Genomic DNA, 67,765 nt, shown 5'->3' with positions numbered 1-67,765 from the left:
GCCCCTGGTCCGCTGCGTGACCTTGGGGGAGTGACTTGGTTTCTCTGGGCCTCGCCCGTTAAATGGGGGTGAAGACTGCGAGCTCCCCGTGGGCCCACCCGATGACCTCGTACCCCCCCCGACGCTTAGAAGAGCGCCCGGCACATAGTTGACGATTACGCTCGTGACTAAGGCCCGTGTGTCTGTGTGTCCGTGTGTGTCCGTGCGCGTGTGCGGTGTCCCCCGATGGGCAGGCTCCTCGTGCTGGCCTTGCTGCCGGGGCTGCCGCCGACCGGGGCCCAGTGCCGCCCCGCCGCCGCCGCCGCCTGCTCGGCCCACCAGTGGGTCCCGGGGTCGGGCCGGGCCGGGCAGGGGCTGGACGTGACGACGCTGAGCCGCTCCCGGGCCGCGCCGCTGGAGCCGGGGCCGGGGCCGGGCCGGCCGTCGGGCCTCCCCGGCCCCGCCGCCTGCACGCTCTGCCCCAACCCGCTCCTGGGCGGCCGCCTGCAGCGCCTTCCCGCTGCCGTGGCCGAGTGGCGGCTGCACGGCGCCTGCGCGCGGGGAGAGGTGGCGAGCCGCGTGGCCTGGACCGTCAGGCAGGTGGCCGAGGCGGTGGCGGGAGCGGAGCTGGACAACGACTGGGCGGCGGAGCTGGGGAGCCGCCGCGCCACCGGTCCTCTGGGCGCCGGGGCCGGCCTCCGCTCCGCCGCCGCCGAGTTCGCCGCCGGCCGGGCCCGGGAGGACTCCTACGGCTTCGTCCTGCACGAGATCGTCTGTCCCGTGTACAGGTGAGCACCGCGGGGGCCGCGGACGGAGGAGGACGGCGCGGGGGTCCCGGGGATGGGGGGTGGGTCCCTGGGTTGGAGGCCGCCCGGGGTCACCCCGAAGGCCACGGGGCTGGACGCACTCGTTCATCGAGATCGTTTTTATTGAGCGCTTACGGTGTGCAGGGGACTGTTCTAAGCGTTCAGGAGAGTACAAAGTAACAATAAACGGGGACATTCCCTGCCCACAGTGAGTGGGGGGGGTCCTGGGTTGGAGGCCGCCTGGGTCCCCGGGGTCACCCCGGGGGTCACGGGGCTGGAGGACGTCTGGGCCCCGGGGGGACGCGCTCATTCATTGAGATCGTTTTTACTGAGCGCTTACTGTGTGCAGAGCACTGTTCTAAGCGTTTAGGAGAGTACAAAATAACAATAAACAGACACATTCCCTGCCCACAGTGAGGCTGGAGGGCGCCCGGTTCTTCCGGGGCCCCGGGCTGGAGGACACCCGGGTCTCCGGGGGTCACTTGGGGAGTGGGGGGATTCCAGGTCTGGAGGCCACCTGGGTCTCTTGGGGGGACACTCGGGGGCATCCCGGGGCAGGAGGGTGCCCGGGTCTCCGGTGGAGGCCCTGGAGGCCGCGAGGCCGGTGGGCGCCCGGGTGTCCGGGTGCGCCCGGGGTCGGGGAGCGGGGGCCGGCCAGCTCCACGAGTCCTCCGGTCCGCTCTTCCTTCTCAGCTTCCACCTGGAGCGCGGCGCAGGGCCGTCCCCGGCTCTGTCCCAGGCGCTCTCCTCGCTCCCCCCGCAGTACAACCTCACCAGCCGGGGCGGCTACCGATCCCTGATCCAGACGTTCGGGACCCACTACGCCACGTCCGTGCGGCTGGGCGGCCGCGTGCGGCTCGTCACGGCCCTGCGCCTCTGCCTGGCCACGTTGGACGGGGTCTCGCCCGAGGCCCTCCGCGCCTGCCTCTCCGAGGAGGCCCGGGAGGGCTGGCTGCAGGCCCAAGGCGCCGGCAACTCCTCGTGCCGGGCCTTGCCCCTCGGCGGGTTCCGGGGCCCCTTCTACGGGGCCTATCACGAGAGCCACGAGGAGGCCGTCGGGGGCAGCCAGCGGGGCGTGGACGGGCTCCTCGTCCCCCCCGTGGCTAACGACACGGACTTCGCCGCCTGGATGAAGAGCCTGCACTCGGTGCCGGGCGTGATCTCCTCCACCGTGGCCCCCCTGCACACCCTGCTGGACCCCCGGGACCCCCAACGGGAGGCCCTGCGGCTGGCCGTGACGGACTACGTGGCCGAAGAATCACTGGACCCGGGGTGCCCCGGGGGCTGCCCGGGCGGGGGCGCGTGGAGCCCCCGGGAGCCCTGCGTCTGCCGCTGCCCGGGGACGGAGTCCACGGACGCCCGGTGCTGCTCCCGACGCCGGGGGACGGCCCGGCTGAGGGTGACCGTGGTCCGAGCCCACGGGCTGCGGGGGGACGTCTTCAGCGCCACCGACGCCTTTGTGCTGGTGGCCTTCGGCGACGAGGTGCGGCGCACGGCCACGTTCCTGGACCGCGACTCCCCGGCGTGGCACCACGCCTTCGACTTCGGCCACGTGACGCTCGGCCCCCGCGGCGCCCGGCTGAGGGTGGAGGTCTGGGATCGGGACTTCTTCTCCGCCGACGACCTGCTGGGAAGCTGCAGCCACGAGCTGGACGCGGAGGGGAGCCACGAGGCCAGCTGTCCCCTGCCCCGGGGCCGGCTGGAGTACCGCTACTCGCTGGTTTGCGGCCCGCACCTGGGGGACCCGTGGTGCTCCGCCTACGTGGGCCGGGGGCGGTAGTTTCCTTCTCTCGCTCCCAGCCTCCCGTCTTCTTTCTGTCATCCGTCAGCCAGTGGGATTTGTGATAACGATAATAATTAAGCTCACTGCGGGCAGGGAGTGCGTTTGATTGTTCAGCGTACCCTCCCGAGCCCTGGGTACAGCGCTCCGCACGCAGCAAGGGCTCAGTAAAGACGACTGACCGATGGACCCGGCCACGCCGCTTCCCTATTGAACGCTCACTGCGTGCGGAGCGCTGTACTGAGCCCTCGCGAGGGATACGAGAACGGACGTGGTAGACGGCCCCCTCCCCACGAGGAGCTTGCGGTCTCAAGGAGCTTAGTCTACAGTCCGCTCTCGCTGGACTGCAGTTTCCCCTTTCGGAAACCCCGGGGAAATTCCCACGGCTCACCCCGCGCTTCGTCCGCTAGGCGACAGCTCCTCGTGGGCGGGGAGCGCGGGTACCGACTCTCCCAAGCGCTCAGCACGGGGCTCTGCAAGCACTGAGTGTTCAGTAAGTAAATAAATCATCCTAATAATGGTGCCTGGTAAGCATTCGATAAGAATAACGACTCTGGTATTGGTTAGGCATTTCCGTTTGTGTCAGGCACTATTCATTCAATTCATTCAGTAGTACTTATTGAGCGCTTACTATGTGCAGAGCACCGTACCAAGCGCTTGGAATGAACAAGTGGGCAACAGAGACGGTCCCTGCCGTTTGACGGGCTTACGGTCTAATCGACTAAGTAGATCCAAGCGAATCGAGTCGGATACAGTCCCTGTCCCACGTGGGGCTCCCCGGCTCAGCCCCCATTTTACAGATGAGATAACCGAGGCCCAGAGACAGGAAGCGGCTTGCCCGTGGTCACGCTGCAGACAGTACGATTGACTGATATCAGAATGCAGCGGAAGAAAGTGGAAAAACGAAGGCTGTAGTTTGGCTCGTTGAGGGAACCCCCTCCTTCGTGGATTTTTCTCCTAAGGTGTCTGCGCCCGGGAATCCGGGACCTGGGAACCGGGAGCTCGGTGGACAGCAAATAGCCGCAGTGCAGCAAGCAGGCCCAGACTGGGGGGCGGGGAGGGCCGCATCCGCGACAACGAAACGTGGAGGATTCTGACGGGGAACGGAGTCAGGGAGGTGCGGGGGCCGTGACCCCGGAAAAATGGGGGAAATCCTGCCCCGGCTGAAATTCTGGGCCACGACGGGGAACGTGGCCTCGTGAAAAGAACGTGACTAGGAATCAGGGCACCGTTCGCCTGCCGACTGACCTTGGGCAAAGTTACTGCACCTCTCTGTGCCTTAGTTGTGGGCTCTGCCAAATGGAGAGAGGACACCTGCAGTCCCTCTCCAGCTGGGAGCCCCACGAGGGACAGGGGCCGTATCGAACCCGATTATGATGTCTCAATCAATCAATCGATCGTATTTACCGAGCGCTGTGTGCCGAGCATCGTACGAAGCGCTTGGGAGAGTCCAGCGCAACGGTCGGTCGACACGTCCCCTGCCCGCAACGAGCTTACGGTCTAGAGGAGCGTGCTCGGCAGAGAATGAGCTCTCGCTAATGGGCACTTTATACACTAAACACTGTCATTATTCGTGTGCAGAAGCTGAGGGACTCCTAACGAGAATGGAAAACCTGTCATTAAAAATAGGCGATGAGCCGGAAAACTAGTGGGTTGCCAGCGTCAGCCAACCATCTATCAGGAGGGTTCCAGTGACAACGCTGGGAATTCTAGACCTGTACTTTCACTTCTCGGCTGGAGAAATTAGCCCCGGGGGTTGCGGGGGAGACTCCGGGACCAAGGGCCCCGTGTGAAGGGAGGACTGGATTATGGTGTCAGCGTCCCGGGCAGTGCCGTTCACCCTCTCTCGGACCGGCCGACGGGCAGTCGGGGGTGCAGGATGTCACGAAGAGGCCGGTGCTTAGAAGAGTGCTTGACACACAAGTAAACCCCTAACGAATACCGTTTTAAAAAAAATAGGCAAAGGATTTTTGACACTAGGGACCTGTTTTCTGCCAAAGAAACCCCTACGTGCCGACGCCGTGCCACAGTACTAATAATACCAATTGTGTTTCTTAAGCACTTACTATGTGTCAAGCCCTGTTCTAAGCACTGGGATGGATACAGGATCATCAGGTCCCACCTGGGGCTCACGATTAAAGGGAGGACAGGTGTCGAATCCACATTTCACAGACCGAGCCCCCGAGAAGTGAAGTGACTTGTCCCTGGTCACAGAGCGCGCAAGTGGCGGGGCCTGGATTAGAACCCAGGTCCTTCTGACTCCCGGGCCCGTGTTCTTTCCACTAGGCCAAGCTGCTTTTCGAGACCGGCGGGCGGTTGCCTTGGAAACCCCTACAGTCTTCCCGGCCACCGCCGTAGGGTGTCTCTTTCCGGGCTTCCCGCCGGTTCAGCTGTCCGCCTCCCAGGCCGTCCAAGATGGATCCTCCATCAGAAGTTCTCGCCTCTGCTACGGGAAGAACCGCGATTAGAATCCAGCTCTCCTGATTTTTTTTTTTAATGGTATTTGTTAAGCGCTTACTACGTGCCAGTCACCGTCCTGAGCACCGGGGTAGATTGAAGCTAATCCGGTTGGGCACGGTCCCTGTCCCAAATGGGGTTCACAGTCTTCATCCTCATTTAACAGATGAGGGAACTGAAGTCCGGAGAAGTTAAGTGGAGCCGGGTTTAAGACTCAGGTCCTTCTGACTCCCAGGACTGTGCTCAATCTATTAGACCACGCGGCTTCTCTGATTCTCCGATTCCCAGCGCGGGGCAGAGTCCCCTGACTAAAAGTAGGATACCAAGGATCAGTAAACCCTAGGGGAAAAACTCAATCGTCGGAAGACGACGTGTTTCCTGAAAGGGGAAATAGACTGTACCTCGTTCGTTTGCTGGAATGCCTTGAGGGGGTCGGCAAGCCGGTTAAGAGTTGAGAGGGGCTGCGTTTGGAGACTGGATTTAGAAAGAGGCACGGAGAGGTTGGAAGGGTGGGATACTGAGAAGGCGGTGGGGGACGCTCTGGCTCAGACGCCGCACCGCGGGACCAGAGAACCTAACCCCCTTCCCCTCAAAACCTCCCCGATGGACCACAGTGGCCTTCACCAGTGATTATGTGGAACTCCCGCCTCCTACCTGCATCCAAAAGGGCTCTTCCTTGTGGCTCTTCTCCACGCTCGTCTTCCCCGTCCCACCCCGACGTGGAGAGTCGCGGCGCGTGGGCGTGCTGGCGCCCTCCAAACCTCCGCGTCTGGTCCCGGAGGACGCCGAACGCCCGGAGCGGAGATGGGGCTCCCGCGGCCCCCTCGGATCACCGGTCCCGAGGGCGCCATGCGGACACCAGAGTCCCCCGGACCTTGCACCCCCGTGGCTCCACCTCCTCGGGGGGGGGGGGGGGGGGGAGGCTCACGACGGCGCCGGCCTCTGTGGGCCCGGGAGCCCCCCGGCCCGTACTTCGAGGGACCGAAACCCCAGCAGGAGGCTTCGACTCCCAGGCCGCCCCGGCCGTCCTCCTCCTGTCCCGTCCCCCCACGTGCCATCGCTCCCCGGGCAGCGGCGGCGCCCGCCGCCGGGGAAGCGCGAGGCCAGGTCACGTAGGTAGGGAGCGCAGGCTAGGGGAAGGGCACCGGAGGCATCCACCGGGTGGCCCGGGCCGGCCCACGTCGAGCAGGCTTTCGGCGAGCCGGCGGCATTCTCCCCCTGCCTCCCCCGGGGGAGCCCCCCCGGACTCGGCGGGCTCCTCTAGACCGTAAGCTCCCGGTGGGCAGGGAACGGCTCTACCAGCTCCGTTATATTGCATTCTCCCGAGCGCCTAGTACAGCGCTCTGCACACAGCAAGCCCTCAACGAACCGCCGACCGACCGACTGATCGACGGCGAACAGACTCCGCGGGGGAGCCCGTGGGGACGGCAGGGGGGAGGGCATCGCCCCAGGAGCGAGCCCGGAGAGTTGGGGTGAAGCGTTTTTCCAAGAGACGCATTACGCCCGGCCCGGACCCGGGCCTCCCTTCCTTCGGTCAGTCGCCCCTCGCAAATCAGAGGGCGGAGCCTCGGGTGGGAGAAAAGCTTTTATTGACTGAGTGTCTGTGTGACGCATGCTCCGTACAGCCGTCCGCCCCGGCCCCTCCCCGAAGCCCCCTCCCTCTTTCCCTCCCGCCCCGCCGGTCGGAGCCTCCGTCCCCGGTTCCGGGTGGAGGTCTCCAACCGGGGTCTGGGGAGAGAGTCCGGGCCGGGGGCGCGGCCCGCCCGCTCTCACACCGCCCCCTCCCCGGGCAGCCCCAACAAGGCGGCCAGGGGCTCGAGGGGGGTCGGCGGGGGCGGGGGGTGCGTCCTCTGGTGCTTGCGCAGGTCGCTGGCGTTGAGGAAGGCCTTGGGGCAGCGCGGGCAGCCGTGGGGCCGCACCGAGCTGTGGGTGCGGCCGTGCTTGCGCAGGCCGGCGCGGTCGGAGAAGGCCTTGCCGCACTGCGGGCAGGGGAAGGGGCGCAGGGCCGGGTGGGAGCGCTCGTGCCGCCGCAGGGCCGCCGCCGTGGGGAAGGCCTGCCCGCACTCCCGGCAGGTGCCGGGGGGCTTCGCCGGCGCCTCGGGCCCCGGCGGGGGCCCCGCGCCCAGCTGCGGCTCCGCGGGCCCCGCCCCGGCGTCCCCGGGCCGGGCCCCGGCCCCCTCCCGGCCCCCGCCCCAGTCGGCCCCGTCGGCCCCTTCGGCCGCGCCCCGGGCGCCCACCTGCTCCAGGGTTATGCCCACCACCTGCCACTGCGTGGCCACCACCCCGCTCTGCGCGGCCACGTCCAGGAGGCCGGGAGGGGGCGGCTCCCCCGCGGGCCCCGTCCGCCCCCCGGGGCGGGCCCCCTCCCTCCTCGCCGCCGGCCCCCTCCTGCCCCCCGGCCCCGCCCGGGGCCCGGGCCAGGCCCCCGGAGGTCGGGAGGGCCAGGCCCGCCGGCGGCCCGTCGGGCGGCCGGCCGCGGCGGCGGGCGGCCCGGGGCCCGGCCCCGCCCCGGCCCCCGCCTCCTCGGGCGGGGGGTCGTCCCCGCGGCCCCGCCCGGCGCCCGCCTCCCCGCGGTGCGTCCTCTCGTGCTTGCGCAGGCTGGAGGACACGACGAAGGACTTTCCGCAGGCCCCGCAGTGGAAGGGCCGCTCGCCGGAGTGGACGCGGCCGTGCTTGGTGAGGCTGGCCCGCTCGGCGAAGGCCCGGCCGCACTCCTCGCAGCGGAAGGGCCGCTGGCCCGAGTGCACCAGGCCGTGGCGCTTCAGGTCCCACGAGGCCACGAAGGTCTTCTCGCACTGGAGGCACTTGAAGGGCCGGTCGCCGGTGTGGACGCGCCGGTGCATGGCCAGGTCGGCCGGCTGGCGGAAGTCCTTGCCGCACTTATCGCAGCGGTAGGGCTTGACCCCCTCGTGGGCCCGCTGGTGGCGCCGGAAGCTGGACGGGTCCGAGAACATCCGTCCGCAGCGCGGGCAGAGGAAGGGCTTCTCCCCGGAGTGGGTGCGCTCGTGGCTCTGGTAGGAGCTGAGCTGGGTGAAGCCCTTGCCGCAGGCCGGGCAGCGGTAGGGCTTCTGGGCCGCGTGGATGCGCTGATGGCAGGTCAGCGACGACGAGCGCGAGAAGCTCTTGCCGCAGTCGGAGCAGAGGAAGGGGCGCTCCCCGGTGTGGGATCTGCGGGGCGGGCGAGATCCGCCCTCGTCAGGGACCTCGGGGTTCCCCGCCGCCGTCCCCCGCCCCTGGACCCCGTCCCTCCGCCCCTCCCGCTCCGGTCCGCCCTCCGCTTTCTCCCAACCCGACGGCCGCCCCCCCCCAACCCCCTCCCGCCCCGCCCCCTCTCCGTCTCCCCGCCTCCGTCCCCCCGCCTCCGTCCCCCGCTCTCGGACCCTCTGGACTCTAAGCTCGTCCAGGGCAGGGAAGCTGTGCCGCCGGCCGTCACGCTGTCCTCTCCCAACCACTCGGCACGGCGCTCCGCCCACGCTGAGCACTCGACGCCACCGACGACGACGATTCTCCGCCCCCGCCCCCTCCCCCGTGCCGGTTTCTTCTTAAACGATCCCCGGCGACCGCTTACTGCCTGCCCGGTACCGTGCTAAGCGCGCCGGGCCGATACGAGCCGAGGGGGTCGGACGCGATCCGGGTCCCGCGGGGGGGCCCACGGTCTCTAGCTCCGTTTTACGGATGACGGAACTGAGGCGCGGAGCAGTGAAGTGACTCGCCCGGGGTCGTCGGGCGGACACGCGGCGGAGCCGGGGTGAGAACCCAGGTCCCCCCCGACCCCGCGGACCGGCCGGCAGCCCTCGGAACTGTACCCTAGTACGGTGCTCTGCGCGCGGCCGGGCTCTATAAATACCCCCGATGACGATTATACCCCGAAACTCCCCCCCCCGGCACCCGCTGTTCCTGCGAAACCTCCTCGGGGCCGAGAGGCGGGAGGGCAGGCGGCTCTTGGATCCGTATCCTATGGCCATTCGGTACTCACCCCACCCTCGACCCCGCGATTTAAGTGGACCGTAAGCTCCTTGTGGGCAGGGAACGTGTCCGTTACACTGTCCTCCCCCAGTGCTTAGCCCAGTGCTCCGCGCAACACAGTAGAGGCTCGATAAATACGGCCGACAACTTATATACACGCCCACAGATTATTCACTTATATTAATGCCCGTCTTCCCCTCTGGAAAGTAAGGTCGTGGTGGGCGGGGAACCCGTCTGCCAACTCTGCTGTACTGTATACTCTCCCAAACGCTTAGTCCAGTGCTCTGCGCGCGGTAAGCGTTCAACAATTACGCCTGACTGACCGACAACTTAGACGCACGCCCGTAAAGTATTCATTTATGCCGCTGTCCGTCTCTCCCTCTAGATGGTAAGCTCGCTGGAGGAGACGTGGCCTAGTGCGGAGAGCCCGGGCCTGGGAGTCGGAAGGGCCTGGGTTCCTGCGTGACCTTGGCTGAGTCACTCGATCTCTCTGCGCCTCAGTCACCTCGTCGGTCAAACGGGGATTAAGCGCGACGCTCGATACGCTGTAAGTGCCTAATAATGACCATCGTCGTCATCATCGGCGACTCCACCGTACCGTACTCTCCCAAGAGTTCAGCCCAGTGCTCTGCAGCCAGTAAGCACTAGATAGGCACGCCCCACCCTGGCCGCCCCTCTGGCCCAGCGGCCGGATCGGGGGCCTGGGAGTCGGGGGGATTCGGGTTCCAACCCCGGCTCTGCCGTGCGTCTGCCGCGCGACCTTGGATAAGTCACTTCTCCGTGCCTCAGTCTCCTCATCTGGAAAACGGGGATGAATCCCATTCCCTCCTGCTCGGAGCGTGAGCCCCACGTGGGACGGGGACCGGGTCCCACCTAAATACCTTGCGTCTTCCCCGGGGCTCGGCACGTACATATCCCAGCGGGCAGAGCACGGGCCCGGGAGTCAGAAGGTCACGGGTTCTAATCCCGATCCGGCCGTCTGTCTGCTCTGCGGCCTCGGGCCGGTCACCTCACTTCTCTGGGCCGCAGTTCCCTCATCTGGAAAACGGGGATCGAGACCGTGAGCCCCAGGCGGGACGGGGACCGCGTCCAACCCGACGGGCCTGCTTCCACCCCGGCGCCCGGCAGGTGGTAAGCGCTCAACCGATTCCACCCTTATTTGGCTCATCGCTACTCCGCCGCGGGCCCCGAGCGAGCAGGGGATCAAGGTTGCCGTCGCCGGCGCGGTTACCTCTCGTGGTTGCGCAGGTCCTTGAGCTCGGCGTAGGCCTTGCCGCAGCGCTGGCAGCCGTAGGGCCGCAGCCCGGCGTGGGTGCGCTGGTGCTTGCGGAAGACGGACGGGTCGGCGAAGCTCTTGCCGCAGTCGGAGCAGGCGTAGGGGCGCTCGCCCGTGTGGCAGCGCTGGTGGATCTTCAGCTTGGACAGGGTCCCGTAGCCTTTGGGGCAGTGCGGGCAGCGGAAGGGCAGCTCGCCCGTGTGGGAGGCCAGGTGTACGCGCAGGCAGACCGGCTGCATGAACCGCCGCCCGCACTCGGGGCAGGGGAAGGGCTTCTCGCCCGTGTGGCTCCGCCCGTGGCTGCGCAGCTCGGGGGCCGTCTTGTAGGCTTTGGGGCACAGCGGGCAGGGGAAGGGGCGCGGCTTCGGGGCCGCCGGGCCCGCCCCCTCCTCCTCGGCGGGCCCGGGCTCCCCGCCCTGCCCGGCGCCGTGGGTGGCCGCGTGGCGGGCGGCCCGGGGGGCGTTGGGGAAGGTCTTGGAGCACGAGAGGCACTTGAAGCGGCGGCCGGCCCGGGCGTAGCCGGCGGGGGCGGGGGGCGGCGACGGCCGGGGCGTCGTCTCCGTGGGCTCCGCCTCCATGGCGAGACGGGAAGGGGTCTCCTGGAAGGAGCGAGGCACAAGGGACGTTTCGCTCGCTCTCCCGCCCCAACCCCTCGCTCCCCGGAGAATGGGCTCGGCCGCCGCCACCGGCCCGGTCCCCGTCCTTTCACTCAGCCCCACCGCCCCCACCTGTGCCGAACCCTTGCCCACGTCCTCCTCCTGGCCTGGAACTCCTTCCCCCTTCATGCCTCCTCATAATAATAATTACGGCACTCGTCTTAAGTACTCGCAGTGAGCACTGTGAGCTCACCGTGGGCAGAGAATGTGTCCGTTTATTGTTATATTATACTCTCCCGGCCTCTCAGGCTTTGCACAGGGTAAGTGCTCAATGAATTGGACTGAACGAATGGATGGATCCTGTTAAGACCGAGGACCGAGTATGAGGGACGTGAGGGGTCGGCGTGAGGGATGTGAGGGCTCAGCAGGAGGCCTCGATGTGAAGGACGCGAAGGCTCGGCGTGAGGGCTTGACGCGAGGGCTCGGCGTGAGGGACGCGGGGTAAGGGACATTGAGGGCTCGGTGTGAGAGGCGTGAGGGATGTGAGGGGTAGGCACGAGAGCTAGACGTGAGGGCTCGGCGTGAAGGACGTGAGCGCTCGGTGTGAGGGCTTGACCTGAGGGACGTGAGGGCTCGGCGTGAGGGAGGTGAAGGCTCGGCCTGAGGGTCCACACGTCCCTCGCCCGGCACCCGCGTCCGGATAGATCCCAAACGGTCCCCCCCGCCCCCCGAAGGCCGCATCCCACAGGTCGTTCGGCTCATGGCCCCCCCGCTCTCTCAGACCCCCCGGGAATCCTGTTCCCGGCTCGAGTTGAAAAGGCCCAAGGGAACGGGATCCTCGCGTGTGAATGGAACAGGATGAGGGGGAGAGGATTGCCGGAATGGGATTACCGCATATCCCATTAAAGGCTTTCCGCTCGGAAGGACGAGGGAGAGCCGGTCCCCGGGAGGGAAGCGAAAAGGTGGGGAATCCTCCATCCCGCCTGCAGCCCACCGCCCGACGGAAACAGCGTCCCACGCTAGACCCACGGCCGCCGTCCCGGCCCTCGATTATTTCGGCTCCGGGCCCACCTGTCGGGCTCCGCATCCCCCCCGCTTTCCTACGGCTCCAACTAGAACCCCACCGGCCCCCCGGGAAGCTGACACCCGAGACCGCGTCCGCCGGGAGAGAGGGCATCTGCCCCCGGTTGGTGCGGGTGGGGGAGAAGGCCAGGCTTTCCCTCCTGCCCCTGCTCCCTGACTTTCAAAAAAGCCACTCGGAACGGTGGAGAGAGGATAGGGTCAACAGAGAGGTTCTCTCCGGGAGATGGGAGGGCCAACGCATTTACTGAGCGCTTCCTGTGTGCACAGCACTGTACTAAGCACCCGGGGAAGAACGGAGAACGGATCCCCGCCCACGCAGAGCTCGCAGTCACGAGAGGGAGACGAGGTGGGCAGGAAGGCACCAGGGCGGAGTAGAGCCGGCACGGAGGAGCCACTCTGGCTACCTCACGTCATGGCTACCTCACGTCACGCTGAGAGAAGCAGCGTGGCGTAGCGGATAGAACACGGGCCTGGGAGTCAGAAGGTCACGGGTTCTAATTCCTCCTCCGCTGCTTGTCCGCTGACCTTGGACAAATCACTTCACTTCTCTGGGCCTCAGTTACCTCGCCTGGAAAATGGGGATGGAGACCGTGAGCCCCACGTGGGACAGGGACTGTGTCCAACCCGATTTGCTCGTATCCACCCCAGCGCTTGGGTACAGTGCCTAGGACAAGGTAAGCGCTTAACAAATGTTATGATTAATATTAGCATTGTATCAGGGCTGCTGTTGGGCCAGGAGGGACGCGGATCTGAGCCACTGGGTGTAGAGAAGCGGCATGGCTTGAAGCGAAGCAGCGTGGCCTAGAGGATAGAGCGTGGGCCCGGGAGTCACAGAGACCTGAGTTCTAATCCCTGTTCTGCCACTTGTCTGCTGTGTGACCTTGGGCAATTCACTTCACTGTGACTCAGTTCCCTCATCTGTAAAATGGGGATTAAGAGTGTGAGCCCCATGTGGGACAGGGACCGCATCCAACCTAATGACCTTGTATCTCTGGCAGTGCTTAGTACAGCGTCTGGCACATAGGAAGTGCTTAACAAATACCAGTTATTATTATTACGACTACTTGGCATTTGCCCACGTAGGTGGTTGCCTCCTGGGCCCCAAACCCAATCGATCGTACTTATTGAGCGCTTCCCGGGTGCAGAGCGCTGTCCTAAGCGCTTGGAACTCGAAACTCCCCGCGGGACCACTCCACCGTAGCGGCAGCCCCAGGAGTCACGCTCAGGCCCGCAGGAAACCCGATCGATGCGGTCAGGGGCTGGGCCGAGAGCTGGAGTATTCTGGTGTGACAGGGCGGACTCCGCGCCCGCAGCACGGCCTAGTGGCAAGAGCACGGGCTCGGGAGACAGGGGACGTGGGTTCTAATCCCGGTTCCGTCACCTGTCTGCTGTGTGACCTGGGCCGAGTCACTTCACTTCTCTGTGCCTCAGTCACCTCATCTGTAAAATGGGGATGAGCCCCCTGTGGGACGGGGGACTGTGCCCAACCTGATCATCTTGTATTTACCCCAGCACTCATCACACAGTAGGCGCTTAACAAATACCGTAATTATTATTATCATTACATCGCCCGCCCCCCCAGGCTCGGGGGCTCAAGGTGGACGGTCCCAGCTCCAGGGGGGCCGAATCCAAAGACCGCTGCAGCAGAGCGAAGAGAGGAGCGGCCCCCTCCCCGCTGCCGGCCCCACCCACCCGACCTATTTTCTAAAGAGGGAAAATTCATTCGGAGCCGCCTCGCTGCAGTAGCGAACCGGCAAAGCTGGGAAGGTGCCTGACTGCAGCTCGAGTGAGTCACCCGGCCGGTGCCGGGGCTCGCCTGCCCGTGGACGGGCGGAGCAGGACCGCTCCGGCCGGGGTCGGGCAAAGACCCCCGGTCCCGCGGAGGATCTCCCCCTCCTCTGCCGCCCGGGGGGGCAAATACGACCACTTGCACAACGCTTCCCGCTGGGTGAATGACTCCTAATTTGGCACCAAAATGTAAGAACCCCTCTAGACCGTGAGCTCGTCACGGGCGGGGAACTGGTCTACCAACCCCCTTATACTGTAGCCTCTCCCAAGCGCTTAGTGCGGTGGTCTGCCCACAGTACGCGCTCAACGAATAGGATTGATTGCATTTCAGAAACGTTTTGGAGGCACTCTGGAGCGACTCAGAGAAATCGCCCCGGCTGCTGAGGTCGACCTAGAAAATCTCTGGCCCGTGCAGGGTCGGAGGTGAGGAATGGGGGACTCGGCTGTCGTGGGGAGACCTTAGTAATAATAATTCTGGTATTTAAGTGCTTATTAGGTACCAGGCACTGTACTGAGCGCTGGACCTTCCGGACTTAAGCTCAGAGGTGCAATATCCAGAGCGATAGGGAAGGGGTCGGGGAGGGGAAAGTTGGGGCTTTGGTGTGTTCACTTAGTTTTTTATGGTATCGGTTAAGCGATCACCACGTGTCAGACACTGTACTGGGGTAGACGCAAGCTAATCGGGTTGGACACAGTCCACGTCCCTCGTGGGGCTCACGGTCTTAACCCCCATTTTACAGATGAGGGAACTGAGGCACAGGGACAGTGAAGCGACTCTCCCGGGGTCCCTCCAGCGGTCAAGCGGCGGAGCCGGGATCGGAACCCAGGTCCTCCTGACTCTCGGGCCCCTGCTCTAGCCACCGGACCACACTGCTTCCGGTCAGTGATCCGCGGACTGTAGGCAACGCAGGGCAGGACTGGGCTCCGGACTGAGCCGAGGACCGCAGCGACAGCCGGGTAATCGCAGAAGGGTTGTCCTTTAGTTCAGGCTTAAGACGTTTTGTCTGGGAAAATACCGGAGGGTGCCTTTCCTCGTTCAGGTGATCGCCGCTCAGACGCCAGTGGTGGGAAGGGGAGGGGTGCACTCTACCACTCGGGCGTACTTGAGTTGTTTCTGGGGTAGCGGTGACGGTTTACGGGGAACCATCCACACTCTCCCGCCCGTGCCCAGCGGCACGCACAGAGAGGCGGCTGGCAGGGAGAGGGTGCGGTCTCTGCTCCCCTTCTCAGCCGCCGGGCAGCAGGGAGCAAGGAGAGGAGGCGCGGAGCTGAGGGGGACACTCAGCCCCGCCAAAGGCTACAGAGAGGCCACAGGGAGGCCACAGAGGTCCACGATGCGATAAGAACCGGTGAGCCCTTACTATGCGCCAAGCACCGTTCTAAGCGCTGGGGTAGATACAAGATAACGAGGTCAGACACAGTCCCTGTCCCATATGGGGCTCACAGTTTAAGTAAGAGGGAGGACAGGTCTTGCATCCTTATTTTGCGGATGAGGAAAATGAGACCCAGAGAAGGTAAGTGGCTTACCCGAGGTCAGACGGCAGGTGAGTGGCCGAGCTGGGATTAGAACCCAGGGCCTCTGAGTCCCAAGCTCGTGATCCTTCCGCTAGGCTAGGCCACCGGAGACCCTCCAAGGGCAATTTCAGGGGAAGAGTAGGGGCAGGGTTGGGATTAAGAGAGGAGAGGGTTGGTGGAGCTCGGGGGGGGGGGGATGAAGGGCCTATGGAGGAGCTCGCCGTGGCAGGGAACGTGTCTGTTTACTGCTGTACTCTACTCTCCCAAGCGCTCCGTACAGTGCTCTGCACACAGTAAGCGCTCAAATATGAACGGATGAATGGCTTTAGTCGTCTCCCCGAACGGAGGTGTCCTCCCTCCGGCTCCCAACCCTCCCGGGACCCTCCTGGCCTGGTGAAGGAAAAATCAGCACACGGAGGGGAAAGCCTGGAGTCCCTTAATGACGACGATGGCGTCGCCCATCAAAAATGCCGGGCGAGCCTCAGTCCTGAGGCTTCGGGGCCGAGAATCTGCTCCAAGGGCTCGATTATTGTAATTATGGTTTACGCGGCAGCGCTCGCACTCTCCTGTCCTTGTCGGCCGAGTCCCCGCCGGGGCACGGAGGGCATCCGACAAGTAGGCAGGCGGGGGGTGCGACGTGGCCTAATGACAGCACGGGCCTGGGAGGCAGAGGACCCGGCTCCCGATCCCGGCTCCGTCACTTTCTGCTGTGGGGGCAAGTCCCTTAACTTTATTCACGTATATTAACGTCTGTCACCTCTTCTACTCCTCCATTCATTCGTGCGTATTTACTGAGCGTTTACCAGGTGCAGAGCTCTGTACGAAGCGTTTGGGAGAGTACGATGCAGCAATAACGTCACGTTCTAGACCGTAAGCTTGTCGTGGGCAGGGAATGGGTCTGTTTAGCGTCACACTGTACTCGCTCAAATGCTTAGTACAGTGCTCCGCACGAGGTAGGCGCTCAAGAAATACGACCGACCGACAAGTCTCAACTTCTCTGTCGTATAATACTCTCCCAAGCGCTTAGTATAGAAGGGGCACGCCCTGGTGGAAAGAGCACGGGGCTGGAAGTCAGAAGACCTGAGTTCTAATCCCAGCTCCGCTGTCTGCTGTGTGTGACCCTGGGCAAGTCGCTTCTCTTTCTCTGTGTCTCAGAATCCTCATCTGTCAAACGGGGGATTAAACCCTACACCCTCCTCCGCAGACTGTGAGCCCCATGTGGCACCGGGACTGTGTCCACCTGGGGATCTTGTATTTACCCCCAGTGTTCAGTACGGCGTGTCCGGCGTACGGTACGTGCGAAACAAGTTCCGTAACTTATTATTGTAACGATACTCGTTTTCGGTTTTTTAATGTCCATTTAAGGCTAAAGTAACGGCGACCGAGGCCCCGGGCTCCACGATCCGGCAGGCGGACGGTTACCTTGGTCGCCGCGTCGGCCAGCTGTTTTTCACGATTCTTACTGGGCCTCTGGTCTTCCCCTCTGGTGGCCACAGCTGCAAGCCTACCCCTCCTCGTAGAGGCAGGACCGGAACCCAGATCTTCTGCTTCCCAGAGCCACTCGATTTCTGCTGGGCCAACTTCAAGGGCTAGGGTCAATCAGGCAACCGTATTTAGTGGGCGCTTACTATAATAACAACAACCATCATGACGGTATTTGTTAAGCACTTACTACGTGCTAGGCCCTGTACTAAGCGCTGGGGTGGGGACGAGCTCACGTGGAGCTCACAGTCTCGATCCCCATTTTAAAGATGGGGTTACTGAAGCCCAGAGAGGTTAAGTCACTTGCCCGCGGTCACACAGCAGACAAGTGGGATTAGAACCCACTGTACTAAGCGCTTGGGAGAGTACAATGCGGACGCCTTCTCTGCCCATGAGAGCTGGTGGGCAGGGAATGCGTCCATTTATTATTGTATCGTACTCTCCCAAGAGCTTAGTAGAGTGCTTTACACACAGTAAGACCTCGAGAAATACGACCGAATGAATGGAGCGGGAGACGTAAATGATGAATTAACAGTGGTGCCAGAAGAGAAGGTGCTCGGAGGGTGGTGAAGCTTGAGGGTTAAACCAACAGACCTCGAGAGCCCTGAGAGTTAGCTGAGGGTACCTCAGAACAGTGCTTTGCACATAGTAAGCGCTTAACAAATGCCATCACTATTATTATTACCTAATTTTTTCTCCCTCCTACCAACCAGACGTAGGGTGGCCTAGTGGATACAGCAGGGGTCTGGGAGTCAGGAGGTCCTGGGTTCTAAATGCCGGCTCCGCCGCTCGCCTGCTGGGGGACCTTGGGCAAGTCGCTTCACTTCTCTGTGCCTCAGTTCCCTCACCTGTAAAATGGGGATTAAAATAATAATAATGATGATGGCATTTGTTAAGCGCTTACTATGTACGAAGCACTGTTCTACGCGCTGTGGGGGGGATACAAGGTGATCAGGTTGTCCCTCGTGGGGCTCACAGTCTTCATCCCCATTTGACAGACGAGGTCACCGAGGCCCAGAGAAGTGAAGTGATTTGCCCAAAGTCACCCAGCTGACAAGTGGCGGACCGGGGATTAGAACCCATGACCTCTGACTCCCAAGCCCGGGCTTTTTCCCCCGAGCCACGCTGTGAACCCCATATGGGACACGGACCGTGTCCAACCTGATTAGTTTGTATCTACCCCGGTGCTTAGAGAAGCAGAGTGGCCCTGTGGAAAGAGCCCGGGCTTGGGAGTCAGAGGTCACGGGTTCAAATCCCGGCTCCGCCGCTTGTCAGCTGTGTGACTTTGGGCAAGTCACTTCACTTCTCTGGGCCTCATCTGGAAAATGGGGATGAAGACTGTGAGCCCCACGTGGGACAGCCTGATCACCTCGTAGCCTCCCCGGCGCTTAGAACAGTGCTTTGCACGGAGTAAGCGCTTAACAAATGCCATCATTAATTATTATTATCAGTACCGCGTCCGGCACGTAGTCAGCGTTTAACAGATACCATTTTCAAAAGAAAATAAACACCTTTTCCCAACATGCTCCTGCCCCTCCAGAACTCAGGTGTCCCGGGCCCATCTGTGGCTTGCTAATTACCCGGACCACATCGCCGCCGCCCATTTCTCTTCCCGCATCACTCGGACGATTGTTCGCTTTAAAGGCTGGGGAAGAACGCACTCCCGTTGGTCCCCGGGGCCCGGAGGAGCCGGTGAGCGCCATGTAGGGGGGTGGAGATAAACGGCATCTCTGGGTGCCCGCCAGAAAGCAGGGGATGAGTTTGGGGCGAGAGGGGACGAGCTGCCAAGGAACCCAGGGCCTCTGGCAGCAGACACCCCCGACGGGGCGATGCTCTTGGAGGCCTTGGTAAAGGGGTCCTAGGCCCATCCCTGGGAACGGGGGAGGGTGGCGGGGAAAAAAACGGGTGAATTGCGGGGGCTCGGAGGGCACCGCAGATGTGACGCAGACCCAAGGATCATCAGGGGTCCTGGGAAGTGGCTTACAATGGGGGGTCCCCTCACCAAAATTTTTTAAAAAGGCCACAAAAACCTAGAACCCAAACCGCCACGGGGTTAAGTAAAGCGAGGACAAAGAGGCCTTGGGAGAAGCAGCGCGTCTTAGTGTCAGAAAGGCCTGGGAGTCAGAAGGACCTGGGTTCTGATCCCGGCTCCTCCCCCTGTCTGCTGGGTGACCTTGGGCAAGTCCCTTCGCTTCCCCGGGCCTCTCTCACCTCATCTGGAAAATGGGGCTTAAGACAGTGCGAGCTCTACCTCGGACAGGGGCCGTGTCCGACCCGATTACCTTGTATCAACCCCCGGCGCTCAGTACGGTGCCGGGCCCCCGCTCAGCTCTTAGGAAATACGACAATCGTCACTGTATATACATACATATACAACGATCATAAAATTGTTGGAGGGATACAGAAAGCTTCAAAGCAAGCGAAATCAAACCAAGGGAAATACCCACGTATTTTGCATTTTTATATAACATATAAAAATGATGATATAATATGTAATGATATGCGTCGCATGTTTCGTTGACATGTATGAATTACACACATATACATATAAATTACATGCACCTGTATATATGTGAATTGTGCGTGCGCGCACACACACACATATATACACACATATATGCACATACACATGTATATGCATATACACATATACACGCATATACACATATACGCATACATATACATGTATGCATGGATGTATGCATATATACATATATACATATACGCGCGCGCACACACACACACATATACACACATTTATATAGGAATTGTGCGTAATGTACATATATATGACATGTGACATATATACGGCACATATACATATATACATGCACACACACATATATATATAGATACACTGAGTGGGACCGGTTGGAGGGGCGGAGGCGGGGTGGGAGGGAGTCGGGTGCGGGGCTCGGGGAGCAGGGGTTGGGCGGAGCCGCCGGTCAGGGCAGAGAGCCGCATTAGCGAAGCGGCGGGGCTCGGGGCCGACGGCCCGGGCTGGGGAGTCCGAGGGCGCGGGTTCGAATCCCGGCCCCGCCCCCGGTCAGCCGGGGGGAGGGGGGGGGCCGGGGGCCGCTCACTCCTCGGGGCCTCGGTTCCCTCCTCTGGAAAACCGGGGTGAAGCCCGGGAGCCCCGCGGGGGGACCACCTGCTGACCCCGGCTCTCTCCCAGCGCTTAGGGCAGTGCTCTGCACAGAGGCAGCGCTTAACAAATAGCCACATTATTAAGGCGAAGCGTTTGGGACGTCGGCGGAGGGGCGATGGGAGAGAGGATTTCACAGGCAACCTGCGGGGGGTGGGAGAATCAGGGCGCTGCAGACCATGCCAGGCTGCCCCCTTTATATAGATACATATGTATTATATATCTATAATATAGATTTATAAATAAAAACACAATTTACATATATAATTTATTTGTGCATCTATATTGTATAGATTTATAAATAAAATGATCAAGTTCACATATAATTTATGTATGAATCTATATTTATATGAATCATATGTAGATTCATAAATAAAAATATGATTTATACATGGTTTGCTTATAGATCTATAGTTTACACATGATGTACAAATTATATATAGATTTATAAATAAAAATGTAACATATATGATTGATGCATAAATCTATATTTGTATATATAACATATAGATCATCTATATGTAAATAAAAATATATAACTTATATATGATCTATACATCTATATCTATATAGATAATATATATAAATTATCTAGAGATTTATACAAGAAAATATGTAACTTATATATATGATTTATTTATAAATCTGTTTGTATAGATAATATATGTAAACTATATAAAGATTTATACATAAAAATATGTAACATATATGATTTATTTATAAATCTGTTTGTCTAGATAACATATGTAAACTATATAGAGATTTATACATAAAATATATAACTTATATAAGATTTATTTAGAAATCTCTACTTGTATAGATACTATATATAAATTACATAGATTTATGCATAAAAATATATCTTATATAAAATTTATTTAGAAATCTATATCTGTTTAGATACTATATATAAATTACATAGAGATTTATACATAAAATAGGTAACTTATATATGATTTATTTAGAAATCTATATCTGTATAGATACTAAATATAAATTACATAGAGATGTATATATAAAAATAGGTAACATATAAGATGTATTTAGAAATCTATATCTGTATAGATACTATATATAGATTACATAGAGATGCATACATAAAAATAGGTAACCTATATGTGATTTATTTAGAAATCTATATCTGTATAGATACTATATATAGATTACATAGAGATGCATACATAAAAATAGGTAACTCATATGTGATTTATTTAGAAATCTATATCTGTATAGATACTGTATATAGATTACATAGAGATGCATACATAAAAATAGGTAACCTATATGTGATTTATTTAGAAATCTATATCTGTATAGATACTATATATAGATTACATAGAGGTGCATACATAAAAATAGGTAACTCGTATATGATTTATTTAGAAATCTATATCTGTATAGATACTGTATATAGATTACATAGCGATGCATACATAAATAGGTAACCTATATGTGATTTATTTAGAAATCTATATCTGTATAGATACTGTATATAGATTACATAGCGATGCATACATAAAAATAGGTAACCTATATGTGATTTATTTAGAAATCTATATCTGTATAGATACTATATATAGATTACATAAAGATGCATACATAAAAATAGGTAACTCATATGTGATTTATTTAGAAATCTATATCTGTATAGATACTGTATATAGATTACATAGAGATGCATACATAAAAATAGGTAACTCATATGTGATTTATTTAGAAATCTATATCTGTATAGATACTGTATATAGATTACATAGAGATGCATACATAAAAATAGGTAACTCATATGTGATTTATTTAGAAATCTATAGCTGTATAGATAACATAGGCATCGTATAGAGATGTATACATGAAAAGAGCAAACATATAGGATTTCTTTATGGATCTATGTCTGTATAGAGGCTATATCTAGACCATACAGAGATCTATGCAGAAGAACATATGAACTTGTCCACGCTTTCCTTAGAAACCGAGATCGGCATAGATCAGGCATATCCCTTAGCTCGAGATTCACCCATCGATATGTACGATTCGTCGAGGGTTTATTTATAGGCCTCTGTTTTAATGTCTGTGTCTGTCATGGAAAGGGGGAGAGGGAGGGGAGGGGTCGCGCCGAGAGCGGGCGGGACACTGGGCCAAGCGTTGGGGCGGAGGACCGGCCCGGGGGGGGGGAAATGGCGGGCTTTAGGACCGAGGGGAAAGGGGGCGGAAGAAAAAGGCAGCGCAGCGCGCCGCGCAGCCTGTCGCACTTGGGCCGAGCGGGGCCGAGGGTCGGGAGGAAGAGGAGGAAGAGGAGGAGGAGGAGGAAGAGGAGGAGGAGGAGGCCGGGGGTCCGGCGGAGACAAAGGCCGCAAAATGGCGGTCTCTAGGACCGCGGCGCGGAGGCGGCCCTTTGGGGAGAGCCCCCCCCCCCGCCGGCACAGCCCACACCTCCGCCCCCGGGGGCGCGGACTCCCTCCCCCCCCCCCCCGCCGCCGCCGCCGCCGCCGCCGCGCTCTTACCTCCGCTCCCGCCGCCTCGGCTCCGCCGCCGCCGCCGCCGCCGATGGAGGACCGGCCGCCCCGCCGGCGCTAGGACCCGGCGGGGGCGGCGCGGCCCGGAAGTGCCAGGCGGGGCTGAGGGCGGGGAGCGGCGCCCTTGACGTCACCGGAAGGGGGCCGGGTCCGGGGGAGGCCCCCGCGGCCAAAGGGGGTGGGGAAACCCCCCTCCCCACCCCCCCGCCCCCCGGCCGGGGCCCCTCAGGCCGCGCCGCTCGTCGGGACCCCTCCGCGGTTGGCGCGACGCCCGCGGCCAGGCAGTGGAGCCCCCGGACCGGAAGCGCCGCTGGCGCCCGGCCCCGCCGGTTGCGCGGAGACCGGTCCGCGCCCGGAAGCGGGGCCGCCTGGTTGAAGGACCAAGGGCGGGCGGGGTTGGCGAGGTGAGCGCGGGGCGGGGGGAAGCTTTTGCGGGACGGACCCTTCCTGTTTCCTAGTAACAATAGGAAGTGTTGGCGGGGGGGGGGGGGGGAAACGACCCCCGAGCTCGTGCCAGCTGCGCTCCCTTCCCCCTCGCGCCCTCTGTTCTCGCGAGTCCTGGCGCGCGTGCGTCTGAGCGGGAGATCCCGGCTTCTTCCCCCCCCCCCCCGGGGGGGGGGCTCGAGGCGGCGGCGGCTCTTCCCCCCTCAGCGCCCCCTCCCGCCGGCGATTGGGGGGGGGGGCTGTTGTGCGCATGCGCGCGGGCTGGCGTGAGGGGCCGCCGCCGTTTGCCCCCCCCCCCCCCCCCCCGGCCCCGGTCCAAAGGAGCCGGGCCGCCCCTCCCCCGACCGCGGGGGGCTTCGAGGAGGGACGGGACCCTCCCCCCCAAACACACCTCCCCTCCCACCCCTCACCTCCCTGAGGTGAGGGGAGAAAAGGCGGGAGGCTCTGAGGGGAAAGCCGCCGCGAAGGAGTCTGGGAAGGAGAGGGCCAAGCGGGGCAGAGAGGATTCTGGGAGAGAGCAAAGGTGGGGGGGGGGGAGGTGGAAGCTTTCGACGCGTGACAGGGACGGTTGGGGGGGGCGGGTGAGAGGAAGAGGAGGCCGAATGGGGACGGGAAGGGGGATGGGGGTCGTTCTGAGGGGAAGAAAGCCAGTCAAGAGGCCCAGGTGTCCAACTCAGTCGAGCAGGGTGCCCCCGCAATAAATACCACGGAGCGACGTGGGTGACGGCCACGCTGTCTAACCAGAGGGACCGGGGTCTCTAGTAGGTCTTGGCCCCGGCGGGTCCCTCGACCGCCCTACCGAGGATCGGCCCGCTCGTCCTCCCCCCCCCCCAGCGCGCCGTGCGGGGGCAGGCGCCGACCGCCGTGGGGACGGCCGTCGGCTGCCGGGGCTCGTAGGGGTCGTTCCGGCGCTCCGCCGTGGGCCGGGCCGCCCCTCCGGGGCGGCGAAGAGAGGGTGTGAGACGGCGGCCGGAGGTGAACGGTCAGAGAGGGAGGGAAGGCAGGCGAGGGTGGGGTGGCCGGTTCGGAAGGGACCCGGTCGACGCCGTACGGCCCGGTCGAGGCCGAAGTCGGCGAGTGGTTGTTTATCGGGTGCCTGCGACGCGCAAGGCGTGAAACGCCGGGAGGGGAGTGCGGAAGAAGAGAAGGACCGGTCCCTACCTCACAAGCTAAGAAAAGAGATCGGCAGACCTAAGATCGGGTACGGGTAGTGGAAACGGGGGAAGGAACAAGGACGTGACCGGTCGCACCCAACGGCTTGGAAGGGTGAGGTAGAATCTCCCCGTGGACCTAAGCGTCGGGGGAAGGGGAGGGAGGCGGATGCAGAAGTATTAAAGGTGGTCCTTGAGTTAACCGGGATGGGCTGGGGTGTACGTATACGTGGCTGGTTAGGTAGGCAGAACAGGATAGCGCTGTCGCCGCTTAAAAACGTCCTCTGATTTCTCTGTTTAAACGGCAGGTCTCCGCCGGTGACGGAAGGAAGCACCGTTGCGATCCCCGGCATTCAGTTCAGGTATCTTCAGGCGATGAGAGAGTGAGAGCCCCCCGCTCCCCATCGGAGGAAACCAGGAAAAGGCGGGGGGGGGGTCTTTGGGGGTTGGGCTTGGAGGAGGGAGGTGAAAAGATCTATCGCCGGGGGCAGGGAACGGGTCTACCGACTCTGTTATATTTTTATAACCTAGTCTCCCGAGCGCTAAGTACGGTGCTCTCTATACAATAATTGCTCGGTAAATACAGTTGATTGATTGGTCTGGGGCTGGGGGTTCAAGCTGTTTAGGGAAACGGGAACTTCCTGGAGCTGGGTGGACTTGAGGAAGGAAGGAATGGCCGGTCGTCCCAGTCCCGTTCGGGGCTGAATCCAATGAACGTCTTGGATTCCCAGAGAGCTCCGACCAGGCCTTTCAAGCTCCAGCGTGGGATAGAGCGACACTGGATGTGGAGGCGGGGAAAGGCGCCTTATAGCCTGACACTCCTTCGATCCACTCTCCCCCACCCCCGGTCCTTTGGACTCTCCTCTAGGAGGAGAAGATGCCCGCGCCGCCTCCCCGAATTTCCTGACTTCTCGGCCCCATGGAGGACCCCCCTGCCCTGTTCGGCTGCCCCGACTGTCAGCGCCACTTCCCCAGCCAGCCGGAGCTGGCCCGCCATCGAGAGCTGCTCCACCGCCCGGCCCCGGCCAGGGGCGGGGACGGACCCGACGAGATCCCCCGGCCGTATCGCTGCGGGCAGTGCGGCCGGGGCTACCGCCACGCGGGGAGCCTGGTCAATCACCGCCGGACCCACGAGATCGGCCGCTTCCCCTGTACCACGTGTAACAAGGACTTCTCCAACCCCATGGCCCTCAAGAGCCACCTGAGGACGCACGCCCCCGAGGGCCGGCGGCGCCGCAGGCCCCCCCGCCACAAAAAGGCCCCGCCGTGCGACCGGAGCCAGACGGGGCCGGACCACTGGGGCGGGACGTCCGGTCCCAGGGAAGGCCGGGAGAACCACACCAGCCCCGGAGGAGGTACAGATGAGTGGGAGGGCCTGGGGAACCGCCGGGGAACCTGCTGGGAGGCCGGGCTGGAAAACAGGGGCGCGTCGGGCAACTGGAAAGAGCCGCCTGGGCCGGGGGCGGGCTGGGAGAGCAGGCCGAGTCCGGAGGAGAGCCCGGGCGGTTGGGGGGCCCCACCGGCCCGCCCCGAGGCTCCCCCTCTCCCCGCCCCGGCCAGCAACCTCCTCAGCAACCTGGAACAGTACTTGGCCGAGTCTGTGGTGGATTTCCCGGGGGGCGAAGGGCCGGCCCAGTCCTCCCCGGCGGCCGCCGCCGAGCGGCGTTATAAGTGCGGCCAGTGCGGCAAGGCCTACAAGCACGCCGGGAGCCTGACCAACCACCGACAGAGCCACGCCCTGGGGGTCTACCCCTGTGCCGTATGCTTCAAGGAGTTCTCCAACCTCATGGCCCTGAAGAACCACTCCCGACTCCACGCCCAGTATCGGCCTTACCAGTGCCCGCGGTGCCCCCGGGCCTTCCGGCTACCCAGCGAGTTGCTGGGGCACCAGCAGGCCCACGAAGGGGAAGAGGCGCCTTGGGAGGCGGGCGAGGCGACGTCCAACGGCCACGCGGGGGAAGGTGGCCCCGAGGAGGGGGCCCCCGACGCCTCCAGGGCCCCCGATCTGGGCGGGGAGCTCACCGCGTCCGGGGAGCCCGCCGCCGCCGAGCTCCCAGAGGGCGGGCGGGAGGATCGGCGGCCCTTCCGCTGTGCCGACTGCGGCCGCACCTACCGCCACGCGGGGAGCCTCATCAACCACCGCAAGAGCCACGAGACGGGCGTCTACCCCTGCCCGGCCTGCCCCAAGCAGCTGTTCAACGCCGCCGCTCTCAAGAACCACCTGAGAGCCCACCTCAAAGCCCGGCGCGGGGCCGGGGGCGAAGAGCAGCCCCCTCCGCCGCCGCCGCCGCCGCCCCCCGAAGTCGCCTCCGAGGAGGAAGACGCCCCCGGCACCCCGACCTCGGCCACGGACCACCGCCCTTACAAGTGCCACGAGTGCGGGCGGGCTTACCGCCACCGGGGCAGCCTCGTGAACCACCGGCACAGCCACCGGACCGGAGAGTATCAGTGCTCGCTCTGCCCCCGCCAGTACCCAAACCTCATGGCCCTGCGCAATCACGTCAGGGTTCACTTCAAGGCGGCCCGGCACGGCGGGAGCCGGGGGCGGGAGAGGCCGGAGGGAGAAGGGGCGGTCTCTGCCGGCCCCGAGCCGGGGGAGCCGCCCGCCGGCCGCCCCGAGGGGGGTCCGGCGCGGGGGGAGGAGCTGCCGCCGACGGAGAGCGGAGAGGAGACCCCTGACGGGGGAGCCCGGGACGGCCGCCCGGAGGTGGGCCTGACGGAGGCCCACATCTGTGGCCGCTGCGGGCTGCTCTTTGAGAGTCTGGAGAGCCTGGAGCACCACGGCCGGACTCACGGAGAGCGGGAAAGGAACAGCACGGGGAGAGCGGAGCCGCCCTCCCGGGTCTACACCTGTCGGGACTGCGGAAAGACCTACCGCCATTCCGGCAGTCTCATCAACCACCGGCAGACCCACCAGACGGGCGATTTTAACTGCGGGGCCTGCGCCAAGCGTTTCCACACCGTGGCGGCCATGAAGAACCACCTGCGGCGCCACGGCCGGCGGCGGGTCAGGCGGCTCCGGCGGCGGGCGGCCGGGGGCGGCGGGCCGGCGGCCGGAGGAACCGAGCCGCGAGGGGAGGGGGACCGGGCTGGGAATTGGGGGGTGAAGAAAGAGGAGGAGGAGGCGAGGAGCCCCGGCTCCGTTGGAGACGTGACTCCGGCGGGAGCTGGTGAGGGCGAGGAAAAGCCAGAAAGGGAGAAGGACCGTTTCCCGGAGGACGCGGAGAGAGCTCCGGAGGGCCGCGGGAAGAGCGAGGCCCATTTCGGAGCCGGTGAAACGGGAGGAGCCGAGGCCCCTTTCCACGGCGGCCCAGGCACCGCGGAAGACGGGGGCGATGGCAACGGGGCGGCGGGAGAGGCGGGGCCCGGCCAAGAGAGAGCGAGCGACGGGAGCCCCTGGAGCCCCGAGGCCCTCAACGGCTGGCGGGAGGCGGGCCCCCACACCTGCCACGAATGCGGGCGGTCGTTCCGCCACGCCGCTGGCCTCCTGAGCCACCGGCCCTGCCACCCGGCGGGCATCTACCAGTGCTCGCTGTGCCCCAAAGAGTACGACTCGCTCCCGGCTCTGCGCAGCCACTTCCAGAGCCACGGGCCGGGCGAGACCTCCCCGGGGCAGCCTTTCCTCTGCTGCCTCTGTGGCATGATCTTCCCCGAGCGGGCGGGCTACCGGCGCCACCGGCGAGAGGCCCACAACTCCCCGGCGGGGAGCCGGTGCTCCTCGGAAGAAGAAGAAGAAGAGGAGGAAGAGGAGGAGGAGGAGGAGGAGGAAGAAGAAGAAGAAGAAGCAGGAGCGGCGGCGGTAGCCGGCGTGGTGGAGGAGGTGGCGGCCGTTCACCCGACTCCCCTGCGGGTCTCTGAGGTGGAGCTCCTCAATCAGCTGCAGAGGGAGGTGGAGGGGTTGGACGGCGCCGGCTACGGGCACATCTGCGGTTGCTGCGGCCAGACCTACGATGACCTCGGGAGCCTGGAACGCCACCATCGGAGTCTGGGGGAGGTTTCTGAGGGGGCGGCCCCGGCCGCGGCTCCCCCGGCCCTGGGGGCCGGAGACGGCGTCGCGGAGGGGGTCGGAGACGGCGTCGCGGAGGGGGTCAGAGACGGCGTCGCGGAGGGGGTCGGAGACGGCGTCGCGGAGGGGGTCGGAGTCGCGGAGGGGGGCGGAGACGGCGTCGCGGAGGGGGGCGGCGACGCGGAGGGGGGCGGAGACGACGTCGCGGAGGGAGTCGGCGTCGCGGAGGGGGACGGCGAGGGCGTCTCCGCCGGGGGTGCGGACGGAATCCCCGGGGGCGCCGCGAAGGGATCGGCCGCTGCGGGGGCCGGGGAGGGGGCCCCCGGGGCCCTGCCTCCCAGCCAGCCTCGTCCCTTCCGCTGCGGCCAGTGTGGCAAGACCTACCGCCACGGTGGAAGCCTGGTGAACCACCGGAAGACCCACCAGACGGGAGACTTCGCCTGCCCCGTCTGTGCCCGCCGCTACCCTAATATGGCCGCCTACCGCAACCACCTGCGCAACCACCCCCGCTGCAAAGGAGCCGAGCGGCCCTCGGGGGCCGCCGCCCCGCTGGGCAACCGGGAGCCCCGGAAGGCCGAGGAGAAGGTGTGGCAGCGGGGCCCGGCGGAGGAGCAGCGGGAAAGGCTCAAAGAGGAACCCGCGGAGGGAGCCGCCGGGGAGGAGAGGCCGCCGGAGGCCGCCGGGAAGCCGGCGGGGGTGCTACCGGGACAGCCCGGCTCGGAGGAGCGGGAGGCCCCGAAGGAGGCCAGCCTCGAACGGCCCTTTGGCTGCGAGCTCTGCGGCCGGACCTATAAGCACGCCGGCAGCCTCATCAACCACCGGCAGAGCCACCAGACCGGCCATTTTGGGTGCCAGGCCTGCCCCAAGGGCTTCTCGAACCTCATGGCCCTCAAGAACCACCGGCGCATCCACGCCGAGCCCCGCCGCTTCCGCTGCGCCGAGTGCGGCAAAGCCTTCCGGCTGCGCAAGCAGCTGGCCAGTCATCAGCGCGTCCACGGGGAGCGGCGGAGCGGCGCGGGCTGCGGGGCGGCCCGGAAGCCGCCGCCGCCGCCGCCCCCTCCGCTCCCCCGAGAAGAGCGGCCTTTCCGGTGCGGGCAGTGCGGGAGGACTTACCGACACGCCGGTAGTCTCCTGAACCACCGGCGGAGCCACGAGACCGGCCAGTACAGCTGCCCGGCCTGTCCCAAGACCTACTCGAACCGCATGGCCCTGAAGAACCACCAGCGGCTGCACTCGGAGAGCCGCCGCCGGCGCCGGGCGGGGCGGGCCAGGCGGGGCGGGGGGGCGCGGGCCACCGTGCGCTGCGCCCTCTGTGGGAAGGGCTTTCCCGGCCGGGGGTCTCTGGAACGGCACCTGCGGGAGCACGAAGAGAGGAGCAAGGAGGAGCCGGCTGCGGAGCGGGGTCCGGGCCAGCCGGACGGCGGGGACGATGGGGGACCGGCGGACCGGGGCCCGGGAGGGGCGGCGGAGCCGGGCCCCGACCGAGGCCAGGAGCCGCAGGGTCGAGGACGGGGCCCCGGGGGGGCCCCCGGAGGCAAAGAGGCGGGCGGCCGGCCGCCGAGCCGGGACCCCGAGAGGGCCGGCGGCCGGCGTGTGGACGGGACGCCGGCGTGGATGGCCGGCGGCCGGGAAACCGGCTCCGGCGATCGGGCGCCCGGGAGGCCGGGGGGCCACGAGCGGGGCGGTCCCGATGGCCCGAAGGACGGCCTGGCCCAAAGGAGCTCGGGCGGCGGGGACGCCGGCCCCGGCGGGGTCCGGGGCCCCGGCTCCCAGCCCGGACCGGAGCCTCGCCCCTTCCGCTGCGGCCAGTGCGGCAAGACCTACCGCCACGCCGGCAGCCTCCTCAACCACCGCAACACCCACAAGACCGGCTGCTACCGCTGCCCTCTCTGCCCCAAGCAGTTCTCCAACCCTATGGCCGCCAAGAACCACGGGCGGATCCACACGGCCACCCGGCGCTTCGCCTGCCCCGACTGCGGCAAAGCCTTCCGCGCCTCCCGGGAGCTGGCCAGCCACCGGCGAGCCCACGGGCAGGGGCAGGGGCCGGCCCCGGCCCTGGCCGTGGTCCCGGCCCTGCCTCGGACCGAGCGCCCCGGCGGGCGCGGCGCCGAGGCGGCCGGGGACGCCCCCCGGGGTGGGGCGAGTCCGGCGGAGCCAGCCGGAGCCGGGGGCCCCGCGGGGGAGAGGCCGGGGGCCCCGAACGGCCCGGGAGAAGAGGCCCGAGGGGTGGGGCGGAGAGAGGCCGACGAAGAGCGACCCTTCCGCTGCGCCCAGTGTGGGCGCTCCTACCGCCACGCCGGCAGCCTCCTGAACCACCAGAAGGCCCACGCCACCGGCCTCTACCCTTGCCCTCTCTGCCCCAAGCTCCTGCCCAATCTCCTGGCCCTCAAGAACCACGGGCGAACCCACACAGACCCCAAGCGCCATCGCTGCGGCGTCTGCGGCAAGGCCTTCCGGACAGCGGCCAGACTGGAGGGCCACGGCCGGGTCCACGCGCCCCGCGAGGGGCCCTTCCCCTGCCCCCACTGTCCCCGCCGCTTCCGCCGCCGCCTCAGCTTCCTACAGCACCAGCAGCAGCTGCACCCGGAGGAGCGGACGGCGGCTGGCACTGGTACGGGAGTGCAAGTGAGCACGGCGTGGGCGGGTCCCGGGCAGGGGGCGCGGGGAGTCTGATGGGGGACAGTGAGGGACGGACGGGGGCGGAGGAGGGGAGCGGGCGCCCGAAGTCCAGGGGCGTCACGGAGGCGGACAGTGAGAACGGGTCCCGGGAGGACGTGGGAGAGAGCGCGTGAAGAGCGAAGAAGCGGCCGAGGGAACGGGCCGAGAGGCAGGACGCGGATGTCTCGGGGTGGGGGAGGGAGAGCGTTCCTGAGCCGGAGCGGGGAGGTAGGTAGGGGAACAATCGAGATTCAGGACACTTAGATCCCAGTAGATTGAGATCCGGGGAGCGAGGCCGCCCGGCTTGTGAGGTGACGGCGGAGGTCTGGGCCGAGAGGCTTTGGCCGGGACGGTGTGGTTTTCCTCCAGCGGGGTCGGGTTTTCTCGCCAGGGCTTGGGACGGGACCCCCTGGGTTGGAAGGGCAGGGAGGGAGCGGACCCGGCCCGAGGTCCCGGAAGAAAAAGTGAGGTGAGAGCTGGGGGCCGGGAGCAGAAAACGGGGTCCGCCTGCCGCCCGGGCGGGGCAGAGCAGGTGGGAAGCTTTTTCTCTGGGGAGTTAACGACGTGTCACTTTGTTATGACGGTTGGAAAGAAAAACACAACCTACCTGTTGAGGAGGGACAAAGGCCAAATAAATTTCTCCATCTCTTTCTCTGCAAAATTCTGAAGTTCTTTTCCCCCCCTCGAGGAGGCCAGTAGGGCGGGATTAGGGAAAGGGGAGGCGGGGTCGGGTGGACGCCCCCTGGTAGCCCAACAGGTCACCTCCCAGATGGGTTTCTACAGGGAGCTGTGGCAGCCTCCTCTCTTCTCTTCCTTCGCCACGAGTTTTTATTGAATTGCCCCAGGTCACTTAAGGGTACCGTCTGCTGCCCTCCGTTTCCCTCACCGTCATCATCAGATGATGCCTACTGCGGGCGGCGTACTGTACTGAGCGCTGGGAAGGTCCAGCGCCACACAGCCGCTCACCTCGTCCCCTGCCCGCAGCGGTCCTCGAGCCCCGGAGTCCACATCCTCGGGCCGTGGTCCATTTTCCACCTCCCAGATGTCAACCGGGTGTTCCCCCGATCCTTCCCGTTTGGAGTCCCTCTCCCCGGCCTTTGCATGCACTGTCCCGTTCCCTCCACCCTCCCCACCCCCACCCCAGCCACACACACCCAAGACGGGTTATTTCCCCAAAGCTCGTTCCAGAACCATTTGTCCCGCCCCTCCCTTGGAGTCTCGTCCGGGATGCTTCTTGCTCTGGGGCTGAATCAGAGTTAATTGTTTCTTTGAAGCTAGCCCCGGCTGCTGCAATAACAGCAATTAGGTTCCCCGAGTGCCTCCTTTATCAAGGGATCAAAGTAGGAGCCATCTCCACCCACCCTGGGGACCGGATAAGCCTCTCCTCCTTTGGCCAGGGGGTGGAAACTGAGGCAAGGAGTCATGCCAGGGAACTTGCTCTTCCAACCAATTGCTTTCTCTACCAACTCACGATTCCTTGTCCCCTCATAAACCCGAAATGTCCTTCCCTCCTCATCGTCCCCGACATCTTCACCCTCGCTTCCGTAGCCCGACTCTTCCCATTCCGTCCCCCACCCCACCCCCCGAGAGACCGTGCCACTAAATGAGGACGGAATGGCGTAGGAGGTGGTCTGGGGGTGACGGATTCCACAGGACTGAAGGGGAAAAGGCAAACCCATTTTGTGGAGAGGAGATGACAACACAGTACGTAGAGGGAAGGAATCGCTTGGACTGCTGTAGGGAACAGAGTGGTGGATACATAAGGGAGCAGAGTGGGCAGGCTTCCCAGATTTGGAGAGCAGTGGTGAGGGTGGGTGGCCGGTCGTGGGACGGGCATCCTGGAGGAACTCGAAGGTGAGGAGGAAGTGTGGAGTCCGGGGAGGGGGAGGGCCGGGCCGCCGGCCCGTGTTCGTGGAGCCGATCTGTCCTCCCCAGCCGGTGACTCAGTTTCTCTTTCTTACCCCAGGAGATCCACCATCACTGGCAGCAGGAGTTCAGGACCTCTCATCTCCCCTCCACGTACCCCCGTGACCCCGGCCCCGGACCCCTCACCCCAGTGGCCTCCAGACTGCAGCTTCACCCTGCGGACTCTTTCTCCCAGAGAGCGGGACATCTGGGTTTTCATTTCCGCTTTTAATTTCCTCATGAAAGCTCGGGGGGATGACTTGAATCCCCACTCCAATCCTGAGGGAAAAGGACCTAGAAAATCTGGACCTCTGGGGTGGGTGTAAGAGAAAGAACAGGAGTCCTCCCCGCTCATCTTTCTTCCAGGGAAAGGAAGTCAGGATCAGGGGGCGATCCTCACCATGGAGGAATTCTGAGCGCTTCCCATTTGTCCACAGACACTGTCCTTCATTACGGGATGGGTACAACTCACAGGAAGGGTTAGGGTTATGCCGAACTCCTCCCCCCCGGCTCTCGGCACCCACTGTCCTCACTCTTCCCCACACGCACACACACAATTGTGTCGACACAAGGAATCCAGGAATCCTGGATCTCGGCTCTTCTTACGCGGGTCCGAGGACGAGGACCACTGGGTTTCATTCGGTAAAGGGGAAAGAAGGGACGGGAGACGCCCGGAATGAGGGGAGGGAAAGGAGATCTCTCCCGCGGAGGGGAAACCTTTTGCTACGATTTATAACTTATTTTTTAAAATCTATTTTGTAAGGTTTTATTTAAGTTTTAAAAAAAAGAAAAACTTGCTCCAAAAAAAATGAGGAAATTTTTTAAGAAATGAGTGGGGAGATTCAGGTGTGTGAGATGTCTGGACCTCAGAGGAGGGACGCGGGCCACGCAAGGTGGGGGGGCGGACCCTAGGGTAGAGCAGATGGGGGTCACCGTCCCAGGTGTGGCCCAAAAAAGCAGCTTGATGTGGGACGGATGGGGAGGGTCCTGGAACTGGGGCCTCCTGCATTGGGGCTTGGGAGGAGCGGGTCCCGTCTACAGCCACCGCTCCTCCTGGTCCCGTCCAGCAGTCCTGCCCCACGAGAGCCGATTTGGCTACCTCCTGCCTTTGCCTAGAGGCCCGGGCCGCCCCCCACGGCCCCCTTGTTGGGGGGTGGGAGATGCGGTTCTGCCGGGAGGAGTCGGACATGGAGGGGAAGTAGTGGAACTGCAGAAAGACTCGTTCGCAGGACTCCCGGGCCCGCGGGGCCGTTCTGTCAGGTCAGCCAGGGCAGTGCACTGGGTGGACGGGGCGGCGCCACCTTTTCTTCCTTCCAGGAACAGTCGCTGTCAACCTCTTCCTTCGACCCCCAGCCAGTCGGGTTCCCGAATCCCGGAGGGGCCCCAGCCTGCCTCTGCCTCCTCGACTGGAGGGCAGGAGGGCAGGAGGGCAGGAGGCAAGTCTTCCCCTGGGCCTCGCTGTCGTCGGGGTCACGTGGCACCTGGAATCAGAGACGGGATCGAGTCGGGAGAGAGGATGGGGAGAGTGTGTTAGAGGTGGCAGATTGGCAGGGGGTTGTCCCTCTGTGGCCCACCCCCTGTCATCGAAAGAGATGGAGTCGAGGCGCAGGAAGGCCCGGGCAAGAGACTCTGGGATGTGACAGCTAGTGGAGCTTGGAGCGCGGGACCGCCGGCTCGGGGGTGGCGGGGGAGATCAGGGGCTGAAGAGACCAACTGGGGTCCATACTTATGTTAGCAGGGCAGCTGCCTCCCTCGGGTTCGGGCTCCTCGGCGAAGTAGACCTGCCAGGCCAGTCCGCTGACCCAATCCTCGTGGGCGGAGGCGGACGTAAAAACCCCGGGACCCGTCGGGCCTCCGCAGGAGTTGCCGAAGCTGTGCAGCCCAGCCAGGAACCACGTGCCCCTCACCTCGTGCACGAGGGGCGCCCCGGAAAGAGCCTGCGGAGCAGAGGACCGCCCCGTCACTCCCCAGTCCCCCTGCCCCTTTTCCTTTCCCGGTCATTTGCCTCTTCCCAGCAACGGCCCTTCCTCGGTCCTAGGCCTTTTGGGGGACCGGGGACCAGAGGATGAGGGTGTGAAGGCTCGGGGCTAAATTGGGGTTGGGGATTAGGGATCTGAGTGTTGGTAGAAACTGGGGGCTAGAAGGTGAGGTTTGATAGAGTTTAGCATTGAGGATGGGAGTATCTGGCCAATTTGGGGGTAGATAGCGGCGGGGGAGGAGCCCAAGGGTAAGAAAGAATGGATCTCGTTAGCAATTCGTTATGGGTAGGATCTCAAAGTTAGGGTCTGGCTGTAGAGTTGGTGACTGCGTACAGGTTAGGGCTAGGTCTGAGATTAAGGGTAGAGGATTTTATAGTGGGCTAGGAGCTAAAATTTGCGGATTGGGGAAGAAGGAGAGGGTTAGGGCTAGTTGTTGGGGATTGGATAAGGGTTAAAGAATCATTAGGAGATTGGGCTAAACTGAAGTTTCAAGATTAGGGCTAGGAATTTGGGATGGAGGTTTGAGAAAAGGGTTAAAAATAGCTTGGGGTAGATTCAGAGAGTCGGGAGAACGTTGAGGGTTTGGGGATAAAAGTTGGGGGGTGCTGAATTTGGGGGTTGTGGTTATCCTTAGAAGGTTAGGATTTGAAGATTGAGGTTAGGGTTAGCAATAAAGTGGCCCGGTTAAGAGAGCTCCCTAAGCCCCTAGGAGATGGAGGAGGCAGATCGGAGAAGGAGTCGGGCTAGACAAGAGAACGTTGAGGGTTTGGGGTAAAAGTTGGGGGGTGCTGAATTTGGGGGTTGTGGTTATCCTTAGAAGGTTAGGATTTTAAGATTGAGGTTAGAGTTAGCAATAAAGTGGCCCGGTTAAAAGAGCTCCCTAAGCCCCTAGGAGATGGAGGAGGCAGATCGGAGGAGTCGGGCTAGACAAGAGAAGAGGCTGAGACATAGGGGCCCGTGTCACCACGACCCTTTTGGCTTGTAATTGGAGGCTGTTAACGATTTAGGGTTCCTGAAACTAGGGAGCAAAGTGGGCCAAGCATCGATTTCCCGGTTGTAGGTCTGAGGAAGCACCTCACAGCGGGGCATCTCCTCCAAGGCGCTGCCGCACACCATTTCAGGGAGGATGGGGCCGCCCTGGCCCCCAGGAGCAGCGTCGAGTCGGTTGCAGGCCAGGTGGCCCAGGATGGTCACAGGGACAGCCTGGGGCCAATCAAAACCTGCAGAGAGGGGCATTGCCGTCACCCCGGGCTAGGTCGGTGGGGTGAGGGTTTGGGGGGCAGCAGTTTATTTGTGGGGCGGAGCACAGGTAAAGTGTGATGGGAGATGTGGTCTGTCAGTGCCGCGACGCTCGCTGGCGAGCACGAGCGCCGGAGCCTCTGACTGGCGGGGGACAATGCTACCCTTGAGCTGGGTCGGGACACGGTGCTCGCGAGTCCCCCGGGGAGAAGTTGGGCTTTGCCCAGCGCTACGCCTCACGGGGAACTTGGGGTGATGGGGCCAAGCTCCTGCAGCTCCTCACAGAAACCAGGCCTTGGAAAGACCCCAGGCATTCACGCTTCTCTCCATTCCCAGCATTCGCTCACGTGGAGCCCCGGACTCCCTTCTTCCCGGGATGGGGTGCGCAGAAGCCCTTCCCTGCAGCAGTCTCCCCGACCGCCGGACCCCCGCCTACAGCTCGGAGCCCCAAATCCCCACCGCCCGCTCACCTGCTCCGTGTGGGACCCTGCCCAGGGCCCAGCCGCGTCCCCCTTCAGGGAGGCGGTGAGAGGCGTAGGGGAGGCAGAGGGGCCTTAGGGTGGGGCCCAGGACCACGGGCTGGGACAGTACCAGCAGAGCCAGGTCGTGACCCCCCGCGGGGTGGGTGTAGGCCCCGTGCAGGGTCAGCCGCTGCAGCCCCCGCTCCTCCTCTCCCACAGCCATGCCCAGCCTCACGCGCCATTGCTCCAGAGACTGCCGCCTGCGGACGGAAAGTCGGGATTGGGCCGTGGAGAGACCCGCCGGACTCAGGGAGACCGGAAGCGAGACGGGAGAGAGGGTCCGGGGCCCTAGCGGTCTCACCCGATGAAGCAATGGGCAGCCGTCAGCACCACTTCCTCAGACACCAGGGCCCCACCACACACCAGCTGCCCCTGATGCCACAGCCGGGCATCCCAGGGCCATGAAGAGGGGGCTCCAGGGTGCGGCCCCTCCCCTTTGAGTGAGCCACATGCTGAGAGAAAGAAAGAAAGCTCTGAGCGTTTGTCTTATGTCCATTTGCCCTCCAGACCCCAGTTGTCCTCCCCGGCTAAATTAAGGCAGGCCCCTGAATTGGGGTTGAGCTGGGCCCGGCGTTCCTTTCCTCCTCCTGAACCCCTGGATCGGTCTCAGAGGTCCCTCCTTCCCAGGTGGTCTCAGGGGGTTCCCGGCGGGCCGACGGTGCTGCCTTAGCCCAAAAGATGCCAAAGCTCCCGCCTCAGAGATTACAATACACCTTACTCATTTGACGGTAGATGGCACGGAGATTTCCCACCTCCTTCCCCACAAAGTGCCTTAGCCTACTGGATTGTTTGACATTGCAGAGGATGTGGTCAGCCGTGCCAGGGTGGAGAAGCAGCAGATCGGGCGCGCTGGGGTACCCAAAAGGAACAGAAGAAATGCCACCGCTGGGTCCACCTAGCTACTCACCTAGCCCACGATTCGGTTGGGGACACCAGGATATTTGGAGGAACTCGGTGATGGTTACTTATCTGTTTGGCATCCATCTCGAAGATTATGGTAAACCACCGGACATCCCTAATTTTACCCCTAAGAAACCCATTACAAACCTCATCTCCACGAATTTGTCCATATCTCCTGGGAAGCTAATGATATCTTTGGCCTGAATAACTTCCTGTGGTAACCAGGGGTAGGTGTCTTTCCTTCTGTTGAATTTCCCCTCTTTGAAGCTCCACTGGGTGACCCTTTGTCCAAGCGTCGTGGGAATTGGTGAACGACAATTTGGGGTTCATCCCGTCTACGTCCCCTGTGGGGTTTTGGTAAGCTCCAATCACACTCGCTCTCAACCTTTGTCTTGAGAGTCCAACAAGTCCTCTACTTTTCAAATATGGAAGCGGTGCCAGCTGTCCTCTGAACCTTCTCCACCTCTTGGTTGCTTTGTCTAAGATTTTTTTTTCCTGGTATTTGTTACGTGCTTACTTTGTGTCAAGCACTGTTCTAAACACTGGGGTAGATACAAGTTGATCAGTTCAGACCCGATCCCTGTCCCACATGGGGCTCACAGTCAAAGTAGGAGGGAGAAAGGTATCAAATCCTCCAATTTTGCAGTCGAAGAAACGGGGGTACGGAGAAGGGAGATGACTTGCCCAAGGTCACCCAGCAGGCACGTGATGGAGCCTGAATTGGAACCCCGGTCCTCTGGCTCCCAAGCCCGGGCTCTTTCCACTAGGCTATGCTGCTAGATGTGAGGAATAGAACTGCACAAGGTCCTCCAGAGATGGTCTATGGTTTTCTATAGTAGCAAAACTCTAGTTGACTCCATTTGATTTTTTGGTTTTTTTTCTGCTCTTCCTGATGACCTCCAGCTTGGTGTTGGCCGTTGTGGTTGCTGCCTCACTGAACCAACATCTTGCAGAAACTGACTTCAGTGCCTCTGAGGTTTCTGTCTGGAATTCTGCCTGTTGGCCCAAGGCCTGTCATCACGTGTTCCCGTCCTTCTATAACGAGGGTTGCGTTCTTGCAAAACCCCATGTTTTGCGGCCCGATTTCCCCCTCCACGGAGGCGGTGGGCTGGTGGACTCTTCCCATCTCCTTTCCCCACCCCAATTCGCCAAAAGGGACTCCCAGATTGCCTATCCCAGGTCTCAGACAAGACCTGAGAGTTTCCGGTCAGGCCTGAGGGCCCAAAATGGTGGCCCCCTGACCTATTAGTTCTTTGGAGCCAACCCAGTCCTCATTAAGCCCCTAAAATCCTTATCCCTTTCTCACCTCCAGACTCAAAATGAAAAGCTGGCTCCGCTGTCTACACTGTCTTCCTCGCCATTCTGATGCCGGGTGGACGTGGGCACGAGCCACTTCTTCCGACAACTACGCCATCGTTCGTGGAGACGTCCCAACCGGCCCTGCCGCCGAGCTCGGGTGAGCCCTGCTATTGACGCATGTCTATCCCAAACAGTGGCTGTTTATCCCTTCTCCGTGTTTCCTATCTCTGAACCAGTTCTTAATCCCTTACAAAACATTCTCCCAGTCGGCGATTACTCAGCTTTTTAAAAGCCTGTGGTCTTGTCAGATATATTCTGTCCAGTGGTTTCCGTCTCGTTAGCCCCAGCCTGACCTGTAATCCTGGACTCCTTCCAGATCAGACCCAAGGACCTCTGCCTCCTCACGGGTCAGGCCCGGGATCCCCGTCACCCCCGTCCCGCCCTCGGATGGGCTCCGCGGCTCATACCGACGCAACTGTCTTCGTCATGACTCTCGGGGACGTCAGGGCCCTGAGAGAGGAAGGTGGCCCCCTGGGCCCGGGCTCGAAGCCAGTAGGCGTGGGAGGCCAGGTTGGTCAGCAGCACGGGGGCGTCCTCCTGGGCGCAGCCGGTTGAGAAGCTGATGATCCCAGCTTGGACCCAGCGTCCATCTGGCTCTTGGCACAGCACTGGGCCCCCTGAGTCTCCCTGGAAGAAAGGGACAGGTACCAAGAGGCGAGGGGTCTGCTTCCTGGCCTCCACTGGAGCCCGGCCCAGCCCAAGTGGCCCAGCCTCTCCTTATCCTTTCCACCCCAGGCACCCTCCCGGCCCCCGCCTCATCCCCCCGCCCTCCCGCCTTCTGTCCCTGGCTCCCTCTGACCTGGCAGGGCCCCCGGACCCCAGGCTGGGCTCCGGCACACAGCATTCCGGGTCGGGCCGGACTGGACAGGGCCCGCAGGTGCAGCCGGTTGTAGAGGCAGTTGCAGGTGGGGCGGCTGATGAGACGGAGGCGCAAGTTCCGGAGAGTCCCGGGGGCTGGGGGTCGGAGACGGGGTTTATGGGAGGGGAGGTAGGGCCGCTCGAGGATGGGGATGCTTGACTTCTGGGTGGTGGGGGTGGTGCTCGAGGGCGGGATGCTTGAGTTCTGAGAGGGGGGGTCACTCGAGGGCAGGATGCTTGAATTCTGGGTGGGGGTGGGACTTGAGGGCAGGATGCTTGAGTTTTGGGAGGGGAGCACTCGAAGGCAGGATGCTTGAATTCTGCTTGGGGGCGTGCCAAGAGAAGCAGGGAGGGGACCAAGGGAGAGGAGTCTCGGCTTCCAAGAGCTTCGCTTACCTCTTCCGGTGCCCTGGCCCCAGCCCGTGGCCCAGCAGGAAGCCCCGAAGGGGAAGCGGTGTCCCAGCTGAGGGAGGCAGATGGGAGAAGCGGCCCCGTCGGGGAGCCCGGCGGGGGCCAGCTGGAGCAGGGCCAGGTCCGAGCCCTCGGTGTAGCGGTTGTAACCCCCAGGGAGCTGAATGGAAACCACGGCCGCCTCCTTAGCCCCCGGGCCTACTCCATCACGCAGCAGGGAGCCCAGGACCACCGACCAGGAGTCGGGGTCCGCCACGGAGAGCCTGGCAGGGGGACGGAAGCAGAGAGCCGCAGAAGGAGCTGGGTGGGTAGGGGAGGAGTGTCTGGGCCCAGGGTGGGGGGATTTCCCAGCCTGGGTGGATTTGAAAGAGGACGGGCAGTGGCGAGGGAGGAAATATTCCTGGCTCTCCCACCCTTAAAGCCTTGTTAAGCCCGAGCACTATCCCAGAAATTGGGCTCGGCGGGGACCCCCTTCTCCAGGGGAGATGCCCATGCTCCCTCCCCAGTGAGGGACTATTCAGTTCGTCAGTCGATCGTATTTATTGAGCGTAGAGCACCGTACTAAACTCTTGGTAGAGTACAATAGAACAATAAACAAGCACATTCCCTGCCCACAGCGAGCTTACAGTTTAGAGGGGACATTGCAAACCTGGCTCCAGTGCCAAGCCCCCGAGAGGGGCACCAGGAGGTCGAGGCCCCGGGAACTCACCTGTCAAAGCAGTGGGCGGCCGTGAGGACCCAGGCCTCGGCGATGAGGGAGCCACTGCAGATGTGGGTCCCCCGGTGCCTCACACTGGCCTGCCAAGGCCACTCCCCTTGCGTGGAGGCCCCTTCCTGAGGCTCGGGGAACCCAAGGCCGCGTTGCCCACAGTCTGAAGGGAGAGAAGGTGCGAAAACTCGGGGCCTCGTCTTCCCTCGATCAGATCAGGGCCTGCCCATCTGGTCCGAGGGCCCCCAGTTCCTCTCCCTCCTCTCCTCTGGCCCCCTAGTCTAACTCTTCCCGGGAAGGACCCTATCCACCCCTGAGACCAACCCAAGTAGCCCTGCACCCTTTCCCCTCCCCTCCAGCCACAGAGTCCCCCTCCCCGCCACCCGGATCCCGCCTGGACATCCCCTGTTACCTAGGGCCAGACCCAGAGGCCCCCAGCTCTTCCAGCTCAAACTCAGGCCTCCCTGCCTCCCCCAGATCTTACCCTGTTGAGTTGCTTGAAGACCTGAGAAAAGAGAGAGAAATTGGTGAGTCTGCTCAGATCAGTCCTTGGGAGTGACAGCCCCGATTCTTGGAGCAAGGTCGTGGGTCAGGCCTCCGGGATCCCAGAAAGGAGGCAAGGAGCGGGAGGCAGTTTGAGGTGTTAAATGCCCGCTCCCTCCCCATCAGTGACTACATACCTTGTAATACCATCAACTCCCGGAAAGAAAATATTTATGTGAGGTCAGAAAATTGCTTTTATTGGAGTCGATTCAACCCATCCTAAGCTGAGACTCAGCTAATTGTTTCTCCTCCCTGAGCTTAGTACTAAGCAGCCTTGGGGGAAAGGCCAGGACCTTCAGCTCAGCCCTGGGGCTCAGAGAACACGCACATCTACACATCCTAGATTCTGGTTTCCCGGCTCTTCCCCAAACCAGTCGTCATACTCCCGGCTGTCTTGTCCCGCTGGCCTCCCAGGTCCCGGGAGCCTGACCCTCTGCTCCTCTCTTCCTTTCTCTGCATCCTGGTCCCGGCCCTTAACAGTGTCCACTGAGTTTGGGATGGAACTGGTTTGGAGGAAAGGGAGAGCACAGGGAGAACAGACAAAGAGCACAGGGAGAGCAGATGGAGAGCACAGGAAGGGCAAACGGAGAGCATAGGGACAGGGGAATAGCCTCAATGACCCAAGTTGCCCTTCCCAATTGGAGGCTCGCTTCCATACCCCTGAACCCCATCACTTACATAAATATCTCCGGTCACATGCACACACGGGCGATATCCCTTTATGGAAAAGCAGTCCGATACACCCAAGTTCCCCAGGCACACGCAAGTCCATCAAATGTGGAGTCAACTGCCCCAAGCCCTCACGGTCACACAAATACAAACACACACTCGAGTCCAGTCATTCATCCAGATGCCAGGTACACGCACAGCCGCAGACGCACGTTCGCTCGGAGATGCCACGCGGCCATATCCGCGGGGACCCTGTGAGCGCTCAATGAATAGCACTGAAGCAGACCCGGTGAGGGGATCCTTTCCGAGCCGGGTGCCCCGTGCCCGCCCTGCATCCCGGCCCTTGGCCGGCGTTCCGGGTCTCACCCAGCGGGAGGACCAGTGCGGTCAGAACCAGCAGGTCAGGGGTCCAGGTCCTCTCCATGCTGCCCTCGGCCTGGCTGTGGCCCCGGCCACCGGGGAGGCTCAGCAGGTAGCCTGCTCCGGAGGAGGCCCCGCCTACTCCCCAAACCCCACCTCCAGCATCAGTGGCGCTTGGGCAAATTCCTCCGCCGTGACTTCAACCCCGGCAGGGCGGGTGGAGCCGTGCCTGGGCCCCGAGGTCCCGGCAAAAGGCCCTGGGGACCCTGGGCCCGACTACCGCAGTAGCACTCATTCAGGCGGTCAGTCGTATTTATTGAGCTCTGTGTGCGGAGCACTGTACTAAGCGCTTGGAGAGTACGATAGCACAATTCCCTGGCCGCAACAAGCTTACGGTCTAGAGGGGGTGACGGACATTAATATAAATAAATGACAGATACGGACACAAATGCTGCGGTCCTGGGAGGGGAGATGAATAAAGGGAGCAAGTCAGGGCGACGCTGAAGGGAGTGGGAGATGGGGAAAGGAGGGCTTAGTCAGGGAAGGCTTCTTGGAGGAGATGGGCTTTCAGTAAGGCTTTGATGTGGGGGAGAGTCAATGTCTGTAACTGTTGGACGGAACAGCGTCGGCAGGAGTAGTGGTGACGGGGACCCTGTCACAGGAGGCAAAGGAGCAGCCAGCCGCCCACGCGGCTTATGGGAATTGCCACCCGGGGGTCATGCTTACCCAGGTGGGGGGCCAACCTCGCATCCCAGCTCTGCCACTTGTCAGCTGTGTGACTGTGGGCAAGGCACTTAACTTCTCTGTGCCTCAGTTACCTCATCTGTAAAATGGGGATTAAGACTGTGAGCCCCACATGGGACCATCTGATTCCCCTGTGTCTACCCCAGCGCTTAGAGCAGTGCTCTGCACATAGTAAGCGCTTAACAAATACCAACATTATTATACAGGTCCCCCTCACCCCGTCAGGACGCCCATTGCCCTGGGCACAGTTAGGAGTTCCAGGGGAAGAACCGGACACAATCCCTCAGACGGGAAGCAGCGTGGCCTAGTTTGTTTTGCTTGTGTTTCGAATGGCATTTGTTAAGCGCTTACTATGTGCCAGGCACTGTTCTAAGAGCCGGTCTACATACAAAGTAATCAGGTTGGACACAGTCCAAGTCCCACATGGGGCTCGCAGTCTTAATCCCCATTTTTCCAGGTGACGTAATCAAGGCCCAGAGAAGTGAAGTGCCTTGCCCAAGGTCACACAGCAGACAAGTGGTGGAGCCGGGATTAGAACCTCGTCTTTCTGACTCCCAGGCCTGTGTTCTAGCCACCAGACCGTGCTGCTTGCTTTGTGGAAAGAACAGGGCCCTGAGTTCTAATCCCAAGTCTGCCAGTTGCTTGCTGTATGACCTTGGGTAAGTCACTTCGCTTCTCTGTGCCTCGGTTTCCTCAGCAGTAAAATGGGGATTACCTGGTCTCCCTCCTTCTTAGACAGTGAGCCCCATGCGGGACAGGGACCGTGTCCAACCTAATCAACTTGTACCTACCCCAGCGTTTAGAACAGTGTATGATGCATAGTTAGCACTTAACAAATACCATAAAACAAAACGGGGGGGGGTGCCATCCTTTCCTGGGGGACTCTTAGAGCACAAAAGAACTTTAAAGACTCCGGCAGGAGCTTCCTTTCTTCTTCCTTTCTTCCTTGGGACCACCTCCGTTTTTCCTCTTTCCAGCCCCCCGGGTTCCCATCCAGTCAGTTTACGGCCAGAAATTCTCCCGTCTCCACAAAGACGTGGCTCTCGAGTCAGCTGCTGAGCACCTGTTGTGGCCCAGCTGTGTTGCAGCTGATGGGGGCCTTCAGCTGAGGGGGCTTCCTCTCCCTCCTCACCCCAACCCGTCACCCCGAGACCTTCCACAGCCCTGCTCTCCTTCCATCCTCTCTCTTTCCATCCTATTTCGCCTTCCCCTTGTCCTGTCCCTCTATTCCCCTTCTCTAGTCTGGATTCCCCACTCCTCTTCCCTCCTCACCAGGTGGTTCATCCACCCAGCCCCTCCCTAGTTTCCCCTCCCTCCTTCCTTTCCTCATCACCTCTTTCTCCTGCACTTATTGTTGTTAAGTGCTCACTGCGTGCCAAGCTCTGTATCATCAGGGATATTTACCGAGAGAAGCAGCGTGGCTCAGTGGAAAGAGCACGGGCTTTGGAGTCAGGGCTCATGAGTTTGAATCCCAGCTCTGCCACTTGTCGGCTGTGTGACTGTGGGCAAGTCACTTAACTTCTCTGTGCCTCAGTTCCCTCATCTGTAAAATGGGGATTAAGATTGTGAGCCCCACGTGGGACAACCTGATTCCCCTATGTCTACCCCAGCGCTTAGAACAGTGCTCGGCACATAGTAAGCGCTTAACAAATACCAACATTATTATTATTATTACTGTGTTTAGAGCACTGTACTGAGCTTCTGGGAGAGTACAGTGTAACATTCAATACAATATACGGTATAATGGTAGACACGTTCCCTGCCCACAGTGAGCTTAGTCTGTACTAAGTGCTTGCGTAGATACGAGATAACCAGGTCCCATGTGGAGCTCACAGTCTTAGGTAGGAGAGAGGACAGGTATCGAATCCCCATTTTCCAGATGAGGAGGCTGAGGCCCAGAGAAGTTAAATGACTTGCCCAGGGTCCTACAGCGGACCAGCGGCAGAGGCTGGGATTAAAAGAATCCTCCGACCCTGCTCTTTCTACTAGGCCCCGCTGCTCCTCTTAATCCCTAGCCAGTCCCCCTCCAGAAGTGGCAGAATGGTGGCTCGTAGAACAAGGCTCGTTGAGACGGACCCGGGGTAATCACACTTACAGAACCGGACCTATCAGGCTGCTATTAAGAAGTCAGCATGATGCTGACAATCATCACCGACGTGATCCTTGCAATCACAGCCAGAAGCAGGAAGAACCCAAGAGTCACGGTGTCATTTTCCCATTGAACTAAGAAAAGAACCCTCACCCACCCCGTACATTATTACCCCAAGCCTTACTCTGACTCTAATCGTTACCCGCCTCCTTCCAACTAAGAGCTTGAGCAATCAGACTGAGACTGCAGCAAGAGGGATGGAGAACTGATCTCAGAATGATTTGTTCTCCGTCTTAATGGCCGGAAGACGCGGGACGGGTCAGTGGCCAGTGGCCGGGGGGAAGGGGAAGGAGGCTGCGGAGCCTCCGTTCCTGAGTCCTCCACCAGAGTAGAACCTTCGTTCAAGTAGGGAAGAGGCCGGGCTGCCTGGAGACAGAGGGGGGAGCAGAATAAGACCTGTAAAAGCTAGAGAAGCAGCATGGCCTTCATGGAAAGAGCCCAGGTCCTGGGTTCTAATCCTGGCTCTGCCACTTGCCTGTTGTGTGACCTTGGGAAAGTCTCTTCACTTCTCTGTGCCTTAGTTTCCTCCTCTATACAACGGAGCTTCTCCCTCTAACTTAGACTGAGCCCTGTGTGGGACAGGGACTGTGTCCAGCCTGATTAACTTGTATTTCCCTCAATGCTTAGAACAGGGCTCGACACATAGAAAGTACTTAAGCATAATCATCATCATCATCATCATCATAATGGTAATAATTAATTATAATAAGGGGGCCCTGGCTTCTCCATCCCAACTCTCATCGCAATATTTCATCACTTTGCCTTGAGCTTGTTTCCTTTCCCAACCAACTCTTCTCTCTCCAGGCCCTCTCCAGCCTCCTCACCAAACTGCCCTCTTCTGAGTTGGGTCCCGAAACAGCCAGTGGTTGCGGGGGGAAGCGATGGGCTGGCGGCTTTAGTTATTAATAATAACAATGGTATTTATTAAGCACCTACTAGGTGTTGAGCACTGGAGAAGATACAAGATAATCAGGTCAGACACAGCCCCTGTTCCATATAGGACTCAAAATCTAAGGAGGGAGAAGAGATATTGAATCCCCATTTTACACCAGGAGGTAACTGAGGCCCTCTAAACTGTAAGCTTGTTGTGGGCAGGGAACCGTGTCTGTTTATTGTTCTATTGTACGCTCTCAAGCGCCTAGCACAGTGCTCTTCACACAGTAAGCGCTCAATAAATATGATTGACTGCAGGCATGTGGTGAAGCGGGGATTAGAACCCAGGTTCCCTGACTCCCAGGCCTGTACTCTTTCCACTAGACCATGCTCCTCCTCCAATTCTGGGTAATAATAGTAAATATTAGTGTACTTGTTAAGCGCTTACCATGTGCCAAGCACTGTTCTAAAAGTGCTGGGATAGATACAGATTAATCAGGTTGGACACAGTCCCTGTCTCGCATGGGGCTCATGCTTACCTCTCCCTTCCCATCCCCACAGCACTGTACTCGTCCGCTCAACTGTATATATTTTCGTTACCCTATTTATTTTGTTAATGAATTGTACATCGCCTTGATTCTATTTAGTTGCCATCGTTTTTACGAGATGTTCTTCCCCTTGACTCTGTTTATTGCCATTGTTCTCGTCTGTCCGTCTCCCCCGATTAGACCGTAAGCCCGTCAAACGGCAGGGACCGTCTCTATCTGTTGCCGACTTGTTCATCCCAAGCGCTTAGTACAGTGCTCTGCACATAGTAAGCGCTCAATAAATACTATTGAATGAATGAATGAATTTTAATCCCCATTTTCCCTATGAAGTAACTGAGGCCCAGAGAAGTGAAGTGACTTGCCCAAGGTCACACAGCGGACACGTGGCGGAGCCGGGATTAGAACTAGAGCTTCCTGACTCCCAGGCCCATGCTTTATCAACTGAACCACGCTGCTTCTCTAAGCTCAGTGGCCTCTTCGTTGCTGAGCTACTCCAGGTGCTAGACCCCTTGAGGTGAGCTGAGTCCAAGGATGGGAATAAGGTAGTAATAATAATAATAATGTTGGTATTTGTTAAGCGCTTACTATGTGCAGAGCAATGTTCTAAGAGCCGGGGGTAGATACAGGGGAATCAGGTTGTCCCACGTGAGGCTCACAGTCTTAATCCCCATTTTACAGATGAGGCACAGAGAAGTTAAGTGACTTGCCCACAGTCACACAGCTGACAAGCGGCAGATCCGGGATTCGAACCCATGACCTCTGACTCCCAAGCCCGGGCTCTTTCCACTGAGCCACGCTGCTTCTCGGGTGACCACAGAAGCCGTATCGGGCAGGGCTGTCTCTCTGTTTGAGGTTCTGCCCCACCGTCAGGGTGGCAGAAGGCTGCAGAGCCACAATGCCAGTGGCACAGCTGCAGCGGAGGGGACAAGGAGTGAAGAAGTTACTTGGCATCCTCTTCTTCCTTCTCGACGGCAACGGCGGCAACAGCTGGCACCGCTGCCCGGTCGATCCCCGAGTATTCCCGGCCGGGGGTTTCCGAAGACGTCTAGACGTTTTTCCGGCCGTCCAGGAAACTCCCCGGGAACGGCCCCAGGTGGGTCAGTTCAAATGGGACCCTTGCCACCGTCTCGGCCCCGGCTGCCACCCAAACTGAAGCAGGAGCGGCTTGGGCTCAATAGGCCCGCCGCAGGGGTGGGAGTGACGGCGAGGTTCCCCGTCATCCCTCCAGCCTGCTTGGAGCCCCCAAATTCTGGTCTCCTTTGACAGGGACCTCATTAACTCCCCAACGCAGTGATGCAACTGACAGACTTCCCGGCCAGGCGGGGCCCTTCCCCTTCGCCCAGGCAGGCACATGGATTCACATCCGTGTCCTCCCAGCCGAGCCCCGCGGCCTGCCTGCGGGGAAGGCGGTATGTAGGTGGGTGCCAAGGGGAGGGACGGCGGCGAGGAGGGCCAGGAGATGCGGAGTCGAGGGTGCCTGGGTTCTGGGAAGGAAGGGAGGTTTGTCTCCGGAGTGAGTGTGCGGAAGGGAGTCTCGCACACAGAACAGTTTTCTAACTTTTATTTGGGAAACATCATAGCTTGGACCCAGATAGCCCACCCTCTCGCCCTCAGACCGCTCACCTCTTGCAGACCTCACCTTTCCCCTCCGGCCCCTCCCTGTCCCAGGACCCAGAGGTGGGGTGGGGTCTGCCTCTCAGAGGGTGGGCTGCGTAGACAGTCCCCTTCAGAAGCCCCTAAGGGCCGGGGCGGGGGCAGTCGGCCCAGGCTGACCCATCTCGGGCTTGGCGGGTTGTGGGGATGCTGTGGAAGGGCTCCTCGCCAGGTCTGGACGGTGGGAGCCGGTGAGGGGGATGGGTGTAGGGGCGGGGGTGAGTGGGCGGCTGACCCCGAGGGTGGCACGAGGCTCTACTGGGAACCACACTGAGGCCAGATGAGTGGCCACGGGACCAGCGATGGTGGGGCTCGGCCTGGAAATCAGGTCCCAACACCCACCCTCCTCCCAGCTGAGAGCGGACTCCTCCCGAGGTGCTGGGGCAGCGGGGCGTGGGCTGAGACGGCCTCCACTGGACGCCACGACTCAGGAGGGCGGGGTGGGGCGGGGGCGGGGGAGGAAGAGGGCAGGGCATGCAGGTCCCCCACTCAGTGCTCCTTGGCCTTGGCCCCCGGTTGCCCCTGGGCACCCCCGCCCCACAGACGCCGATAGTTGAGCAGAGCCAGGCCCACGTTGATGGCGTAGGTGGTGATGCAGATGAAGCAGAAGTCGTGCAGGACGAAAAACAGGATCCAGGCGAGGTACAGGGAACCGGCGAGCGAGAGCAGCGAGCTGAGGGCCAGCACCACTGATGTCCAGGGGGCCCGGGAGCAGCCTGGGGTGGGCGGGGGACACGACAGGGACCGGGGAGAGACGGTTAGGGAGCAGCAGAGGAGACTTCGGGAAGGGGAAGGGCCGATAAGACGATGGGAGACGATGAGGGATGCCCCCTCTAGACTGTAAGCTCGTTGACGGCAGGGAATATGTTATATTGTACACTCCCAAGTGCTTGGAACAGTGCTCTGCACACAGTCAATAAATATGACTGAGTGGGAAAAGTGGGGATTGGACTCCGGCTGGAATGGGGTGCTCCTGGGCTGCGTACTACCTGCCTCCAAACCAGCTCTGGACCTCCTTGCCCACAGTCCCTGTAGAGTCCCGCTGGGTCTGCCCCAAGGACTGGGTGTACAAGCCACTGGACCCTCAGCGGGACCACACATCTCCATGGCTCAAAAGTTCGGCCCCACACACGCAGGCAGAGACAGCAGCCTGCCCAGGGCCTGCCTCCACACGTCTGATCCTTGGGCAGCCCGGTCAGAGGCCAGGATGGGGACTAATGACAGAACAATAATAATGATAATAGTATTTGTTAAGCGCTTACTACGTACCAAGGACTGGGGTGGAATCAAGCAAGTTGGGTTAGACCCAGTCCCTGTCCCAAGTGAGGCTCTGTCTCAATCCCCATTTTACAGATGAGGGAACTGAGGCACAGAGAAGTGAAGTGACTTGCCCAAGGTCACCCAGCGGACAAGGGGCCGATCCGGGACTAGACCCCAGGTCCTTCTGATTCCCAGACTCTGTAGTCTATCCACTACGCCATGCTGCTTCTCAGCATGGTGGAGACAGGTGGGGAGTTTAGGAATAATCAATGGTATTTATTGAGTGCTATGTGCAGAGGAGTCAATCGTATTTATTGGGCGCTTACTACTCAACTAAGCGCTTGGGAGATTTCAATATAACAATATAACAGACACATTCTAAGCGCTTGGGAGAGTATAATCCAACAGGATTAGCAGATACATTCCCTGCCCATAAGGAGCTTGCAGTCCAGAGGCAGACTGGGGAAAATGTTGGAAGAAATAAGGAAAGTCGGAGAAGGGCCCTGGTGGGGGGACAGGGAGAGGGGAGAGGGGCTGAGGGTCCGCACTCACCAAGCAGGAGCTGCAGGCTGTAGAAGAGGAGGCCGAAGACGCTGTTGGGCTGGTTTAGAGAACTGTCTGGGCCCAGGACCATCTCAACCAGGCCGAAGCCCCGGCCCCACCTGAGGGAGGGGATCCGGTCATGGCGGGTGTCGGGGTCCACCGCGCTTGGCTGGACCGCGGTGGCTACCCTGGACCCTAAAGCTCGGGGACCCACGACTCGCGCCGAGCGGGTGGGCACCCATGCACCCATCCCTCCCCCTGCAGCGGCTGAGGATGCTCCCCCCACCTCCTTCAGGGGACACAGAAAGTGGTCGCAGGGCAGGGAGCAAATCCAAGCCTGCCTCCCCGCCCACCCTGAGTCCCCTAATAGTAATAATAATTGTGGTATTTGTTAGGTGCTTACTGTGTGCTAGGCACTGTACTAAGCTCTGGTAGATACATGCTAATTCATTCATTCAGTCGTATTTACTGAGCGCTTACTGTGTGCAGAGCACTGTACTGTAGTGTTTGGGAATGTACAACACAACCATAAACAGTGACATTCCCTGTCCACAACGAGCTTAGTGTCTAGATGTGGGGAGAGAGAGACAGACATCAATGCAAGTAAATTACAGATATGTACATCAGAGAAGCAGCGTGGCTCAGCGGAAATGGCCCGGGCCTGGGAGTCAGAGGTCGTGGGTTCTTATCCCGCCTCTGCCGCTTGTCAGCTGTGTGACTGTGGGCAAGTCGCTTAACTTCTCTGTGCCTCAGTTACCTCATCTGTAAAATGGGGATCAAGACTGTGAGCCCCACGTGGGACAACCTGATTACCCTGTATCTCCCCCGGCGCTTAGAACAGTGCTGTGCACATAGTAAGTGCTTAACAAATACCAGCATTATTGAGTGCTGTGGGGCAGGGAGGGTGGGGAAGAGCAAAGGGAGCAAGTCAGGGCGATACGGAAAAGAGTGGGAGATGAGGAAATGTGGGCTTAGTCTGGGAAGGCCCCTTGGAGGAGATGTGCCTTCGATACGGCTTTGAAGTAGGGGAGAATAATTGGATTTATGGAGGGAGGGCGTTCCCGGCCAAAAGCTGGACATGAGGGAGAGGTCAGTGGCGAGACAGGGGAGATCGAGGCACATTGAGAAGGTTGGCATTAGGGGAGTGAAATGTGTGGGCTGGGTTATAAAAGGAGAGAAGCAAAGTGAGGTAGGAGGGACCAAGGTGATGGAGTGCTTTAAAGCCAATGGTGAGGAGTTTTCGTTTGATACACAGGTGGATGGGCAACCACTGGAGTTTTTTGAGGAGAGGGGTGACGAGTCCTGAACGTTTTTGTAGAGAAATGATCCGAGCAGCAGAGTGAAATATGGACTGGAGTGGGGAGAGATTGGAGTCTGGGAGGTCAGCAGGAGGCTGATGCAGGAATCCAAGCAGGATAGGATGAGTGATTGTACTAACGTGGAAGCACTTTGGATGGAGAGGACAGGGTGGATCTTAGCGATGTTGTGAAGGTGGGACCGACAGGATTTGGTGACAGAATGAATATGTGGGTTGAATGGCAGAGAGGGGTCGAGGATAACGCCAAGGTAATGGGCTTGTGAGATAGGAAGGACGGTGGTGCCATCTACAGTGACGAGAAGGGGGAGGACAGGGTTTGGGTGGGAAGATGAGGAGCTCTGTTTTGGACACGTTATGTTTGAGGTGACAGGAGGACATCCAAGTAGAGACATCTTGAAGGCAGGAGGCGATGCGAGACTGGAGAGAGAGGTCAGGGCTGGAGATGGAGATTTGGGTGTCACCCGCATAGAGGTGGTAGTTGAAGCCATGGGAGCAGATAAGTTCTCCAAGGAAGTGGGTGTAGATGGTGAATAGAAGGGACCCAGAACTGAACCTTGAGGAATCCCCACAGTTAGGAAGTGGGAGGCAGAGGAGCCCTCGAAGGAGATTGAGAATGATAAGATAGGAGAGATAAGAGGAGAACCAGGAGAGGACAGAGTCAGTGAAGCCAAGGTGGGATAACGTGTCCAGGAGAAGGGGGTGATCCACAGTGTCGATAATCAGGTTGGACACAGTCCCTGCCCGCACAGGGCTCTCGGTCGTAATCCCCATTTTACCGATGAGGGAACTGAGGCACAGAAGTGCCCAAGGTCACATGGCAGGCGAAAGGCAGAGCTGGGATTAGAAGCCAGGTCCTTCTCTCAGGCCCGGGCTCTATCCACTAGGCCATGCTGCTTCTCTAGCCAGGTCATGTTGCTTTCTTCTCCTGCTGTCCATAATGATGGGGAACCCCAAACCTCCAGAGTCCCAGGCACATAGTAAGCACTTAACAAATTCAATTATTATTATTATTATCAACTCGACAGAAAAAAGCAGTGTGGTCTATTGGAAAGAGCACAGGCCTAGGGATCAGAGAACCTTCATTGTAATCCTGGCTCTACCACTTGTCTGCTGGGGTGACCTTGGGCAAGTCATTTAACTTCTCTGAGCCTCAGTTACCTATCTGTAAAATGGGGATGAAGACTGTGAGCCCTACATGGGACAAACTGATGACCCTGTATCTACCCCAGCACTTAGAACAGTGCTTGGCACATAGTAAGCGCTTAACAAATAACAACATTATTATTATTTAACTTCTCTGTCCATCAGTTTCCTCATGGGTAAAATGGGGATTAAATCTCCAACTTTGAGGCCCGTGTGGGACAGGGACTGGTGTCCAACCTGATGATCTTGTATTTACCCCGGTGCTTACTACAGTACTTAGAACCTAATAAGGGCTTAACAAGAACGCCCTCCCCACCCCCCCAAGCACACACATATGCAAAAAGAGCTTAAAGAGCTAATGGGTCATCCTTGTGGAAATGTCCTGGAGGCAAGAGGAAATGTGAGGCAGGTGAGAGGTCAGAGCTGGTGAGGTAAATTTGGGAAAGTCAGAGGCCTCCCCAGGCTCAGGCCTCCCCTCAAATCTTGTCTCCATGGTCGGACCAAGTCTGGTTCAGGTCTGGCCAGGTCTGGGCCAGGTTTAGACCTTCCCGTTGACCACTTCCCTGCTCGGGGCCGTGAGGACTGGAATCCCCCAGCCCTGTGCCTGGGGCTCTACAGTAGTAGTTTTTACTGGAGTCCTCTGGAATTAAAATAATTGCAAATGTGTCGACAGAGCCTATGGAAACGAGGCACAAGCCCCTTCACCCTGACCTTCTTGGAGTCCCCTTGGAGCCAAGGAAGCCCTGTCTGACCCAATCCTCCTGGTCTTGTCATAATCATGATAATAATAATAATGATGGCATTTGTTAGGTTTGAAAAACAGCGTGGCTTAGTGGTAAGAGCCCGGGCTTGGGAGTCAAAGGTTGTGGGTTCTAATTTCGGCTCCGCCCCTTGTCAGCTGTGTAACTTTGGGCAAGTCACTTTACTTCTCTGTGCCTCAGTTCCCTCATCTGTTAAATGGGGATTAAGACTATGAGCCCCATGTGGGACAACCTGACTACCTTGTATCTACCCAGTGCTTAGAACAGTGCTTGGCACATAGTAAGCACTTAACAAATACCAACATCATCATTATTATTAAGTTCTTAGAACAAGAACTGTTCTAAGCCCTGGGCTAGATATAAGTTAATCAGGTTGGACACAGTTCCTGCCTCACGGGTCTCACACTCTTATCCCCATTTTACAAGCTGAGGTAACTGAGACCCAGAGAAGTGAAGCGACGGGCCTAAGGTCAAATAGCAGACACGTGGCCGAGCCGGGATTAGAACCCAGGTTCCTCTGACTCCCAGGCTGGTGCTCTGTCCCCTAGACCACCGACTTCTCAGCCCCTGAGGGTCTGCCGGGGTGGGGAGGCCTGCCTAGGGACACTTTCCTCCAGGAGCCCCGGGGGCCTTGTGAGAAAGAACTCGTCCAAGGGGCCCGACAGACAGAGTGCCCCGGTTGCCCTTACTCCTCATTCTCCCACCTCTCCCGCTACCTCTCTGTTCCAGGGAGAACAAATGGCAACCAACCCCGCCGGAACAAGGGTTCCCGGTCATCCAAGGAGACCCTACTGGTCCTTGCTCCCACCCTTCCCCCCTCGCTCTGCACTTTCAACCTCTCACTCACCTTCGGTTCCTTCCCCTCTCTGCCGTCAAGCAGGCCCAGACTACCAAGAGCCTTCTCTCGGCCAAGACGGGTGGGCCTCTTCTCCATCCTCAACCTCTGATTTAGCTCTCAGCTGCCTGCCAAGCCGTTGACCCTTCCCTCATTCTGGAAGCTCTCCTCGGCCTCGGTTTCGCCTGCGTGGAACCCACTCAGTTCTCATCCTAGCTCTCCGACCCCTCTTTCCTCAGTCTCCAGCGCTGACTTGTCTCTCTCCTTTCCCACCCATTAACTGAGGGGATTCACAAGGCTCTCTCTGTTCTGGGCACCCTAGTCATCTCACTCTCCACTCATTTTTCTGGGGAAAGAATTCATCCTATGTGCAAAGCACTGCCCTAAGCACTTGGGAGAGTACAATATAACAATAAATAGGCACGCTGCCATGATTTCAGCTCCTGTAACCCCTCTGCGGGGGATTCCCAAATCTACCTCACCAGCCCTGACCTCTCACCTGCCTCACATTTCCTCTTGCCTCCAGGACATCTCCCCAAGGATGACCCATTAGCTCCTTAAACTCTTTTTGCATGCGTGCCTGCGGTGCGGGTGCGTGCTGGTGAGGGCATTCTTGTTAAGCCCTCATTAGGTTCCAAGTACTTTATTAAGCACTGGGGTAATAATAATGTTGGTATTTGTTAAGCGCTTACTATGTGCCGAGCACCGTTCTAAGCGCTGGGGTAGACACAGGGGAATCAGGTTGTCCCACGTGGGGCTCACAGTCTTAATCCCCATTTTACAGATACAAGATAATCAGGTTGGACACCAGTCCCTGTCCCACACGGGCCTCAAAATTGGAGATTTAATCCCCGTTTAACCCATGAGGAAACTGATGGACAGAGAAATTAAATGACTTGCCCCAGGTCACCCCAGCAGACAAGTGGCAGAGCCAGGATTACAACCAAGGTTCTCTGATCCCTAGGCCTGTGGTCTTTCCAACAGGCCACGCTGCTTTTTTCTGTCGGCTTAATAATAATAATAACTGTATTTGTTAAATGCTTACTATGTGCCAAGCACTGTTCTAAGCACCGAGGTAGATACAAGGTAATCAGGTCCTCCCACGTGGGGCTCACCGTCTTAACCCCCATTTTACAGGTGAGGTAACAGACACAGAGAAGTTAAGTGACTTGCTCAAAGTCACACAGGTGATAAGTGGCGGAGTCAGTATTACAACTAAAGTTTTCTGACCCCTAGGCCTGTGCTCTTTCCAATAGGCCACACTGCTTTTTTCTGTCGGCTTAACTCCATTCTCCCTGTTCCACTTTAGATTTATCTTTGGTTCCTCTTTCAGCTCCCTGAGTCAGTTTGTCTCTAAGGGCTGCTGGTTTTTCCTCCTGTGCCGTTTCCTGGTTCCACCCCTTCCCACACCTTCGCAAGCCACCATCCTGATACAAATCCACAACACCTCCCAACTGGGCACCATTATCAGCCCAGCCTCCAACCTCTCCCCACATCAGTCCGCACTCCACGCTACTTCTCGATGTGTGCAAGCCTTATATACGTAATTCAAGCAGGCTACTCCTGAAACATGCACTCAACCTTCCAGTCTCTTGTCTAGCCGGTGTATCTCGGTTTCCTCCTGACTGCCTAACGAAATAATTTTGTGGCCGCCTGCCTCCCCCATTAGGCTGGAAACTCCTGGGAGACAAGGTTGGTGTCTTTTACCTCTCTCGTCTTCTCCCAAGTGTTCATTCAATAGTATTTATTGAGCGCTTACTATGTGCAGAGCACTGTACTAAGCGTTTGGAATGAACAAGTCGGCAACAGATAGACAGTCCCTGCCGTTTGATGGGCTTATGGTCTAATCGGGGGAGATGGACAGACGAGAACAATGGCAATAAATAGAGTCAAGGGGAAGAACATCTCATAAAAACAATGGCGACTAAATAGAATCGAGGCGATGTACATTTCATTAACAAAATAAATAGGGTAATGGAAATATATACAGTTGAGCGGACGAGTACGGTGCTGAGGTGATGGGAAGGGAGAGGGGGAGGAGCAGAGGGAAAGGGGGAAAAGAGGGTTTAGCTGCGGAGAGGTGAAGGGGGGGGTGGCAGAGGGAGGAGAGAGAGAAGAGGAGCTCAGTCTGGGAAGGCCTCTTGGAGGAGGTGAGTTTTAAGTAGGGTTTTGAAGAGGGGAAGGGAATCAGTTTGGCGGAGGTGAGGAGGGAGGGCGTTCCAGGACCGCGGGAGGACGTGGCCCAGGGGTCGACGGCGGGATTAACCGAGGCATTCGCCAATGTCTAAAAATAAGATGACGAACTGAATTTTGAATTTTGGTGAGTTTTATTCGGGTCAACTAAAGATCCTGAGACATAGCATAAAGCCTAGAAAAGTTCCCCATTTCCGGATTCATCTTCACCTTCCTGGTCATGTCATCCCATCAACTACCCTAAACCCTTCTGGAACTATCTGTTTACTTATGTGATTTAACTCCAATTTTCTTGCGCTCGTTACCCATCGCATCTGATGATTTTCCTCTTATTGATACAACTACTAACTACTCCTAATAAATTGAGGTATTTCTTAAGTGCTTACCACATGCCAAGAACTAAGATAGAAGATAATCAGATTTGACACAGTCCCTGTCTCACACAGGGACTGTCTCCCTGACTAAGCAGGAGGGAGAACGGCTTTGCAGTTGAAGAAACTGAGGCACTGAATGGTTAGATGACTTGTCGCAGCAGGCAAGCGACAGAGCCAGGATTAGAAACTTGGACGTCTGGCTCCCAGGCCCTGTGTTCTTTCTACCAGGCCATGCTGCTTTCTGTACACCATCTGTGTCTACCCGTCTTCCCCAAGAGATTGCAAGATCGTGGAGGTAAGGCCATCGTGTATTCCATTTTATTTTTATGTTCCCAGGTGCCTATCAATCAGTGGTATTTATTGAGTGCTTACTATGTGCAGACCACTGGACTGGGCGCTAGGGAGAGTACAACAGAATTAGCAGTCGTGTTCCCTGCCCCGTGTTTCCTGTGTCTACTACATAGTCGATACTCCATAGCCCCCCAATAATTGACTGAAGGGGCTGAGGAAGGTCTAGCTGAGCACTTGAGCCCCAAGCCCTCTGAAGGCCGGCCCTAAAGCAGTGTCTCTTACAGTGCCAGTGCGGTCCCACTGCCATTCTAGAAGAGGAAGCTGGATTGCTTGATGGTCTGTGGGTTCTAAACCCGGCTCTGCCACTTATCCGCTGCGTGACCTTGGGCCAACCACTTCACTTCTCTGGGCTTCAGTTTCCTCCTCTGGGAAATGGTGATTAAGACTGTGGGACGAGGACTGTGTCCAACCCCATTACCTTGTATCTGCCCCAGTGCTTAGTACAGTGCCTGGTACGTAGTAAATGCTTAATACTAAAATTATGATTATTGTTAATATTATGGACAGATGAAGTTGATTCTTTCCATGTGAGGACTTAGCCAGCAAAAATCACTCCCCGAGAAGCCCCGCAGATCCGCCGGGTAGCTCCGAGGAAGCCCGCTCATCCAGGGTCCGGGGAGGAGACCAGGGAGGCAGAAAGCGCAGGATCCAGGCAGAGCATGGGGAAGCAGCATGACCTAGTGGGGTTAACCCGGGCCTGGGAGTTGGAAGGACGCGGGTTCTAGTCTTGGCTCCGCCACCTGACTGCTGTGTCACCTTAGGTAAGTCACTTCACTGGGCCTCAGTTCCCTCATCTGGAAAATGGGGATTAAGACTGTGTCCAACCTGATTAGACTGTATCTACTCCAGTGCTTAGCCCAGGGCTTGACACATAGTAAGCTCTTAACAAATGCCATCATCATCAGGGCCGGGGCCTGGGGAAGCCAACGACTCCCTGGTCTCCAGGATGTATCCCACTCTCTGCAAGAAGCCCGAGCTGCGGCCCTCAGGATGCAGGCCCCCAGAGACACATGGGCCTGGACCATCTGTGCCGCCCGGAACCCCAGGGTGGGAATGAATGCCAGGCTGCCCATGCTCATCAGGATCCACCCCCATCTGCACTAACGGAAGAGAGGGGGCTGCTAATGGAGAAGCAGCATGGCTTAGTGGAGAAAGCATGGGCTTGGGAGTCAGAGGACATGAGTTCTAATCCTGGCTCCGCCACTTGTCTGCTCTGTGACTTCGGTTAAGTCATTTAACTTCTCTGTGCCTTAGTTACCTCATCTATAAAATGAGGACTAAAACTGTGAGCCTCCTGGGGGACAACCTGATTGCCCTGCATCTACCCCAGCACTTAGAACGGTGCTCGGCACTATGTGCTCGGCACTATGTGCTCGGCACATAGTGAATGCTTAACAAATACCAACATTATTATTAATATTAATGTCCAATCCCTGGTGCCTGCCAGGACGCTGAGCACGACAAAGGGCAGACTGGGTATAAATGCTGATACATGTCTGGGAGAGAGAGAGAGAGTTGGGTTTGCTGTCTGTTGTGGGGTCAGTCCACTGGTGAAGCCCACTGCTTCCTAGAGCATCAGTCCACACTGGATGGCAAATCAGCTTCCGTGTTCACCTCCCTGCCTCCTGTCTCTCCCCACTCTGCCGCCCGCATCCTTTTTCTACAAAAACGTTCAGGCCATGTTTCCCCACTCCTTAAGAACCTCCAGCGGTTGCCCATCCACCTCCGCCTCAAACACAGACTCCTTACACCACTGGCTTTAAAGCAGTCGATCACCTTGCCCCCTCCTCTCTCACCCCTCTACTCTCCTACTGCAACCCAGCCCGCATACTTCAACTGCTCTAATGCCAACTTTCTCACTGTACCTCGATGTCTATCTCGCTGTTGACCTCTCATCCATGTTCTGTCTCTGGCCTGGACCTCCCTCCCTCCTCATATCTGCCAGACAGTGACTCCCCGCAACTTCAAACCCTTACTGAAGGCACATCTCCCCCAGGAGGTCTTCCCTGACTAAGCCCTCTTTTCCTTTTCTTTCTTCCACTCCCTTCTGCGCCGTCGTGACTTGTTCCCTTTATTCATTCCCCGCTCCCAGCCCACATCACTTATGTAGATAGCTGTAATTCAGTTATTGATATTAATGTCTGACTCTCCTTCTCGACTGTTAGCTCATCTGGGGCAGGGAATGTCTGTTATATTGTTATATAGTATTCTCCCAAGCCCTTAGGACAATGCTCTGCACTGACTGACTGACTGAATCCCATCTGTCACAACTACCTTGTGAATTTGAACCAAGTTCAGGTTCGTCCACCTTGAACACGGCCTTGGAATGGACTCTGCTTGGCCAGTCCGGGATGAGGGGGGTCGGAACGGAGGGTGCCAGGGAAAGTCCGGCACGGGCCACCACTTCCTGACCCTGACTCCTCCCGACACACCCGGCCCCCGGCAGAACCAGAAATGGGATTCGTCAGGCCTAGAAGAGGTTCATTCCTTCATTCAATCGTATTTATTGAGCGCTTACTGGGTGCAGAGCACTGTACTAAGTGCTTGGGAGAATATATAGAACAAATAAACAGACACATTCCCTGCCCACAGTGAGCTTACGGACTAGAGGGGGAGACAGACATTAATATAAATAAATTACAGATACGTACCTAAGTGCTGTGGAATTGGGAGCCGGGGAGAACCAAGAGAGCAAGTCAGGGCTAGGCAGAAGGGAATGGGAGAAGAGGAAAAGTGGGGCTCAGTCAGGGAAGGCCACTGGGAGGAGATGGGCCTTCAATAAGGCTTTGAAGCGGTGGAGAGTAACTGTCAGATATGAAGAGGGAGCATTCCAGGCCAGAGGCTGGACATGGGCGAGGGTTCTGTGGCGAAATAGACAAGATCAAGGTACAGGGAGAAGGTTAGCATTAGAGGAGCAAAATGTGCGGGCTGGATTGTAGTAGGAGAGTAGCCGGGTGAGGTAGGAGGGGGCGAGGTGATGGAGGGCTTTAAAGCCAATGCCGAGGAGCTTTGGTTTCACGCGGAGGTGGATGGGCAACCACTGGAGGTTCTTGAGTGGGGAGACGTCCTGAATGTTTCTGTAGAAAAATGACCCAAGCAGCAGAGTGATGTATGGACTGGAGTGGGGAGAGACGGGAGGCCGGGAGGTCAGCAAGGAAGCCGACACAGTAATCAAGGCGCGAGAGGTCAAGTGACTGTATTAACGTAGTAGCAGTTGGATGGAGGGGAAAGGGTGGATTTTAGCGATGTTTTGATCTTGGAACTGACAGAATTTAGTGGTGGATTGAATCTGTGGGCTGAATAAGAGAGATGCCTGGGGTTTTGGGGCAGGTGGATCTCCCTGGGTCAATCACACATGTGCAGTGGTTTGCCCAGTCAGAACTGCTTAGAAATGGGAGTTCTGGGATGCTCGCAGGGTGTCTGGAAGATGCCCTGACCTGCAGGACCTATAAGATGGGCCGGGCCCAAAACCAAATAATAATAATAATAGTATTTGTTAAGCATTTACTATGTGCCAGGACTATACTAAGCAATGGAGTAGATACAAGGTAATTGGGTTGGACACAGTCCCTGACCCGCATAGGGCTCACAGTCTTAATCCCCATTTTAGAGACGAGGAGACTGAGGCACAGAGAAATTATGTGACTTGCCCAAGGGTAAGCAGCAGACAAGTAGCAAAGTGGGATTAGAACCCAGGTCCTCCAACTCCCAGGCTTTTGGTCTTTTCACTAGGCCATGCTGCTTCCCCTATCAGCTCTGGAGAGGAAAAGGGAGGGGAATGGGTGGGGGGGATGAAGAAGTGCTGTTTGCTAGGCCTCCCGTCCCAGTGAGGGACCCTGCTCAGCTCTCTCCACCTCCTCCCTCGGCCCCCTTAATCTAAGAAGCCTTGACCTCCTGACCCCAGGGGTGGACAATTTATTTACCAAAAAATGAATGACCTTTGGTCATGGTAGGGATGTCCAGGCTGTGAATTACAAAATCCCCAGGGCAGGTCAACCACCTCCTCTTCTGGTTGAACATTTCCAAACATCTCCAGCCCTCAGTGTCACCCCATGCTCTCTCAGGGTCCTCAACCCCACACTCCCTGCCCCAGTTTTGTTAATGGTATGGTTTGGGCGCTTACTATATGCCCAGCATTGTAGTAAACGCAGGGGTAGCTATAATATAATAATAATTGTGGTATCTGTTAAGCACTTAACTATGTACCAGGCACTGTACTAAGCGCTGGGGTGGATACAAGCAGATAATAACGATGGTATTTGCTAAGCGCTTACTATTCATTCAATCATATTTATTGAGTGCTTACTGTGTGCACAGCACTAAGCACTTGGAAAGTACAATTCGGCAGCAGATAGAGACAATCCCTAATAATAATAATGTTGGTATTTGTTAAGCGCTTACTCTCTGCCAAGCACTATTCTAAGCACTAGAATAGATAGAACAGTGCTTTGCACATAGTAAGCGCTTAACAAATGCCATCATTATTATTACAATAATAATAATAATAATGTTGGTATTTGTTAAGCGCTTACTATGTGCCGAGCACTGTTCTAAGCGCTGGGGTAGACACAAGGGAATCAGGTTGTCCCACGTGGGGCTCACAGTCTTAATCCCCATTTTACAGATGAGGTCACTGAGGCACCGAGAAGTTAAGTGACTTGCCCAAAGTCACACAGCTGACAAATGGCCGAGCCGGGATTTGAACCCATGACCTCTGACTCCAAAGCCCGTGCTCTTTCCACTGAGCCACGCAGCTTCTCTTTACAAGGTCATCAGGTTGTCCCACGTGGGGCTCACAGTCTTAATCCCCAATTTACAGATGAGGTAACTGAGGCACAGAGAAGTTGAAGTGACTTGCCCAAAGTCACACAGCTGACAAGTGGTGGAGCTGGGATTAGAAGCCATGACCTCTGACTCCCAAAGCCCGGGCTCTTTCCACTAAGCCACGTGTCCCTGCCCCACAGGGGGACAGTCTCAATCCTCATTTTACAGATGAGATAACTGAGGCCCAGAGAAGTGAAGTGACTTGCCCAAGGTCACACGGCAGACAAGTGGCAGAGCCGGAATCAGAACCCAGGACCTTCTGACTCCCAGGCCCGGGCTCTATCTACTGGGCCATGCTGCTTCTCAGCGGATGGGACCCAGTCCCCGTCCCACCCTGGGCTCCCCAGTCTACCGGGGAGGGACAACAGATATCCAGTTGCCCATTTTACAGAGGAGGAAACCGAGGCCCAGCGAGGCCAAGCTTGTTGTGGGCAGGGATTGTCCCTCTTTAAGGCTGTCCTGTACTTTCCCAAGCGCTTAGAGAAGCAGCATGGCCCGCGCTTGGGAGTCAGAGGTCTTGGGTTCTAATCCCAGCTCCACCTCTTGTCAGCTGTATGACTTTGGGCAAGTCACTTCACTGGGCCTCAGTTCCCTCGTTTGTAAAATAAGGATTAATAATAATAATAATAATGATGATGATGGTATTTGTTAAGCGCTTACTATGTGTGAAGTACAGTTCTAAGCACTGGGGGTAGATCCAGGGTAATCAGGTGGTCCCAGAAGGGGCTCACACTTTCAATCCCCATTTTAAGATTAAGATCACAGATTAAGACTGTGAGCCCCACGAGGGACCACCTGATTCCCTCGAATCTCCCCCAGCGTTATGTGCCAAGTGCCAGAGAAGTGAAGTAAGCTGCCCAGGGTCACAGAGCAGACGAGTGGCGGAGCTAGGATCAGAACCCAGGACCTTCTGCTTCCCAAGACCGGGCCCTACCCACTAGGCCCAGAGAAGTAAAGAGAAGCAGCGTGGCTCAGTGGAAAGAGCCCGGGCTTGGGAGTCAGAGGTCATGGGTTCTAATCCTGGCTCCGCCCCTTGTCAGCTGTGTGACTGTGGGCAAGTCACTTCACTTCTCTGTGCCTCAGTTACCTCACCTGTAAAATGGGGATGAAGACTGTGAGCCTCACGAGGGACAACCTGATTACCCTGTATCTACCCCAGCGCTTAGAACAGTGCTCTGCACGTAGTAAGCGCTTAACAAATACAAATACCAACAAATACCAGATGGGACCCAGTCACTGTCCCACCTGGGGCTCCCCAGTCTGCCGGGGAGGGAGAATAGACAATCTGATGATGTCGTATCTCCCTCAGCGCTTAGAAGAGTGCTGGGCACATGGTAAGCGCTTAACAAATACCACCATCAACATTATTATAAATATTATGACAGCACTCTGTACTCAGTAAGCGGTCAATAAGTACGACCACTTTGTGCGAAGCGACTTGCCGAAGAGTGGGCGCGGGTATGAGTGCGGCGGGCTGCAGCCTGCCAGGCCCGCCCTTCATTCATTCAATAGTGAGCGCTTATTATGTGCAGAGCACTGGACTAAGCGCTTGGAATGGACAATTGGGCAACTGATAGAGACCATCCCGGCCCAACGACGGGCTCACGGTCTAAACGGGGGAGACAGACCGCGAAGCAGGGGAGAGCAAAGCAAAAACAAGGCCACATCACCAAGATCAACAGAATCATGGAGATGTACACCTCATTAAGAAAATAAATAGGCTAATAATACAGATGAGCACAGTGCTGGGGGGAAGGGATCAGTCTGGGAAGGCCTCCTGGAGGAGGTGAGCTCCCAGTAGGGCTTTGAAGGGGGGAAGAGAGTTCGTTTGGCGGAGCTGAGGAGGGTGGGCGTTCCAGGTCAGCGGGAGGACACGGGTCAGGGGTCTTTGGCGGGAGAGGGGAGAACGGGGGACGGTGAGGAGGTGGGCGGCAGAGGAGCGGAGCGTGCGGGGTGGGCAGGAGAAAGAGAGAAGGGAGGAGAGGCTGGAGGGGGCAAGGGGATGGAGAGCCTCGAAGCCTAGAGTGAGAAGTTTTTGTTTCGTGTGGAGGTTGACAGGCAACCACTGGGTTGGAGGAGGAGAGAAGGGAGGTGAGGTAGGAGGGGGCCCGGGGGATGGCCAGCTTGGAAACCGAGAGTGAGGAGTAGCTGCTCGATAGAGAGGTTGTTAGGCAACCACAGGACTGGAGAAGGAGAGGAGGGAGGAGAGATAGGAGGGGGCCAGGGGATGGACAGCTTGGAAACCGAGAGTGAGGAGTAGCTGCTCGATAGAGAGATGGATAGGCGACCACTGGACTGGAGAAGGGGAGGAGGGAGGAGAGGTAGGAGGGGGCCGGGGGATGGCCAGCTTGGAAGCCGAGGGTGAGGAGTTTCCTGGGGGGGGAGGGGCCGCCCGTCCGGCTCGGCACGGCCGGTGTCCGGGGTCCGTCCCGGGTCGGGGTCCCGCCTCACCGGGAGGAGAAGACGCGGGAGCAGCTGACGGCCCGGCCCAGGTCGCAGAAGGCTCGGTAGTGTCCGTCCCGGGCTCTCGCCGCTTCCACGTGCAGCGCGTAGGCCGACAGCGCCAGCCCCGCCGCGCACAGCCACAGCCGCGCCCGCCCGGGCCCGTCCCCGCACGCCCCCATCCCCCGCCACACGCCAACCGGGACCGGACACGAAGGCCACACGGGGCTAGGGGGACGGACCGGGCCGGCGGAAGGCAGGACGGGCGGACGGGGCCCGCCCCCACGCCCAACCACGGGGCGGGACCCACCCTCCCCTCCCCGCCCCCCAGGCCTTCATTCCTCCGTTCAGGCATTCAGTGGTATTTATGGCGCCCTGCCTGGGTGCGGAGCACTGGCCTAAGCGCTCGGAATGGCCATGCACTCACTCAGAGCGCGGGCTTTGGAGTCAGAGGTCATGGGTTCCAATCCCGGCTCGGCCACTTGGCGGCTGGGTGACTTTGGGCAAGTCACTTCACTTCTCGGTGCCTCATCTGTCAAATGGGGATGAAGACTGTCAGCCCCACGTGGGACAGCCTGATTCCCCTGTGTCTACCCCAGCGCTTAGACCGTAAGCCCGTCAAACGGCAGGGACCGTCTCTATCTGTTGCCGACTTGTTCATCCCAAGCGCTTAGTCCAGTGCTCTGCACCTAGTAAGCGCTCCATAAATACTATTGAATGAATGAATGAATGCTTGGCACATAGTAAGCGCTTAACAAATACAAACATTATTATTATTATTATAGAGCACTGACTGGGTGCTGAGCACTGGCCTAAGCGCTTGGAATGGCCATGCGGTCAGTAAGTTGTATTTATGGAGCGCTGTCGGGGCGCAGAGCACTGGCCTAAGCGCTTGGAATGGCCATTCAGTCAGTCGGTCGTATTTATAGAGTGCTGTCTGGGTGCGGAACACTGGCCTAAGCGCTTGGACTGGCCAGTCGGTCATCTTTATGGAGCACTGTCTGGGCGCAGAGCACTGGACTAATAATAATAATAATGTTGGTATTTGTTAAGCGCTATGTGCAGAGCACTGTTCTAAGCGCTGGGGAAGATACAGAGTCATCAGGTTGTCCCCCGTGAGGCTCACAGTTAATCCCCATTTTACGGATGAGGTCACTGAGGCCCAGAGAAGTGAAGTGACTCGCCCACAGTCACACAGCTGACAAGTGGCAGAGCCGGGAGTCGAACCCATGACCTCTGACTCCCAAGCCTGGGCTCTTTCCACTGAGCCACGCTGCTTCTCAGGCACTAGGCTCTTAGAATGGCCATTCAATCAGTCGGTCGTATTTATGGAGCGCTGACCGGGCGCAGAACACTGGCCTAAGCGCTAGGAATGGCCAGTCACTCGGTCGTCTTTATGGAGTGCGGTCTGGGTGCGGAACACTGGCCTAAGCGCTTGGAAGGCCATTCAGTCAGTCAGTCATCTTTATGGAGCACTGACTGGGCGCAGAGCATTCATTCAATAGTATTTATTGAGCGCTTACTATGTACAGAGCACTGTACTGAGCGCTTGGAATGGACAATTCGGCAACAGATAGAGACCATCCCTGCCCATTGACGGGCTTACAGTCACTGGCCTAAGCGCTTGGAATGGCCATTCACTCAGTCGGTCGTCTTTATGGAGCACTGACTGGGCACAGAGCACTGCCCTAAGCGCTTGCAATGGCCATTCAGTGAGTCGGTCGTATTTATGGAGCGCTGACTGGGTGCAGAGCACTGTACTAAGTGCTTGGAATGGCCATGCAGTCAGTCGGTCGTATTTATAGAGTGCTGTCTGGGTGCAGAACACTGGCCTAAGCACTTAATAATAATAATAATGTTGGTATTTGTTAAGCGCTTACTATGTGCCGAGCACTGTTCTAAGCGCTGGGGTAATAATAATAATAATGTTGGTATTTGTTAAGCGCTTACTATGTGCCGAGCACTGTTCTAAGCGCTGGGGTAGACATAGGGGAATCAGGTTGTCCCACGTGGGGCTCACAGTCTTCATCCCCATTTTACAGATGAGGGAACTGAGGCACAGAGAAGTTAAGTGACTTGCCCACAGTCACACAGCCGACAAGTGGCAGAGCTGGGATTCGAACTCATGAGCCCTGACTCCCAAGCCCGGGCTCTTTCCACTGAGCCACGACACAGGGGAATCAGGTTGTCCCACGTGGGGCTCACAGTCTTCATCCCCATTTTACAGATGAGGGAACTGAGGCACAGAGAAGTGACCTGCCCACAGTCACCCAGCTGACAAGTGGCAGAGCTGGGATTCGAACTCATGACCTCTGACTCCAAAGCCCACGCTCTTTCTACTGAGCCCCGCTGCTTCTCATGGACAGTCAGTCGGTCATATTTACGGGGTGTTGACTGGGGGCAGAGCACTGCCCTAAGCGCTTGCAATGGCCATTCAGTGAGTCGGTCGTATTTATGGAGCGCTGACTGGGCGCAGAGCACTGGCCTAAGCGCTTGGATTGGACAAGTGGGACCATCCCCGCCCAACGACGGGCTCACGGCCTAGAAGGGGGAGAGAGACAGCAACGCCATACAAGGAGTCAGGCCTCAATACCATCAAAATAGATCAATAATAATGTTGGTATTTGTTAAGTATCATAGATATACATATACATTCATATCATTAATCCCGGCTCTGCCACTTGTCAGCTGTGTGACCGTGGGCAAGTCACTTCATTTCTCTGGGCCTCAGTTCCCTGGTCTGTAAAATGGGGATGAAGATTGGGAGCCCCATGTGGGACCACCTGATGACCCTGTCTCTCCCCCCAGCGCTTAGAACAGTGCTCCGCACATAGTAAGCGCTTAACAGATACCAACATTATTGTTATTATTAATAAAATAGAGTAATAGGCCGGGGGCGGGGGCAGGGCTGACTGGGGCAGGGGGCGGGGCCTGAGGCGGGGCAGGGGGGAGGAGAAACCGGAAGTGAGGCTGAGCGGTTAAGGGGGCGGGGCCTGAGGCGTGACGGACAGGGGCAGGGGGCGGGGCCTGAAGAGAGCGGAAACGAGGCTGAGCGGGGGCAGGGGGCGGGGCCTGAGGTTTGACAGGCTGGGGCAGGGGGCGGGGTCGGAAGGGCGGGGCCTGAGGCGGGGGAGAAACCGGAAACGAGGCTGAGAGGGGGCAGGGGGCGTGGCCTGAGGCGGGACAGGCAGGGGGCGGGGCCCGGGAGGGGGTAAAGGGCGGGGGGCGGGCCAGACTGGGGGGCCGGAGGCGGGGCAGGGGGCGGGGATTGGGCGGCCAGAGCCGAGGCTCCGCCCCTCAGCGAGGCTATTGGTCGCTTGGATGAGGCGCCCAGCTCTCATTGGCTCCTCCAGGGGGCGGGGCGGGGCCTGGGGGCCGAAGCGAGGCAGGCTGGGAGCCGGCTCCCGCTGCTGTGGAGAGCGGCTCCCCGCGGCTCATTCATTCATTCATTCATTCATTCATTCATTCATTCATTCATTCATTCATTCATTCATATTTATTGAGCCCTTACTGGGTGCGGAGCACTGGCCTCAGCGCTTGGAATGTAATAATGTTGGTATTTGTTAAGCGCTTATTATGTGCAGAGCGCTGTTCTAAGCGCTGGGGGAGATACAGGGTCATCAGGTTGTCCCACCTAAGGCTCCCAGTCTTCATCC

General features: G+C 58.8%; 5 protein-coding genes across 5 annotated transcripts in view; 2 read left to right on the top strand and 3 right to left on the bottom strand.

The window, feature by feature from the left end:
• The window catches only part of LOC100087644 (perforin-1-like), a 7,821-nt gene extending 4,236 nt beyond the window's left edge, over positions 1-3,585 (top strand). Inside the window, exons 3-6 of the mRNA XM_029058095.1 lie at positions 234-384; positions 490-767; positions 1,344-2,561; positions 3,528-3,585. Coding sequence (XP_028913928.1) covers positions 234-384; positions 490-767; positions 1,344-2,561; positions 3,528-3,585 — 1,705 coding nt within the window. The remainder of the gene's footprint in view (positions 1-233; positions 385-489; positions 768-1,343; positions 2,562-3,527) is intronic.
• A 3,009-nt stretch (positions 3,586-6,594) lies between these two features.
• Positions 6,595-17,447, bottom strand: ZNF668 (zinc finger protein 668). The gene is made up of 5 exons (XM_039911278.1): positions 17,414-17,447; positions 16,669-16,835; positions 10,220-10,863; positions 7,530-8,190; positions 6,595-7,310 (listed from the first exon to the last, which is right to left on the bottom strand). The coding sequence occupies exons 3-5, from the start codon at positions 10,840-10,842 to the stop codon at positions 6,792-6,794; spliced, it is 1,803 nt and encodes a 600-aa protein (XP_039767212.1). The 5' UTR covers positions 10,843-10,863; positions 16,669-16,835; positions 17,414-17,447; the 3' UTR covers positions 6,595-6,791.
• Positions 17,448-23,171: 5,724 nt separating this feature from the next.
• Positions 23,172-32,757, top strand: ZNF646 (zinc finger protein 646). The gene is made up of 4 exons (XM_029058088.2): positions 23,172-24,031; positions 24,290-24,343; positions 24,850-30,598; positions 32,612-32,757. The coding sequence occupies exons 3-4, from the start codon at positions 24,901-24,903 to the stop codon at positions 32,674-32,676; spliced, it is 5,763 nt and encodes a 1,920-aa protein (XP_028913921.1). The 5' UTR covers positions 23,172-24,031; positions 24,290-24,343; positions 24,850-24,900; the 3' UTR covers positions 32,677-32,757.
• Positions 32,758-33,853: 1,096 nt separating this feature from the next.
• On the bottom strand, positions 33,854-42,162 carry PRSS53 (serine protease 53). Its single transcript, XM_001515423.3, has 11 exons — positions 42,105-42,162; positions 41,011-41,031; positions 40,527-40,689; positions 39,803-40,080; positions 39,348-39,502; positions 38,956-39,175; positions 36,591-36,741; positions 36,239-36,489; positions 35,604-35,749; positions 34,277-34,487; positions 33,854-34,031 (listed from the first exon to the last, which is right to left on the bottom strand). The coding sequence occupies exons 1-11, from the start codon at positions 42,160-42,162 to the stop codon at positions 34,021-34,023; spliced, it is 1,665 nt and encodes a 554-aa protein (XP_001515473.3). The 3' UTR covers positions 33,854-34,020.
• Positions 42,163-47,957: 5,795 nt separating this feature from the next.
• Positions 47,958-64,380, bottom strand: VKORC1 (vitamin K epoxide reductase complex subunit 1). The gene is made up of 3 exons (XM_029057719.2): positions 64,119-64,380; positions 49,878-49,987; positions 47,958-48,781 (listed from the first exon to the last, which is right to left on the bottom strand). Exons 1-3 carry the CDS (start codon positions 64,289-64,291, stop codon positions 48,555-48,557), a joined length of 510 nt encoding a protein of 169 aa, XP_028913552.1. The 5' UTR covers positions 64,292-64,380; the 3' UTR covers positions 47,958-48,554.
• Between the last annotated feature and the right edge of the window lie 3,385 nt (positions 64,381-67,765).

Source organism: Ornithorhynchus anatinus, chromosome 2 (genome assembly GCF_004115215.2).
Source record: "Ornithorhynchus anatinus isolate Pmale09 chromosome 2, mOrnAna1.pri.v4, whole genome shotgun sequence".
Classification (NCBI taxonomy): domain Eukaryota; kingdom Metazoa; phylum Chordata; class Mammalia; order Monotremata; family Ornithorhynchidae; genus Ornithorhynchus; species Ornithorhynchus anatinus.
This window is presented reverse-complemented; position numbering and strand designations above follow the sequence as displayed.

Bases quoted from the DNA above. Each gene is read 5' to 3' on its own strand.
- PRSS53 (XM_001515423.3), bottom strand. From the start codon at position 42,162: ATGGAGAGGACCTGGACCCCTGACCTGCTGGTTCTGACCGCACTGGTC. The intron at 40,690-41,010 runs GTAAGATCTGGG...CTCTCCCTTCAG, and splicing joins TCTTCAAGCAACTCAACAGG to ACTGTGGGCAACGCGGCCTT. The intron at 35,750-36,238 runs GTGAGCGGGCGG...CCCTCTCTGCAG, and splicing joins CAGGGTCCCACACGGAGCAG to GTTTTGATTGGCCCCAGGCT.
- ZNF646 (XM_029058088.2), top strand. From the start codon at position 24,901: ATGGAGGACCCCCCTGCCCTGTTCGGCTGCCCCGACTGTCAGCGCCAC. The intron at 30,599-32,611 runs GTACGGGAGTGC...TTCTTACCCCAG, and splicing joins GCGGACGGCGGCTGGCACTG to GAGATCCACCATCACTGGCA.
- ZNF668 (XM_039911278.1), bottom strand. From the start codon at position 10,842: ATGGAGGCGGAGCCCACGGAGACGACGCCCCGGCCGTCGCCGCCCCCC. The intron at 8,191-10,219 runs GTAACCGCGCCG...CCCGCCCCGCAG, and splicing joins GACCTGCGCAACCACGAGAG to ATCCCACACCGGGGAGCGCC. The intron at 7,311-7,529 runs GCGGGGCCGGGC...GTGGCCGCGCAG, and splicing joins CCGAGGAGGCGGGGGCCGGG to AGCGGGGTGGTGGCCACGCA.
- VKORC1 (XM_029057719.2), bottom strand. From the start codon at position 64,291: ATGGGGGCGTGCGGGGACGGGCCCGGGCGGGCGCGGCTGTGGCTGTGC. The intron at 49,988-64,118 runs GTGAGGCGGGAC...CCCCTCCCTCAG, and splicing joins TCCCGCGTCTTCTCCTCCCG to GTGGGGCCGGGGCTTCGGCC. The intron at 48,782-49,877 runs GTGAGTGCGGAC...CGCCCACCCCAG, and splicing joins CAGCCTGCAGCTCCTGCTTG to GCTGCTCCCGGGCCCCCTGG.